This window comes from Amphiura filiformis, chromosome 9 (genome assembly GCF_039555335.1).
Source record: "Amphiura filiformis chromosome 9, Afil_fr2py, whole genome shotgun sequence".
NCBI classification, from domain to species: Eukaryota; Metazoa; Echinodermata; class Ophiuroidea; order Amphilepidida; family Amphiuridae; genus Amphiura; species Amphiura filiformis.
Genome location: NC_092636.1, coordinates 23,863,227 through 23,924,174, shown reverse-complemented (window position 1 = coordinate 23,924,174; position 60,948 = coordinate 23,863,227). Strand labels below are relative to the sequence as shown.

Sequence of the window (60,948 nt, the reverse complement as noted above, 5' to 3'; positions counted from 1 at the left end):
CGATTTCGTCTAGCATGGTCGATAGGCATCATCAGAATGATGTTGGTAGCTCCTTTCACGTACTTCTGGTAGGACGCATCCCAACTGTAGAGGGTGTATTTACAGTCAGAAGAGGATATGTAAGTCACATGTATGACCCTCTCTTGACTGTAAAATAGTGTAAATACACCCTCTACAGTCTGGACATGTCCTACTGGAAGTAAGGATCAACCAACATCATTGTTGACCATATGTGAAAGTGTCAATAGTGAGTAAACTATTTGGTTTTGTTCAAAAGAAGTTTATCTGTACCTACAAACCTGATGAATCTATTCAGTGAGTAGTATCCACTTTTGTCAGTCCTGCATGTGTTACTTTTTCTTTTTCTGCGATCTTCCACCAGCATCATGTTCATGTCCACGTTTACCCTTTCTTTGGCTGCTCAAATCTAATCCCTGTGAGTTGGCTTCCTGACTAAGAGTCTCCAGCTGATTCTGAAGACCTTCCAGTCTGTTCTTCATCGCTGTCAACTGCTTTTGCAATTCTGTGGCTTCCTCCAGTCTCTTCTTCTCTTCCGCCGCATCATCAAAATGTTTCTCCCATCTGTTTTCCCATTCTGGTGATCCAACAAGGCCCTGACGATTCTGTCCTTCAGTGCTACTACTTGGGTTAGCAGAAGATTCCTCGTCATCGGGTTTCTTGCCGACGTGTTTCGGTACAACATTGACAACATACTCCAAGAATGACTTGACAAAGTGCGCATGATCAACTGGGTCTGCTTCACCCCGTAATTGATCCCCAATAACGTTATTAACAAGCGCTATCCTTTCTTTCTCTCGACGGCGAACATCCGCCTCTCTCAAATAATCCAAATCATTACACATACACACTCTGCAAGCCATTTCATCTTTATAATGCTTAATTACCCATGATTTGTGTTGCTGTGTCACCAAATCCACCAATTCCTCGTTCTCATTCTCAAATGGATAACAGACACCCATGATATCTAACTTGCCCTCAAACTGATGAGCTTCCAAGCTGTTTTTCTGGTGCGCCGTTTTGAACTCCCGCACCGCTGCCTCGAACTCATCATCATCTATCTCATTGCATTTGTACCTCTCTGTGGTTGCATCCAACCTTTTAATCAAGTTATGCAGTTCCACCAAGTTGTTGTAACTATCCTCTGCCACTTTCTCTACATCTTCTTTGAGCTTATCCGACAATTTTATTTCTGGAAGCTGATTAACCCAAGCCTGTGTCCTACCGTGGCTATCGGTATCATCAGAGCTGTCGGTGGATTTAGGGAATTCAACCGCTGCATCTGCGATATCAGGTTGACTTCTACCTGCTTCATTCTTGCGTTTGACTTTCTCTACAAAGCTCTGCACCTGTTCTGGCTTTAAGGGTGACTTGAAGTTGAGCCTAGCCAGCTCGTCTTTGCATCTTGATCTACATAAGAGGTCACACACCTCGGCGAGCATCGAGATCATGACCAGTTTGTGATGTCGGATTATGATTATGACCAGACGCATCAACCTATAGTCGAGGATACTGATGCTTGACCAGTGATCTGTAGTGAAATGAAATGTAAGACACTGATTAATAAGCTGTACAAAAGGAAAGACACAAAACTTGCATTACATATAATCACAGCAATATAAAACTCTTACTTTTAATTTTAAGCATGGGTGAAGACTTAGTGCAGAAAGTGGTGGGATGAATTCAAGAAAAAGCTTAAGTCGAAGAGTGTAGCGCGAGTCTCAAGGTAAATAGGGTGTGCATGTGCTTCTTAGCTGCAAGTCCCTGGTTGTTGCTACTTGCTAAATGGTTTAAATATGGTGTGTCTTGGGCCACAGTAGTCAGTGAATTCCTATATACTTGTGTGCTGATATTTGTAGTTTTTATGCCAATATGTAGCGTAATATAATGGCTGCGCTTTTCTTTTCATTCGAACTACATTTCATCCAAAATTTATGATCCCTTACCAGGTACTTTGGAGTGTAGAACCAGTTCCTTCACCTGCCATTCATTCCACAAGCCTGCCATAGTCTTAACACCTGTATTTTGGTGGTGAATATTATCTGTTGATAACAGAAAATAATGTATTATTATTTTATTATTAATATCTGCATGAAGCATGTATGTTCACATTTCACCTAGTCCTTCCAATCATAACTATCATGGGTCCAACATCTTTAAACTACATGGTTCCAAATATTACAGGCCTGGTACAGTAAGTTGATTTAAAGTGTGAAACATAAACTGATTAAAAGTTACATATAATCACTCGGGTTAAAAATAAGAGCTTTTCTACCAAATTCCAAAAGACAGTTCCTGTTACAAAGCTCTATTTTGTATCATTCGCTACTTGCAGGTTCCGCCATTATGCACTATGTGGGGAGAGCCTCGAACTGGCAGCATACATGAAAGGAAGAATTATGTAACCTTACACAGAACGTTATGACTAGTTCAATTCCCATTCATGTATGCTGCCAGTTCGAGGCTCTCCCCGCACATAGTGCATAATGGCGGAACTGCAAGTAGCTTAATTGAGTGGAATAAATGCAGCCAATTTTGCCAAAAAATGACCACTTTTGGGTGACAAAATTTTCCACTGTCAGTGTTTGTACATACACTATCAAGATGGGGCTGTACAGTATTGATTTAAAATAAGGCCAATGGAAATGAATTCATAGTTTCCTCTTGGAGCGCTTGTCATTTTTCAAAACTGGCCAAAACTTTCATTATTTTCATTCAAATCTCAATTTTCTTTAAGAGCCAGTCTCCCTTATTATGTACCCAAATCAGGGGGGTTGTGATACAAAAAAAATAGAATTTTCTCTAAAAAATAATTTTGGTACATATTAGCACCAACAACTCACATGTAAAATATGAGCGTGCACAGCGCCCTCGTTCAGCTTGAAAAAATTCTTGAAATTTCAGCCTCTCTGAGCCTTACTTGTTTATGGTAAACTTTGGAGGTGCATAACATCGTGCGCCATCATCATCCCAATCTGCATTTTGCATTTTTTTAAAGTACCAAATGGTTACATTACAAAACCAAGAAAAAAAAATTGGGATCTTGATGGCGCACAAAATCAACAAATCCAATGATTTGATGAAAAGCGCCCTCGTGCAAACTTCAAAGCATCATAACGGGCTGCGCCATCAAGATCCCAAGTCCGAACAAGTTTGAAATTAAAGACCTCCATGGCAAGTTTCATTTTTCAGCAAAAATTTTTTGGGATTTCGTTGGCGCACAGAGTTAACAGAGGTCAAAGGTCAAAATTTCCTATTTTCGCACATTTTTGCGCGCCTGTATTATTGCGCGTCGACGTCACATGACACTCCGAATAGGATTTCATCAAAGAAGAGGTAATTCTCTGCAAGAACTGAAAAAATTAGCTTGGGATCTCTTGATCTTCATATATTTCTGATTTTTTGAAAATGGACTTAGCCTCATTTTGGAGGTCAATTTGACCTCTTTTTTTTTTTTTTTTCACAATGTGGGCTTTTTACTGCATCACAAAAAGATGCGCCAACAAGATCCCAATTTTATTTTTCATCGCTCTAGCTTCTTTGGTGACCAGTAGACAAAAAACAAGCAACAGCTAATTGGGATCATGTGGGCGCACTAATATAAAAGAGGTCAAAGGTCACGCTTTGTGCCAAAGTGATGCATATTTGCCTATGTGCAGCACAAAAGTGGAAAAATAAAAATGTGCGCCAACAAGATCCCATCTTACTTTTTGGATGATTGGATAAAGGGGCTTATGTATAACTTATAACAAGTAAAAAAAAGTGGGATCATGTGGTAGCACTAATTCAATAGAGGTCAAAGTTCATACTTTGTGCGAATTGGCATTACATTGCCTATGTGCAGCACAAAAGTAGAACTTTGACCATAATAAAATAATAGCCAACAAGATCCCATCTTACTTTTGGATGATTGGATAAAGGGGCTTATGTATAACTGATAACAAGTATAAAAAAAAAAGTGGGATCATGCGGCGCACTAATTCATTAGAGGTCAAAGTTCATACTTCATACAAAATTAAACGATTTTTAGCCTAAAGTTGCGAATTCAGCAACCTTTCACTCAAATTTTGCAAAATATGGCAAAGTATTTTGACAAAATTTTTTTTTACTCTCACCAACTACCATGATGGAATCAGCATCATCTGAAATGCACTCACACAAGTTTCTATGAGACATGTCTGGTGATCCCCATTGAAAAAAAATTCGCACAAAGTATGAACTTTGACCTCTATTGAATTAGTGCGCCCACATGATCCCACTTTTTTTTTTCTTGTTATTAGTTATACATAAGCCCCTTTATCCAATCATCCAAAAAGTAAGATGGGATCTTGTTGGCGCACATTTTTATTGCGGGTCAAAGTTCAACTTTTGTGCTGCACATAGGGAAAATAATGCCAATTCGGCACAAAGTATGAACTTTGACCTCTATTGAATTAGTGCGCCCACATGATCCCACTTCTTTTTTTACTTGTTATCAGTTATACATAAGCCCCTTTATCCAATCATCCAAAAAGTAAGATGGGATCTTGTTGGCGCACATTTTTATTGGGTCAAAGTTCCACTTTCGTGCTGCACATAGGCAAATATGCATCACTTTGGCACAAAGCTTGACCTTTGACCTCTTTTATATTAGTGCGCCCACATGATCCCAATTAGCTGTTGCTTGTGTTTTATCTACTGGTCGCCAAAGAAGCTAGACGATGACTAATAAAATTGGGATCTTGTTGGCGCATCTTTTTGTGATGCAGTAAAAAGCCCACATTGTGCAGCTTAGTGGAAAAAGAGGTCAAATTGACCTCCAAAATGAGGCTAAGTCCATTTTCAAAAAATCAGAAAAATATGAAGATCAGGAGATCCCAAGCTAATTTTTTCAGTTCTTGCAGAGAATTACTTCTTCTTTGATGAAATGCTATTCGGAGAGTCAGTTGACGTTGGCGCGCAATTATACAGGCGTTCAAATATGTGCGAAAATAGGAAATTTTGACCTTTGACCTCTGTTAACTCTGTGCGCCAAATCTAAATCCCAAAAATTTTTGCTGAAAAATGAAACTTGCCATGGAGGTCTTTAATTTCAAACTTGTTCGGACTTGGGATCTTGATGGCGCAGCCCGATATGATGCTTTGAAGTTTGCACGAGGGCGCTTTTCATCAAATCATTGGATTTGCTGATTTTGTGCGCCATCAAGATCCCAATTTTTTTTCTTGGTTTTTGTAATGTAACCATTTGGTACTTTAAAGAAATGCAAAATGCAGGTTGGGATGATGATGGCGCACGATGTTATGCACCTCCAAAGTTTACCATTTGCAAGTAAGGCTCAGAGAGGCTGAAATTTCAAGAATTTTTTAAGCTGAACGAGGGCGCTGTGCACGCTCATATTTTACATGTGAGTTGTTGGTGCTAATATGTACCAAAATTATTTTTTAGAGAAAATTCTATTTTTTTTTTTATCACAGATGGGTACATAATAAGGGAGATTGGCTCTTAAGATGTTAATTTGAAATTGTTTTCTTGTCAGTTATGTTTGTGTCATTCTTGTAAGCATTTTGGCAGTGTTTTGCAGCAGTAGGGGTAGAGCATGTGCTAAATAATGGGAATTTTAGAATCCCTTGTCCCTTTCCGGAGCATTTTAGATGCGCTTGCAATAATAGTAATTTATTTAAAACATAGTTGGCAGTGGTGATACAAACCCACCCTTTTTTTTCTTTTTTTCATACCCTTTATACCAAAACTCTGAAACCCACCCTTTCTAAGCATGGTTACTGATCAGTGGTTCAGGAGGTAGATTTGCATCCAAAGAGAATTACATACGTTTTAGACGACCAAACAGAATTGGATTTCAATATTTTTGTTGTGTTTCATTTTAATAGTGTCATTCAATTGGAAATTATTTACAGTAAGCTTTGAGATTCCAAAGCATTGTTGATTTCCAAACCCACCCTTTTTATCAGTGACCACACTTTATATTTGGACACACATTTTAACCAGAAATTTATCAAACCCACCCTTTTAAGCATTTTGTGGACCCTTCAAACCCACCCTTTCTAAAGCGTGGGTTACCAACAGTTTATAAAGATTTTGATTTCATAAATATGAGCAAAATGAACCTACATGATATATCGCTCATTCTACAAAATCCGGTGCCAATAGCCTTTTTTCCATTCTTTGGTCCACAAACACTTTGTCGAGCATTTAGGGTATCAAATATGTTGTTTTTCTGGTAGAACTCAACGAGATCTACACGGACATATATAGTTTTCCATACTTTAAATGCTTTCTTCAGCCTGATTAACTCTTGCAAAGGCTCAAAATCGCTAAAATGTGTTTCCACTGCTCAAGTGTCACATCTAACCCTGAATATTTTCTTTGAATAAATGCGATTTCTTTACATATTTGTTGTTTTTTAATTAGATAACGCACCATCATATTGTTTATCAACATTATTTTTTAGTGATCAAAACGTCTTTGTGTACTAAATAAATTGTACTTTCCACCAAAACGCTGTGAGCTACGTTACCTCTTTTTAAGGGGTCGGGCTGTATTGTCTCAAATATCTCCGAAATGGGAGAAAACTGCCATGTTTGCTGTGAAATTTTGCCTAGCAATATCTATCTCAGGTGCAAAATTTATGGTGCACATGAAAGAATGAAGTCTTTAGATTAATATTTTAGCAATCTTAATATTATTAGTTGATAGGAAATTCTTCAAATATGCCTGTACATTATAACGACGCATAACAGCCCACACACTTTTAAGAAGAATTTGAGAGCCCTGCCGATAGGAATGAAGGACTAATCTACCAAGTATACCAACATGCCAAGTAAGTATAGTATACCTGATCTCATGTACCAATACCTTGTGTATTGGTACATGATTCAGCAGGTATACTTCAGCAATAGCGAATAAGTGGTCGTTTTTACTCTTTTCAAAACGCCACATGTACACCAAATACAGCCCCGAAATGGTCTACTTTTAGCGTGCCTTAACTCCGAAACAGTTTAGTCAAAGTTAAAATGCGATCCCCAACCCTTTGCTTACCTTGGACGAATTTGCAGTATTTTCCGCTAGCTCCGTGTTGAAAAATGTCCGGTACTTGCCCGGTACAAACATAGAAATGGCCACATTTGCTTCAGTCCTGGTATGAATATTTCTTCCGTAATCCAATGGTTCCAACATGGGCATCACGATGATAGTCTCCTACACAACCAGATTGTGTCGGCCTGACGCTCATCGATCCTAAAAGTGAGGACAGCGTGAGCTCTTACCTGCGTAAAAGTCTGTTCGACAAAGGCAATAAGGATGATTGACAGCGCCGTTCATTGGGCGGAGCCATTATATTACGTCATGACAGCAGACAGGTTGCGCTGTTCTCTGACCTTGACTGTTCGTCACGTAGACATACCGTGACCTGGGTACACGATACAAAGCTGGGGGATGCGACTGCGGCCGCCATTTTGACACGCGGTATCTACTCTTCAGAAAAATTACTTTTGGTGACGTTTTATATCAAACAATTTTCGATAACGGATTTCTACTAGGATTTCAATTTGTTATTAATGAAGGTGCATGTAGTTTGAGGAATAACACGGGATGTTTCGAGTTTTATTTCAACTGGTGGTGTAGGAAGGTGAGTGAATTTGTGAATGAGGCCGGGGATTGAGGTTTCGTTGTTTCACCGATCCGATAGTAGGATACTGAAACGTAGGCTAAAATGTCTAATGACGCCATGTTTACATGAAAACATTAGCTGTTGCGAGGTCAGTGTCGTTGAATTAGTTAACTAAATTCCTTTCAGGATATTCTGATTTCACTTATTTATGATGTGTACGAAAATTCACCATATAAACTCAAAAGTGTGAATGCAAGCTGTTATTGCTGACAATAGAAACATTGTTGCAAAGTCATTAAAAACAGGTATGTATTACAGACGTTCTTTGGCCGAAACGAGATACAGGCCAGTTAGGCAGTCTATAAGCATGATAAGTATAGTCGGTAACGGGTAAGCTTACAATACATTCATGAACATGTGAAGAAAAAAAAGATTACAAGATGACACAAATGAATGAAAATTGTCAAAATTAATCGGTACATGCGTGTATAAAATTATACACATGTAGATTGTAAGTTTCTCTATTCAAACCTACCCTAAAACACGTACTTACTAACAGTATTTTTTGTAGGATGCGCCTCGAAGACAATACCAAAATTACCAGTCTCTTGTTTGTTTACATGCAAGCCCACATCATTTCCGCGCGAAGTTTATCAGTTAACCTATGACCCGGGGGTGAAAGTAACTTCCGCTTTAGTGCGCCCTCGTGCGTTTATAACGCGGAAAGGTTTACTGTTGCTAAGGGCAACGGACGATTCACTAAATGCGTCTTTAAAATATCAATAAGCATTTTCAGTTTTTTTAGCCCAAAAAGGAATTTATTGCTTTACATAATTAACAGGACCAAATTGTTATAAAAACTTGATGAATTTGCTGAGAAAATCTATTATATATGCGTATTTTTCCAGTTCAAAAGTTGCTCTACTTTGTTTGTTGCGTATGATTTTTCTGAACCAATTTTGTGTTGCTCGGCACTTGTGATTGACCGTGTTGACATGTTTTGCAATGCGAATTGAATTTTCTTGTAGGAAAAGCAAAAATAAATACTACGTTTTTAACAACTAGGTGGTCCATAATTTCCAGCAAATTACTATGGCAGAAAACAAGTACGATCTTCTCCTTGTCAACACATTGACTGAAAAGAAAATTAGGGAACAACCATGGTGAGTGCAAATATTAATGCATGAATGCAAATAAAAAAAAGTTTCATTGCCAGGCATTTGGCATTGCCAATCATTGCATTGACATTCACTGCATTACAGGGGGAAAAATAACCAGAGGCACTGAAAGCTGAAGGCAATTGTCTTCTTTAGCATGTATTTGCCTTCCCTTGGTGCCCTAGCAGGCCTAATAGCATAATTGTCTGGTTGCCCTTGCAAATGCCAATGAAATTTCCCCCCCTTCATGCCCTGGCCTTGCCTTGCCTTGCAAGTTGCATTGCCAATCATGCAATCCAATGCGATATATACAATACATGAATACAATACATTGGTTTGTTTCATTTCAAAGTTCGGTAGTGACTTGACTCGCTTGCCAGTCCTATAATACGCCGTTTTTGGATGTCAATGGGAAATACAGGTCAGAAATTTGAAAAAAATCTTAAAATTTAAAATTTCATCAACATGAATGATCAATGTATATTAAAAGTGGTACCAACCTTATTGTTGCTAAAATTTCATCAACATGAATGATCAATGTATATAAAAGTGGTACCAACCTTATTGTTGCCGAATTGGTCAAGCTGGGAGATTCAGCGCTTGTTGATAGAAAGACAACTTAAGCTAATAGAAATTGGCACTCCATTCGTGGTGGTTGTTGAATGGACCAAATAATAAGGCCAAGTAACAAAAATAACATATATGTATATCGTCCCCGCCCTCGCCGATTTTTTGAGATTTTCAAATATTTTTGTTATTTTTCCTATTTGCTCCCTTACATCTACATCTACATAATACTCAACAAAGTTGCATGAAAGCAATATCTAGTTGAGGTGATCAAAGGCGCCAGTTGAATACAACATGGCTATACAAAACTGAAGAAAAAATACATTAAATTACATATGTGTCCATCCATATCAAAACGATGCACTTGTCGAGTTATGTACGTCATCCACCAGTGGAGCTCCAGCGCCCCTCCGCAGAACTTCCGGTAGTGGATGTTCTGCGCTCGGGGGCGCAGAGAATCCACTGTCGGAGTTGCTGCGCTTGGAAGCAAAATAATATATTTTCTTATTATAATACTGGTGGATCATTTCTGCGCTCGGGCGCAGAGAATCCACTGTCGGAGTTGATGCGCCCGGGCGCAGTCCCTTATATGTTATGGTGGATCATTGCTGCGCTCGGGCGCAGAACATCCACTGTCGGAGTTGCTGCGCTCGGAAGCAAAATAATAGATTTTCTTATTATAATAACGGTGGATCATTTCTGCGCCGGGCGCAGAACATCCACTGTCGGAGTTGATGCGCCGGGCGCAGTCCCTTATATGTAACGGTGGATCATTGCTGCGCCGGGCGCAGAACATCCACTGTTGGAGAAACTGCGCCGAAGTAAAATAATAGATTTTCGTATTATAATACTGGTGGATCATTTCTGCGCTCGGGCGCAGAACATCCACTGTTGGAGTAACTGCGCTCTGAAGTAAAATAATACATTTTCTTATTATAATATTGGTGGATCATTTCTGCGCTCGGGGGCGCAGAACATCCACTGTCGGAGTTGATGCGCTCGGAAGCAAAATAATACATTTTCTTATTAGGCCTATATTAATATATATACGTGCGTATAATAACTAGTATTAGGCCTATATTACCGGTACTCCGACAGTGGATGTTCTGCGCCCGAGCGCAGCAATGATCCACCGTTATTATAATAAGAAAATCTATTATTTTGCTTCCGAGCGCAGCAACTCCGACAGTGGATGTTCTGCTCCCGAGCGCAGAAATGATCCACCGTTACATATATGGGACTGCGCCCGGGCGCATCAACTCCGACAGTGGATGTTCTGCGCCCGAGCGCAGAAATGATCCACCGTTATTATAATAAGAAAATCTATTATTTTGCTTCAGAGCGCATCAACTCCGACAGTGGATGTTCTGCGCCGAAGCGCAGATATGATCCACCGTTACATATAAGGGACTGCGCCCGGCGCAGCAACTCCGACAGTGGATGTTCTGCGCCCGAGCGCAGAACATCCACTACCGGAAGTTCTGCGGAGGGGCGCAGGAGCTCCACTGGTGGATGACGTACATACATGACTTGTCGGCTGCTACATGTGTCTCATTTCACATGATAGTTAGGAATAAATACCAGACTCATATCAAGTGTAGATCACTTCAAATCATCCCGAAGTCAAAATGTATAAGGAATGTTCTCTGTATTCCTAAACCATGTGGCTTGGATGATTTGAAGTGACCTCCACTTTGGAGATGAGTCTGGTATTTATCTCCTAGCTATCATGTGAAATGAGATACATGTAGCTGCCGACAAGTGCATCGTTTGAAGCAGTCAACTGATTTGGCAATATACACGGAAGGAGGTAGGGCGTTCCATTCTATGATTGTCCGGGGGAAGAAACTATATTTGTACATGCATGTGTTTATGTGAGGTGTCATAACTCTAAACCTTTGGGGATGGTATTGACGAGTTTTAACTGTATGTGCTTGAACATATTCAGGAATGGGTATTGCAATTTCACCATTTTGAATTTTATACATTGTTGTTAATCTATGTTGTCTTCTTCGCTGCTCAAGGGAAGGCCACTCCAGATTTTGAAGGATACTAGTGACCGTGCCCTCTGTTCTCCGGTAATTGTTGGATACAAACCGAGCTGCCCTGCGCTGTATTGCCTCAATTGCTGGATGTCGGACACATTATGGGGTCCCATACAGCGCAAGCAAACTCAAGGTGCGGTCTTACCAATGCGAAGTACATTTGCTGTTTTACGTACTTTGGGCACCTCCAGAGATTTCTGCGAATAAACCATAGAGCATTGTTGGCTTTAACAGTAATATTGATGATATGATTTGACCACTTTATTTCTAAAATTGTTGTGATGAAAAGACATGTTTAGAAGTTCTTGGTTAGGCTAATGAAAGTCGATTCCTAGTTTCCCGTTACCCTACTCTGCTCAAAACCAATTGCTGGCCAAATATTTCATTATTTTGAATAAAATGTTGATTTCAAACAAACTTTAACTTGCCAATAAATCTCTTTCTGTTGATTTTCAGGGGTTTTCTTTGCAGTAGGAGCATGGTATATGGTTAATAATGAATTAATACTGAATACCTACTCACTTCTGATCTGCTCTGATCTCATCCCGTAAAAAAAATTGTGAAACTTTTGATAATAGTTGTACAATCACTTTCATGTGGTTGTAAACTACATAGATCTGTAAACTACAAACTGTGATTTATCACATGTATATGGGTAGTTATTGGTTTACACCTGTAACAGATGCAATAATGAAATGGTATGAAATAATGAATAATGAAAAATGAAATGGTCACCTACACAGTCATGAAAAATTGTGTAACGGAAAACAAGGAATTGACTTTCTTTGGCCTTATCATTTATAAGCACATTGCAAACCCGGGGGGGTTCTTCGAAAAATTTTGTACGGGGGTGTGCCACGCAGACTTTCGGATGCTGACTTTCTCTATACCTACTTTTTGCTGTTTTTGATACCCATCAGTATACCAATTTTCAAGAAAAAGCACCCATAAAGCGCCCAAATTGGCCATAATTTGGCGCTTTAAAGGCACTTTTTTCCAAAATGCGCCCAATTGGGCGCATTGGTCTCCACTGAAAACCCACCCATCGTCAAAGCATCGATATACCAAAATCGCTGAAAAGGTACCCCAAAACCGTGGCACATCCTCAGTATACCTTCAACCAGGAAGACCCCGGATTGCAAACACTTTCTTCAAGCTAGGGATAGGGCTTTGGGGAAATAACAAAAATATCTGGGGGCCTCCCCGATTTGATGATGTGTTGACAAACACTTTGCAATTGCAATTTTGCACAGAAATGAATGGTAAAAAAATAACATATAATAAGGACCTTCCTCACCGATTTTTGAAAAAGTCCGGACGATATACATGTTATTTTTGTTACTTGGCCTAATCTTACTATAAATAGGGGAATGTTGTATGTATCTATCTATCTATGTATGTATAGTGTATAAAGGCTCCGGCAGTTTCGATCCAAATGTCGTCAAATTCATACGGGAGATCGAGGAACTTACCGAGACGGTTATGCGAAAATTTGGTTGAAAATGATCAAAAATTGGCTGCAAAAACAGTGAAAATATGAGTAAAAAATGAGCGCGTAAACGGCGCAGAGCCACACGACTTGCGAACCAGAGACCAGTGGACATGATAATACGGAAAGAAGGAAAAATAAAGTACAAAAAGTACATAGACGGGTCACGGGATAGCGGGTGAACACGTCCGCAGACACGCTATGAGAGGACGTAATAAATACGGGAAAAAGATGTGTGTTACTATAAAGAAAAATTTAATTAAAATGAGGACAAAAGGGTACGAGTTATTAGGCCAACGGGTTAAAGTAACTAAATGAAACGGGAACGAAACAAAGAAGGAAAGAAACTAATCAGGAAATGTAAGAAAAAAAGTAGCTAAGTAAAAAACATGGAAACGGGAAATCACAAGCAGCAAATAAAAAAAAAGATGCTAAAAGGAAATGTAAGAAAGAACAGATTTAGAAAATAATGGGAACGGGTTAAATAAATAAATAACATGGAAACGGAAAATCACAAGCTAAGCAGAAGAAACTAAAAAAGAAAATGTATAGAAGAGACAGATTTAGATAAATAAAAATGTACATTTCAATGATTCTATCTGTTCAGTAATTCTTCCTGTTATAGTGAACGCTCCCATTTACACATGTACTCATCTAGCGGGGACCCGCTAGTCTTACTATAAATAGGGGAATGTTGTATGTATCTATCTATCTATGTATCTATCTATCTATGTATCTATCTATGTATGTGTATAAAGGCTCCGTCAGTTTCGATCCAAATGTCACCAAATTCATACGGGAGATCGAGGAATATACCGAGACGGTAATGCAAAAATTTGGTTGAAAACGGTCAAGAATTGGCTGCAAAAATAGTAAAAAGTGAGTTTTTCGGGCAATTGTATAGCGGTTGTTTGTTTACGGCCTATGCCAACCAACGCGCCCACATGTCTAGCATTAACAAGGCTGTCAAGCGTACACGACGCACGCGCCACTTGCATCGGCGTACGGGTCCGCATAGCTAACTTATGCACGGGGTTATGGTTTAGGATACGGGATGGGACAACGGAATTATAGGCCTATGAAGACTTAAAATAAAAGGTAGGCTTACTTTGGATGGATTAAATAAATAAATAATTAAATGTGAAAAAAAGGAAGCTAATATAATAAGAACAGAATTATTAAGTAGGCCTATTTCATGCAAACGGAAAATCAGAAGGGAAATGTAAGAAAAGGCAGATTTAAATAAATAATGGCAACGGGGTTAAATAAATAAATAAATAACATGGAAACGGAAAATTACAAGCTAAGCAGGAAATATTAAAAGGGGGGAGAAGAAACTGAAAAGAAAGAAAAGAAAGAAGCTAAAAAGGAAATGCCAGAAGGGACAGGTCTATAAAAAAAAAGAAATTTAACTTTTCAATGAGTCTACATGTTCAGTAATTCCTCCTGTTTGAGTGAACGCCTCCGTTTACTCATCTAGCGGGACCAGCTGGCCCGGGTGTCCCGCTAGTAAAGTATAAAACATGTACAGGCCTATGTCCGGCACCAGTCTCCGATTACGATCAATACTGTAGCATTGGATGAAAATTTGCAAAATTCAAAAGGTCAATCCAGTATTTTATTAATAATTCACCTTTTTTTTCACATGGAGGAACAGGTAAGCAATTTTGTACAAAATTCCACTGAATTTTCCTTTCCTTTGACATTGGCCATTTTGATTGACTTTTTTTTTTTTTAGGTACAAGGAGAGGTTAAAAACAAGATACCTGAAAGGAAAGAAACCCGCTGATGTAAACAAGACATTACAGGGATCTTCTTGGACATTCCTTGTTGATGGTCTGGATGACTTCAGAGATGGACTACCACCTGAGGTTGATGGAGAAGTTGTCGTCAAGGTAAAACAACCTGCTTTATATTAAGGCCGTAAAAACAATTGTTTGATTGGCGTAACATCAGGCCTAATTTTAGGGTAGGTCGTGTTATGCCAATCAAACAATTTTTATTTTAGGCCTAATGTTACACAAATAAAATTTAGGTTCAAAAAAGTATGCTGACCACAGCCCTCGAATTAAGGATCTGAAGGGGCACAGCCACTTTTTTTAGGTCAAGTTAATAATTGCCTTGGATTTTCACTGAAAAGGCAAGGCAGCACGGCAGTTTGTAATATTTCAAGAGGGCATCATGGCAACTGTTGAAAATTTGAGAAGGGCACCAAGGCAATTTCTAAAAAGCGAAGAAAACACACACAAACAGTCTGATAGATGATTTTATAATGAAGGGGCAGGGCTGGGGCAACAACGGCAACTTCATTAGAGGGCACGGCAAGTGGACATATTTTGAGGGCACTACAGCAGTGGGGATGGGCACCCACGGCATTATGCCATGGGTTAATTCGAGGGCTGATGCTGACATTAAAAAATTACTTACAAAAAAGTTTTAGGCGACAAATGTATTTTTCCTGTACAAATGAATGCCAGCCCCTTTTACAAATTTTGGTGATTTTTGGCCCTCACACATATGTGGGGCTTATGTTATTGGACATTCCTTGTTGATGGTCTGGATGACTTCAGGGATGGACTACCACCTGAGGCTGATGGAGATGTTGTCGTCAAGGTACATGTAAAGCAAGCTGCTTAACACAAATTAAACTTTGAATGATTGGGGGCAAAATCTAAAAATGTGCTTAAATTGGGTGATTATGACCCAAAGTAGTGGATTTTTTAAAATGATTTTTGTCCTGACTTTGGGGGAAAAGAAATGCCACCCCATCCACCTTCCCCGGCTGTTGCTACAGCTAGGAATGCATTGCAAAAGTTGAAACAATGTGCTACATGCATGTGATAAAATGGGGAACCTATTGAATAAATTACAATTTCCTTGTTTTCCTCAATATCATTGTTTTATACTCCTATTAATAATTCCTCGACAGGGTTCCAAGAAAATTGAGCCTAACATCCAAGGTGATAGCACCAGCAAGTTTCCTAAGAAGGTTTCGGTAAATAGAGGGCGTTTCACCAAGGAGGAAGTAGCGTACTACAAGACCACTCCAATGGAGCAACAGAGACGTGATCACATTAATGAGATGGAGTTTGGACTACTACAGCATCCTCTGGCTCTCTATCCTCACTTAGAGGAAAGCATGCCTCCAGATGTAAGTAAAATTTGATTCCTTTCTGGAAGAAAAAGTTGTTTTGATTTCTTTTGTCACAAGTTTAAAAGATGGGTAATTTCCCTCTTGTGGTGCTGCTGAAAGTGAAAAGAAAAAAAACAATTTTTTTGCTTTGCAACTTATGCTGAAAATACATGTACTAAGCCTTAAGAAAGTATATTTTTGTTTGATAGTTGTGTTTTGAAACATTTTTTTAAAGCTAAAAACCATCAAAAATCATTGGGAGGAAAAAGAAATGCACTTGAGTACAAATGTTGAAGATGATAAAACTTTGAAGTACATAAGGTGACATGTGATCTCTAGGTTTTGTTCATGTGATAGTTCTGGGAACTTCTGGCAGCTGTATTTTCTACAAGCCATACAAAACTGAATTTCCGATGTTGAGGCATGAAGTAACAAAAAGGTGTATCAAAATTTCACAAGCATCTTGTGTTAGATATTTGCAAAGGAGTCCAATGTTGCACATTTTTAATAAGAAAATTTAAAATCGGAAGAAATCATGTCATGTTACTTTCAAATATATACCACTATGTTCAGGGTTTACTTTGACGCACAAAACACGCGTATTTACGCGTCCACGCACTTTGCAGACCCATTCAAATCCAGGAGTTCAAAGTCCAACGCGTACAAAATCTTGAAAACGTACGCATTCAAATATTACAAGATTTGAATCCGATGTTGAGGCATGAAGTAACAAAAAGGTGTATCAAAATTTCACAAGCATCTTGTGTTAGATATTTGCAAAGGAGTCCAATGTTGCACATTTTTAATAAGAAAATTTAAAATCGGAAGAATATAGAAACACCCAATATTGTTAAAACGGTTTTCCAAAATAAAAAAAATACCCCTTGGGCCCCTTCAGAGTAAAAATTCACCATTGAAAGGGTCCAACAAATTTGAAAATACCCCTTCAGCAAAATGCTTAAAGAAAACCCTGACTATCAGTGTTACAAGATATTATTTAAAACCAAAACATACTCTTGTACAAGGTGAAAATAAGTGGGCTACAGGCCTTGTTTCAGGTCCATGAGTTGCATACTGTAAAAAAAAGGTCAAAAATCACAACACCAGGCTACACTTTTTGTCCTGAACCAAACCCGTCACCATACAGTCTAAGATACCCAAGAAATAGGAAATGGTAAACCAAATCAAGTTTCTCTGCAATGTGAGGTCAGAATTTGATTACTTTTGTTGAAAGTAGGCTATTGAACTGTGCATTGGGATATATTAGACCATTTTGGCTTAAATTCTGACTGTTACTAAAACAAACATGTGTCCAGTTTCGACTAAAGTGAGTCCTACTCCCGACTAAATGCAGGTGAACCAGGACTTACTTTTTAGACCATTTTGACTGTTACTAAAATAATAGTGAGTTCTGTTTAGACTAAAGTGAGTCCTACTCCCGACTAAATGCAGGTGAACCAGGACTTACTTTTTAGACCATTTTGGTTTAAATTCTGACTCTTACTAAAACAAAAGTGAGTCCTGTTGAGACTAAAGTGAGTCCTACTCCCGACTAAATGCAGGTGAACCAGGACTTACTTTTTAGACCATTTTGGCCTAAATTCTGACTGTTACTAAAACAAACATGTGTCCAGTTTCGACTAAAGTAAGGCCTCCTCCTGACTAAATTCAGGTGAACCAGGACTTATCATTTTGGCCTAAATTCTGACTGTTACTAAAACAAACATGTGTCCAGTTTCGACTAAAGTAAGGCCTCCTCCCGACCAAATTCAGGTGAACCAGGACTTTTCCCCCCGAACTGAGTTCTGGTAGCAAAGCTCTCATTTTTACCCCTGCTCTCAGATAATTGATCTTTTGCAGGTGTTTGAAGATGTTGTCGATATCTTAGATCCTGAGATGAATCTTGACAGTGATGAGGAAGATGACGATGAGTTTCCTGAGGAGATGACGGAATCAATGGAGGAAGAGGAGGATAGGGATGAAGACAAATCAACACAGAGTAAAGACACAGATTCAGGGTCCAAGACGACACAGGAGTAAGTACTTTCACGGGCCAAGAATGCATTTGTGCAGATTGATAGCGTTTTTATCGTCTGGCATAAGTTATTGGGTGATAAGTGTGCAAACACTGTTTTTCGTCAAGCATTTTTTTATTGCTAAGAAATTCATTGATTTATGGAGAAAATACTGTAATTCAATTTTTTTTCCTGTAGAACCCTGCAGAATGGACAGATATTATTTTGTATGTGGTCATATTCAGTGTTTCAGTGCTGAATTCTTTGTACTTGCTTTGAAAAACACAAGACTTGGGTCTACAAATATTTGGTCTGTGAATACTCTTTGCAAGCATTATGTACTCACTAGCTGGATGCCCGGGGGGGTACTCAAGTTTGGTTTTGGTAGGGACGTGCCGCTGAGATTTTGGAAGTAGACCCATAAATATACCAATTTTTCAAGAAATTTGGACCTATTGATATACCAAAAGTCAAAATTTTCGGCCGAATTTACCCAAAATTGTCTTAGTTTTTACAAATTTTCCCAAAATTTTGGGAAAATTTTGAAAATTTTGGTTAGATTAAGGAAAAATTGGGCTGTTTTCCGAAAAAATTGAAAAATTTTGAAAAAAGGACCCATTCATATACCAAAATAGGCTTTCAAAAAGGGGTCATTGATATACCAGAAGGCTGAAAATGCTACCCATGTTTATGTGCACGTCCCGTATGGTCATTTGTACTGAGTACCCCCCACCCCACCCCGGGCTGGATGCTACAGGTTAACTTGTTAACAATCAACTTTTGGGTGAATCAGATTATTACAAGCAATAAAGGCAAAACAAAGCAGCATTTAGTAGCCAGTAGATTTGATATGAACATGCTAAAAGAGAAACCTACCAAAATATTGTTCCAGTGAAATTGAGCTCAAGTCACACAAGGCTTGAGCTCATATAACACAATGGGCACAGCACAAAGAGAACAGAGAATGTTGGATTTTACAGTGCCTGTTTAATTAATAATTTCTCCTTTATATCTTAACAGATCTGATGAACAGAAACTTAGAAACCCATACAGGTGGCTCCCCAGAAAAGAGGAGCAACAAAAAGAAGACAAAAAAGCATCTAAAAAGCGTAGTGAATCCCCCTCTCAGGACGAACACATCAAACATGTAACCAAAGACTTTTGTGACTGGGTTGCCAGTCTTGGGGGTGAAAGTAACAATGTAGAAGAATCTACTATAACTAGTTTATTTGCCAGTGGTTACGAGACAAAACCTGCATTGTCCGTACCGATACATGTTGTAGAGTTGACTAATGTGCCACCCGAGTTGAGGATGTCTGCAACGGTGTCACAGGAGGAAACACCGACAAAGACTTTGGAACAGGTGGAGAAGACACAAAAGCAATTGGTAAGTTTTAAAAATGATTTTTAAAAGTTATCAGCCCAATAAGCCAGGGATGCAAATTGTGCGGGAGCGGGGAGCACCGCTCCTAGGAAATGACAGTCAAAATTGAGAAAATAATGCCTTGAGAAGAAAAAAAAGAAAGTGAGGAAAAAAGAGGAAAGGAGAAGAAAAAGAAAAGAGGAGAGGAAGAGGGAAAGAGGAAAGAAGAAGAGGAGGAAGAGGAGCTAGAAGAGGGATATGGTACAGATCTCTGCAAAAGATAATAAGTTAATAGGTGAAGCAGTGAAGCTACTGAATGGAAGAGAGGAAGATACTTGTGCAAAATATTGAGGAATTCACATGATTAAGAAATAAGAGCCTTAAGTATTAAAAGATGAAGGTGTTGGTGTTACAGTATGGATGTGGGTAACAATGCATATTTGAGGAAATTTACAAATTTAGGGCACATATCTGAGGAAATTTATCAAGTGAAGGCAATGGGTATTGTATGAAAAAAAGATTAAGTCATAAAGGAATTCAATGTAACAATACTAAAAAATGATGACCTGGAAAATTGTGGGGGAATTTAAAAAGAGAACATAAAGCATTGAACAAGTTCTAAAGGATAGTGAAATGGACCCATCAACATTAAGAGGTAAACATAGAAAAGGCAGTAACCAACCATGGTAACAGAAATGGAGATACAAGGGTCAGCAAGTGGCTCCTACTGACCAGCACGATTTGAGGAAATTAAAGGAAACAAATAGAGAAGGCCAAATCAAACTACTTGAACATGATATGCAAATTTGATTCCCTATATTGATGCGAAAATTGAGGAAGTTAAAACTAAGGGCATGCTGCAAAAGATGCTAGTCTCATATAATTCAATCTTTGTACCTTTCAAATGATATTGTTAAGGAACACTCAAAAGAAGAAAGACCAAACGCAAAAAAGGAAAAGTTAGCAGAGTGACAAAAATGAAAGAAGAGAAAGACGGAGGGGAGGGTAAAGGAAAATTCACACCAATCATGGGCCAAACTAGTATAAGATACCAAATTTGTGCGCGCTTCCCAAAAGCCCTTTTTGAAAGCTCGAAGCCTTACATGTAGAGTCTCTTTAAATATTACCATTGTCATCTTTCGAAGTGAAGAACAAACCTGTTTTATGTCTGATATGATTGAGGAAATCTTGAGCCTAAAAAACCTTGCTCCTGAGGAAGAAATCACAATTTGCACCCCTGCAATAAGCTATAGAAGGATGATAATTACAGTGTGTCCAAAAAGTTAGTGTACCTACCTACACTCTTGCATTATAAAATAATTTTAGTGGAAATTTTGCTCTTTTTTTTAACATAATTAATTTGGATCAAGAAACTAAATTATTTCATGCGCCAGTGTACAAATGTGACGTGTTATGGCAAAACCAGGCGTGTTTGGGCATGGAATTTTATGGGTTCAAAGGTCAATAACACCTCAGGGGATAACTAATAGTTTTTCACTTGTACTCTTGAATGAAGGTCTCAAGTAGTTCAATGTAATGGCACAAATTGAAAGCCAATCTGATTTTCCCTTTTGATAATATTGACCTTTAACCTCTGAAAATTCTATGCCCAAACACGCCTGGTTTTGCCATAACACGTCACAAATAAGGAAAAAAAATAGCATAGATTCTGCATGCTTCTCCCTAAAATATTAATTACCGGTATTTAAAAAAATGTGTGATATATTGGGGCTTTTTTCAAAGAGGGAAAGCAGCCCTATTTTGTTAAACATAATTGAACAGATATTTATTCTTTTTGTGTATAAAATTTGTTCAATAAATATTGGAATATATGATTTGCCTATGTTTTTTAAGAACCATAAAGAATATTAACAATGCTAATTTTCTTTTCATTTTGAAGGGGAATCATTGCGAAGAGGAAGATGTCGGGGGTGGGGTAGGGATTAAGATGTGTATTCAAGCTTTAGTTAAATAAGTTCTTGAGTTTCGGATAACAATTGTGTAATGTGAAGTAATTGTGCACTATTCGGCAAGGTCCTTCGGCACTCTACTGAATTGGCACTGTTTACAGCATAAACAGGGTAGTAGGGTTCTGATTGGCTCATGAATCATGTCATATATCAATCAATCACTGACATTTATAGAGCGCCAATAACCAAAAAGAAATAATGCACTAAGGTGCTATATCCTCAAATCGGTACCTCAAAAATGCGAAACATGGATGACCATCACCCAGGGACTATCAAGCTGAGACCATTATACCTAAAGGTATTGTGGTCTCGGCCATCAAGCTTTGGGAACATATCGAGGGCTTAAAGCCAGAACCACTTATGTCCATTTGTTTTCTCAATTGACGCGATTCCAAATACGGCGCGCCACCTACGATCACGCCTGGCTGATCAACTTCGCGCAGAGCATCATGGGTAAAAGTCGACATCCATGACGCGTCGACGATGAACCATCGACCCTGGAAACGTAACGAGTGTTGCTATCGATTACTCAAATTTATTTATTTACGTTGATGATGATCAGCTGTTAATTCAAGCCTCCGACGATTTTTTTCCCAATTCTGCCTCCTTTTTAAAGTTAATTTCGACAGTCATGGTTTAGGCCTACCGGTATAGGCCTACCTCTGTGAATGTTCAGAGTGTTAGGCCTATTCCCACACAAGATAATGGGCATCAATTAAACCCTTATTTTCAAACTTTTCCGACCTTTCCGAGGTGTTGGGAAAATACTTTAGGCTCTCGCATAAGAAAAGAAAACACTTTCAGGTCTTTAAGCTTTGTTGTAAGCATGGTAAGTAGGCCAATAATAGACTTGATTAAAAATATGATTGGGGATAGGCCTACTTTAGACCCTCATGCATATCCTTAAAAAACCAATTTTTAAACCTTGTTTATTTTAAGTAAAGTAGGCCTAATTCTCAATATTTAGAATAACGAAATATTCAATACATATTTTAACAGCATGGACAGCGTAAAGCATATATTTTTTAATGTTTTTTTTTCTGCCTCCATTTTAAAATTAATTTCGACAGTCATGGTTTAGGCCTACATCTGTGAATGTTCAGAGTGTTAGGCCTATTCCCACACAAAATAATGGGCATCAATTAAACCCTTATTTTCAAACTTTTCCGAACCCAATCCGAGGCGCTTGGGAAAATACTTTAGGCTCTCGTTACAAGAAAAGAAAACACTGAAAAATCAGTGATTGGGGATAGGCCTACTTAGACCCTCATGAATATATCCTTAAAACCCCAATTTTTAAACCTTGTTTGTTTTTAAGTAAAGGAGGCCTAATTCTCAATATTTAGAATAACGAAATATTCAATACCGGTAGGCTACATATTTTAACAGCATGGACAGCGTAAAGCATTTTTTTAAATTACGATTAAAACGTTTTCGAATTTCAAATGTACTCTATTCCTATTCAACCATCTACGGTTAAAACTCGATGTCAAAAATGTTGATGTCTCTGATCGACCATCTAGGCCTATAAACCTGATGTCAAAATGTCAATTTTCGCGTTTGGGTAGGCCTATAATAGAAAATGCTTTTGATGCAAGACAATTTCAAACAGGAAATTTAATCTAAAACGCAAATTCGTGCCTTTTTTATTTCTTGTTTGGATAACTTTTCCCATAATTATACCATGCGGGATGCATGATTAAGACAAAAGCTTTTGGTTTTCATAAATGTTTTGAACGCTTGTCTTATTTTTATTTTTATTATTTTTTTCCTAACCTAGGCCTATAGATGTTTTACATTTATAACCTTTTTACAAACTTGAATAGATATGAATTAATTGTTTTAAAGCAATTTTTTCGTGTGACGTTTTGAAACACTCTTTGTAGCATAATGTAGGCCTACTGTATGATCACGAAAGGTGGTAAATTTAGAAGCCATTTCCTTCTATATATAGCCATAAACAAAACACTTTGGCCCCAATGTATAATGTCGGGAGAAAATAATCAGATATACTTGCACTAAACAAATAAACCTGTTAATTTTTAAAATAAACTCTCGTGGTGCAATTCTGTCAACAAAATTACATAGGCTTATGAACCGGGGGCTGGGGGGCTCAGCCCCCTCAATAAATTTGGTGCGCAGGCTCGAATAGGCCTACCCTTCTGTATGAATAGGCATGTTTTCATTTTCATTTAGGCCTATATTATGGCCTCCAAACTACATTGTTAAGCTACATTGTTGTTAAGTTATCTTGTTTTGTCCCTTATTGTACAGTATAATCTTCACCGTAAATCGGTGTGTGTGTGGGGGGGGGGGGTCCCGGTTCGCCCCTTCAGTCTCAAATGAAGCAGGCCTAAACAATGCGTTCACCCCTCCAATAAAGTCCATCCTCAGATTTGACCTCTTTACTTTGTAGGTTGAGTCCTTGATCCATGGGCCTGATCCATTATTTAATATGCAAGAAATGTCGACCCTCCGAATTTAAACCTTTGAATTTGGTCAAAGTCCACAATGCCGTAAAGGTTGGGCTACACTACAGTTCAGTTCTTTTCACAGTGTTGACTTATAATTTCATGAGAAAGAAAAAGAAAATGGGAAAGATTTTAACATTTTCTTTTTCTTTTAAAAAAAACATGTATAGGCCTAGGCGTTTAAAATTGCCCAATTGAATATTTAGTCGAAACAGTTTTTGATTTTTCAATGTTGTGCCGACAGATATTATATGACTAAAAAGAAACTCATTCCAACCAACGTGTGCTATTTAATTGGGAGTAGGCCTAGGCCTACATTAAGAGTAAATTTCCTTGGGTTATGAAAAGGGGAAATATGAAATAAAGATGGTATACCATGCAAGAAAGCGGAAGTAAAAATAAAATATGAAAAAGAAACATGAATTAATATTAAAATCGGGCATGACAATTGTCAAATTTAAACCTTAATTGTGACACGATCTGGTTCATGGGGGCAAAAGAGGCATTTTTGAAAATTGTGTTACTGTGAAAACACCAAAGGTCTAGCATACTTGGTTCTAAAGTTATGGAGTTTTTCATGCATATTTTCTTGATAGGCCTATGCCGTAAAATAATGATCTTTTAAATTCATGTACTCTTTTGCATGCAGTTTGAAACTTTCTTCATCTTTATTATAATGCTAGAACTCTATGAGGTATTGTTGAACTTATGCATTAAAGTCTAAAATTGAAATATTAACAAAAAATAAATGTTATTTTTAGGGCCTATGCGGTAAGCTATGCCTACAAAGTGTTTTTGTTGTGATCGTAATTTTTTAATGTTTGATAGTAATACAATTAAAAATACAAATTTAGGCTAAAAATATAATAAGGACAAATCAAACAATTACAATAATAACAAAAACGGCAAACCAATGTGATGCATGTTTATAAGTAATGAGACATTAAGAATCTTTTAAAATTTACTTGAATTTCTTTGCGGTAGGCCTATCCCGCGAGGCGGGCCGCTATAAGCGCCTTCATGAAAAAAAAAACATTTTTAGAAAATGTAGGCCGATTACAAAATGCAACACCTATAATAGTATGGATGTTGGTGTTATATTATTATCGTATTGAACAAACAATAATTCAGAAAGAATTAAAACAATTTATTCTAATAACCAAAATAAAACCTGTGCGTTTTCCATTAAAAAAAAAAAGGACAGGCCTAGGCCTACTGCATTGACTACGCCATGCGTGTCGGGCTGAAAAGTATCGCAAAGTTTAAAAACAAAAAAGGCGGTTTTAGAAAATGTATAACAAAAGGAAACACCTAGTATCAACGTCAAGTTTGCGGATTTAGAAAAGGACATCTGTGAATATCAAACTGCAATATTTCACTTCAACACAGAAAATCTCAAAAAATTTCAAAAAGTACTATAAAACATTGTGTTTTTAGAGTAATAATCACAATGGTCAGCTATGGTTGATGAAAAACTGTCGACCCCAAACCAATTTTCACTGCCGTCGTTGGTGGCGCGCTGTATTTGGAATCGCGAGAATTACATGTTACTAATTTCTGCAACAAATGGATGGTTAATTATGCCCTCCATAATAAATGTAAGTGACTTATATATGCATGGTCACTTAAACAAAACATAGTCAGGCGCAAGTGACCATGCATATTCTACCCCCTTTTATAATGTTGAAATTATCATAATGCATGAATATACTGTTTCCCCACAGTATGGCGGCTACACACCAAGCTGGGTGAAGACCAAATACGGGGCATGGTATCTGAATCCAGGGACCTGGACCAAGAGAGCAGCAGATGAGGTAAGTGCTGGAGACTTTAAAAGTTGCGTGTATAATGTAATGTTTTGCACATGTGATAAAGGAAGCATCAATATCACCACAGCATTTTTCTGCTGCAGCAAAAGAGCACACCTCTTGTGGCTTGAGGAGCTAAGGGCAAATGTGGCTTTACACCCAGGGGAGGGGGTGTGAGTGGAAAGGTGAGCATAGGGATGTGCGGCTGAGATGGGGGCATTTTGAGGTTTTTTGCTATCACTTTGGTGACATTTTTTAGAAAATCTGTTACGAGATTGGTTGTTTTTTCAAAACTGAAAAAAAAACCCCATAATTAGGCTAATTTACCATCATTTTGAACAAAAATAATGGAAAAGTATATTTTTGGTTCTGTTGTTCATTAAGTTTGGTGTGTTTGGGCGATGTTTTGGGAATCCCAGCCACAAACACCGCATGTCCAAGATCTGTTCCTCATGGGGGCTCAGAGGGCTTTCAGAGTTATGTGGTGGCCTTAATGGCTAAAATCGCCAAAAATGGCTGATTTTACATGATTTTTAACAAAGTACAGGGGCTTCAGCCCCCAAAGCCCCCCCCCACCCCCGGACACGCCACTGACATATCATCTGCCCTATTCAAAATCAAGAATCCACACCCCATGGCTAAAACCCAAAATCTGACATTAGGCTCTGTAATTTCTTTAGACATATGTTCACCCCTACTCTATCTGTAGTTACTTGAGTGCACCCTCGATACATTTTCATTCACATGCAAACAAATAAACATGTATGCAAAAAAATCAGGCTTGAGGACTGAAGACCTCATAAACAAACATAAAATGAAAAACACACACACACCCCCACCCCCACACACACAAAAACAATAACAGGTAAGTCTAGTAACCTGGGGGCTGGGGAGGTAGTTATAATAATGGAACGTTGACCTTGTTGGGACAGCTTTTTTGTAGTCATCTGGGTTTACGTTATTTTGGTCCACTCTTGATGACAGTAAAACTTTATTTGTAACACCCCCTACATACCCCGGGGCTACATACACACCCTATTACACCCAACAGCGCCCATACAAATGCATGCAAACATATTCAACACCCTAACATCTACCCCCCAATACATGCACGGCTGGATTTACCTTTTTGGGGGCCCTGGGCAAGGCCAAAAATTGGAGGCCCCCAAACTCGCCTGCATGGAGATATCAGGTATGTGTACTCATGGTATGTGTGCCCATGCTTTTGTTTACGTATAAGGTCGACAGTGGCGGGCAAGCATTCCAATTTAATTAAGCCAAGTGAGCGTGAAATTTCAATTTCAGACTATTTTAGCCCAATTTTAGCGTACGAAGCGTGCAAAATTATGACAATTTGGCGGCCCGGGCCCATCTGGCCCAATGGTTAATCCGGCCCTGAACACACACATTATTCTGATACATAGTGCACAAATATGTGACATGTCATGTCAAAAGGAGACACTTTTGGGCAGGTTATCAATTTTGAGGTTTTTACATATGAGATATTTTGCTCCACGACTCCGCTTTCCCCAATGAAATCGGACATTCTTAAGCGAAGATATTGAGTTCGTAAGTTATGGCATTATAAAAATAAAAATATTATTGACAATGTTGAGAGTAGGAATTACTTTGAAAAATGTCTCAAAAAATAAAAGATGCCAGTTATATTCCGGTCTGAAACTAGCAGACAATATTTTTAACATTAATAACATCATAAATTCGCAAAAAACCGAAATTGTGAAAAAATCACCCCAGGCAGATTTTTGGCTATTTCTCCATTTACGATCCTGCCCAAAAGTGTCTCCTTTTGACATGACATGTCACATATGTTCATGACTGTTGCTTGACTTTGCACTAACTATTATCTGTTCAATGTTCTCTCTCCATGCAGCCACTTGAAGATCCTAAATCCATGAAGGAGAAAGAAATGTCCGAGTCTAAGAAGAAGAGTCTGGATATGGATGAGACATTAGCACCATTACATGGTTCCAAATCATTCAAAGACTTTGTGGAAAAGAAGGGAACAAGAATGCCAGAGGTGAGTGCCTCAACTTATTTTCGATTCACCCATTGCATGGTTCCACCATGTGCGAGGAGAGCCTCAATCTGGCATGAATGGGAATTGAACCAGTCATATATGACTCGAATAACACCAGGGTCAGAAATTCGCAACCAAGTGCGACAATCCTTTTGGATTCTCCCAGTGGAGCTAACTCTTACCCTATATGCTTAGACTTGTGCGAAGTCTTACACTTTTGTGACTACATTGTTAGGAAACAGGCAAAATTGCATGTTTTTGGACCATTTTCCTTCAAATTGCAAAAATATTAAAATTTTACTTTTGGAATGGGGAGTAGAAAGAGGACCAAATTTGTTTATTTATTTTTAAAATTAGTTATCATGGTTATATCTCTAGGGAACTCTCTTGTAGTCTTCTTGCAAATAAGAAATATTAACTTTTACTCTAATATCCAGTGTTGTGTTTCTTTCTTTTCCAGTTTCTTGAGAGAGTTGCTGAATTCCAAGAGCAGGCAGAGACGGAAGCAGCCGCAGCAGCAGCAAAAACGTCGGACAAAGGCAGAGAGAGTGTCATAAGCAGAGGAAGAACTAGTGTAGCTAGATCGACTAGATCGGCTAAATCGGCTATAGAGGCTAAATGAATTGTATCATATCATAATAGAAATCAATTATATTTTGTGCAACTCAAAGAACGATATCTTTGGTTAAGTGTGTGATTATTTTTTTTTTTAAGAGAGGGAAGAAACCTGTTATTTTTTTGAAGGTTTCATATGCAGACTCTAATAAGCACATAATTATTTTCACTTATCCAGCCAAATGGCTATACCATTTAAAATCCACAATACCCCTGTGGAAGATTTTGGAAATATCTTCCACAGGGGGAGTATGTTTTTTTAATGGAATTGGTAGAGTTAATCATTAATCATTTTGAAACCCATACTCCCCCTGTATTATGGCTTTACCTATATCTTCCACACCTGGAGTGGGTATTACAAATGGAAGTTACCCAATTGTCTATTCTATTTAAAACTCTTACTCCCTGTGTGGAAGACTTCCACAGGGGTAGTGTGGATTTTAAATGGAATAGCTTGGTCCATAATGGCCGGATCTTCATGGTTTGTGCAGACATGGACTCTTGACTACATAATGCTTCCCGATGCCAATAGGGGAAATATGTCGGAAACTAGACTTGATAATTCTATAAATTTTGTATCAATATTTATTAACCGTGGCTACCGGTCATACACATATTCCGTCCATTTTTATCTTGTGTCTTGTTTTCAACCATAACCTGCCGTTTATATGCATCGAAATATGTGTTGTATTATATGTATCGAAATTCTATGTGTACATTCATTCTGTGCTTATCACTTTGATAATAAAATAATAAAATGTGAACGCTAAATGGCTAGCTATTAGCCCGGGTGGGGGGGCACATCAAAAAAAATTTGGTGGGTATGTTCCCCCGGAATTTTGATGGGGTGGGTCTTTGGGAGCTGACGGCGTACCGGTAAAAGGGGGTCTTTTGGAGCTGCGAACCAATAAAATGGGGACTTTTGGAGCTGCGAACAGTCAAAATCAAGGGTCTTTCATGGCTTTTTGGTTGAAAATCGCCTAAAAAAACCCAGAAATATGAGGAATGAGCAATTTTTGGGTCTTTTAGAGCTGAAATTATTTAAATCAAGAGTCTTTCGAGCTCTATTTTGTTCAAATATAGGGGTCTTTCGAGCTGCGAAATCAAAAAGGGGGTCTTTCCGGGAGCATACCCATGTGGTCATTTGTGTTAAGTGCCCCACGGCCTATTAGCCTTGATCCTCACAAAATTAGGAATGGTATAAAAGGGAAAGATAAATTCCCATTATGTACCTTTTCATAAATGAAAATTGGTAAGAAGAGAAAAACAGCAATGCAATACAATGTACTGTACAAAATGTGAAGCCCCATTCAATTGGGTGAAATGCTCAAAAATGTCATTAGCAACAACAAAAAACCACCCAGTTTTATGAGCCTGGCAGACCCAGAATTTGCGTATTGGAGGGTTATTTTGCTAAAATCATGTAAAATCAGCAATTTGGGGGCCAAAATTGATTAATTTTTGGCTGAAAATGTTTAGAAAATATGTTTGCAAAAAAATGCCCGACTGACTGACCCAACTTGAAAGGTCCACCTGCCCTTAAACAGGGTGGGTTTTTTTTTGTCTCCTTATGATGCTTTCAATCTTGGCACTACACCATTTTTCATCTGATGTGGCAGTGATGTCAGTGCGCATTTCATTGGGTTGCAGCCTCAAATCGCTAGCATTCGCTCAAAGCGCTGGTGCGCATACACGCTTAAAAACGCTGAATAGATGCGTGAGCAAAACGATAAAAATGGTATTAGTTGAGTATTGTTAGCACAGCTATTATCTTAATACTAATTATAGAGAGTTTGTCCGTCTGTCCATCCGCTATCGCGTGCTTCGCAGAGCGCGTCGCGGCGTATCAACGGGCGTGTCTTGTGAGTACCGTGACGGGCGCAGTGCGGGTATCGCAAAAGCATTACAGTGTGCATGTGACTAATTTACATAAAATAAAACAAACGAAGACGGGAAACAGTTGTACATTAGCAAATTTTCGGTACTGGGCGTACCTTCTTTAGGCTTTATTATAAATCGGACCAGAACCAGGTAAGGCCTATAGCCCATTATATTGATCACTATTAAAGACGCAGGCCTATATCAATGTAGTTTAAAAGGTCAGGGCGGGTATATGGGTAACGGGTGTTTGGTAATTAGAGATAGGCCTATAATGAGAACCACCCAACCCGAGAACCGCGAAATCTAGTGTTAAATAATTGTCTCAACAAAGTATGTTGATCTTTTGGCTTTCATCATGATGTGAATGGCCAGTTGGTTGAGCTACTCACAGATAGTAGAAGGATGGGATTAATTTCAGTTATCTCCACCCTAATTCTATAGAAATATCCTACTACTATCTGTGAGCTATTGTGCCTTTGGTGCAGGGGGCATTAAGGCCCGAAAGTCAGTTGTTTTCCTGTGTTTTTCACTCCAGAGCTTGCAGAAAATCCAAATACATGGGGTGAAAATTAAATCTCGGGGTGAAAAATATTTTGCAGTGTAGTCAGGGGTAAGGTACAAAAGTAGAGGGTCAGAGTTCACCCCCGAGCTTGCACATATTCCCAATATAGAGGGTGAAAAATTAATATTTTTTTAATTTAGGGGGTTAATGCTACCCCTGCTTTGGTGCTATGCTAGCCTGAGGTACTCGCACCTCCTTTGCTTGATTTCCATGCTCTGACTTCTCCACACAGAGTGAGGAAGGAACTAGGGCCATGATGTTTCAGGCTAGTGCTATGCGGTACCGATGGTTGCTGGCTTTAAAAAAAAAATTAAATGAAGCCCTTTTTCCATTACACTGGACATTTTACAGTTCATGTATTGTCTGATTTGTAAATATGTACAATAAAATTATTCAATTTTTCATATAATTTGTTTGATTCTTGTTATTTGGTTTGTTTAACAAATTCATTTACATGCCCCGGATGTTCCGTTACCTGGATGATGACTAGTATTTTGGCATACTTATACCATGGAGGTATATAAATAAATGGAGAATGATCGCCAGAATTCTAATCTCCTAAGTGGAGATTATCCCGTTACCTCTATTCAATGAGTCACCAAACTTGAATTGACCAGCCACTTCAGCCAAGCTATTGATATCCACGATGGTTATGAGCCTCTACCATGGTTCATTGATTATCACTCCCAAAATTTCCTCATAGGAATTGACCCTACAATGACCCGTACCGGAAGCCTTGTAAAAGAGACTGTATAATGACGTCAGCTAGTCAATCAGCTAGTTCAAAGTCACCAGTTTTGATAGCTTATAGTTTCAATGTATGATCGTGCGAAAACCCGAAGAAATTCGGATGTTCTGTTCTCAAGTTATGAAACTGTTTTCTACACTAGTTGTGCCGTAACTTGACAAATATACTTAGTTTTCATGTTCATATATCAAGCTTTTAAGGGGTCTGAGGGAGTTCAAATATAGTGCAAATGAAAGCAAAACGTTTTTACCTTCCGATTGTGAAACAATTATGTTGGGCCAATTTGGGCCATTTGAGTTACGAGCGAGAAAAATTTACCGGAAGTAGGCCTACTTCGGAATTCAAGCAAAAGTGATGATCAGACAATCTTTTCTAGAGAGAAATTGATATATGGAATGTATAGGCCCTATATACTTTGTTTAAACAGTTTCTCATAGTTTAGTGTATGATAATCGTGATTTTGGTTGAAGCTTCGGGTCAAATTGATTGAGTGCCATGACGGATATGTCATGTTATTGTTTTTAAACTTTTAATTCTGTATTGTCATGAAATCGTATAGGCCGCCTAAATCATCATCATTAAACTTCTCATTGTATAATAAATAATTAGCAGTATTTAGGCCTAAATGATTATTAATATTATTAGGAGGCTATCATTTTCTTTGGAGGAGGGGTTCCAAATATACGGGGGGTCATAACTTTTGGAAAAAAAAAAAGTCATAGGCCTAATTCAATTTTTCATGACCAAAATGTAGGGAGTCACAAGATGACAACAGATAAGGTGTTTCTTTTTTTTTAAAGACTGATTTCTTGATGCAATTTAAGCACTCAATTTTTGGCGAAAATGAGATTTTGATATCAAACTTTTATGAAACATGAGCACTTAATTTCCAATAAGTATAAACTTCATTTTACCCCATTGAAATCAATGGCCAGTGAAACAGACTTCACAATGTAATCAGCTTAGCATAATCAATATAAACCTGAAATTGCCTATTCAACAATAATTGGTCATAACCAACGTAGTACAAAAGAGGCTTGGCTGGATCATCCTCCATTTATTTATATACCTCCATGCTTATACATAGAACTACCCACCTTCAATGTTGATACAAATACAAATTGCATTAATCTACCGATTATGCGAAACACAAAAACCCTCTCACACAGAGATTTTTCTGACCTGTCCCTAAGACCGACCTATCGGCGCCCTTTGAGTTGAGCGCATGCGTGCAACGATCCCTGTTCAAAATTTTTTGTCACCGCCCAAGAAAGACGTGTTGCTTATGAGCTCCGACGGTCGTGCTTGTTGGTGAACGATTTTGTGTACTAAAAACAGCCGTGTATTGCAATCGGAAGGATAGCAGTTATAGCGGAGAGTGTTAAGTATCATGGGGAACTTTTAAACTCATTAAACTATCGGGATGTGTCCTTTAATCGAATTTGTGAATTCCCGTGATCGCCCAAAACATGGCGGTCGCTAATCTAAGGATACGCCCTTTGTTACCGTGTGATTGCCTAGCTTTTCGGAAGGCATTGCTAGAGCGTCCGCTGTATAGTTTAATCACACAATTTATTCTATATATGATATCCGTAACTTGTTATACTCATATAGCGTTTTCTCTGTTGTTCTTGGCAGTTGTTAGAATTAGACTAGTGACAACATACCAGAGACGTACAGTAGGTGAAAGTTAGATACAGACTTTAAGGTACATATTTCGAGGTGCATAAGGCTGCGTTCACATAGAAGTATACGGTATACGGTATTCGCTATACGAAATACGCTCATTCGATCAGGCTGAGTTCATATAGGCGTATACTATGTGAACTCAGCCTGATCGAATGAGCGTATTTCGTATAATGAATAGCGAGTAGGTCAGTTTACCAATTTCCTTCGTCTAATCAAATGCTTGTAACTTTACTTCTTGAGGTCACATTGCATTGAATGAGGTGTCATAATGTGCAGAATTAGATAGTGCATATATTACAAAAAAATGAATTTACCCACATATGGTTTAGTTTTAAAATTAGGACGGTATACGCTGCACTAAAATCGAGCATGCACGATTCCCACTATACTATACTATACGCAGGTATACGGCCTTTTCGAATAGTGCCTATGTGACCCGGTACTATGAAATTACCTTGCCCGATTTAGGCTATACGCATGCACCTGCAAAACGTGCACCGTATACCCGAATAGTATACTTCTATGTGATCGTAGCCTTATGTGACCCGGTACTATGGAATTGCCTTGCTCGATTTGAGCTATACGCGTGCACCTGCAAAACGTGCACCGTATACCCGAATAGTATACTTCTATGTGAACGCAGCCTAACAGACACAAAATTTGTGTCATAACAAACACCAAATTGGTGTCGATGACCTGACATGCATGCATTCTTTTGTGATGGTCTTTCAATTTGTGCCGAGTGTCCTTGGCAGACTTGACTATGCTTCAGTGGTCATGAAAGGATTCAATAGATAACCTCTGCACCACTAATCCCCAGCTATTGTCTGAAATTGCACCTCTGAAGATATATTATAACAACTCAGTCCCTCAAATGATAGTCGTATAACGACCAAAAGATAAATGACTGACTATCATTGAGGACTGAGTTCCGCAGTCTAGGTGAAAGTTGTGTGATGGTGGATTGCTACTATCAGTGAAGCTATATCGAAGTCGAGTGACGGGTTTTATAGTCATATTTTATAGAGATATATTCTATATAATCTCTATTTTGTGCCGTTTCTCTGTGTAGATTGAATAAAATTTAATCGAAATCTAATTACCATAATAAAGATTATACCATCTTGCTAGTACTTTGAAGTGACCTGTATCCCCTGATTTCCCGTGGAGGACACCATATTATGTCTTCCCGTCGATGTGCTAAGTGCCCATCACCGGTTCCTGGCTCACACCGTCGACGTCCTATACGATAAATATAAATTTAATACTCCGTTGGTGAGCGACGGGCGAGTGGTAGTGAGCGACAGGCGAGTGGTATTTCACTGAACGCAAGAAAAGGAGTTCTATCTGATTGGCTAGCAATCGATCGCTTAGGTCGCTCAGTAGTCAACTACAAACTCATGCATTCAATTCGATTGAAATCGATTATTCTATTATTGACGAAGATAAAGAGCGTGGATGTGTGTCAATAATGTACATTGTATTGCAGCTGGATTTTACATACAGTCCTTTATATTATTATTTCTCAAAGAGTTGAATATGATCACAATTTTTACCCAGGATTTCAAATTTTTACCCGCAAATTGCAGTTAAACATATCCACAGCAAAATACCGGTCCACACTAATTAGTACATTTAATTTCCAGTTAGTACATTTAAACGAAACCTGTGATTTACGTGACAACAAATAAAATTTTCTTACAATAGAAATATCATATGGGATACTGATATGGTAGGCCGCAACCGCCACAACGTGGAGCTGCTACGCGTAGCTGACTTTTTGTTCCGTGGAGCCAAATTGACCAATCATGTTAGAGTTTTTCATTACTCGGAGGTAAAACTGACCAATCAAGTACGACTTACTCATTACGTGAAGCGAATTTAGTCATTAAGAATTTGCCAGACGAGCTTCACGTAGTTGCAAGATATCCTCGGTCACGATAATAAAAAAAAAAAAAGTAATTTATGAAAAGTACGAACCGACTTATTATTAAGATGGACATGCACTCACAAGAAACTCATACCGTATTGTACACAACTATATAGCTAGGCAGAGTGGTGGTAAACCATGCACACAATTCTGCGATCTGCAGTGTACGCCGGGAGCTGATTTGTACATCTTGCGCGGCGTGGCCTGCGGAATTCGACCTTCAGCAAACCAGTTCGGATTTACTTTATATACTAGTAGTAGGCCATACATACTGTAGTTACGGTACTGCCCGTTTTCCTATACACAATACTCAGTGCGCTCACCATTGACGCGTGACCTAGTGTATGTTAGAAGTATTATGCCATTGCCTATATGACGTCACTGTGTAAAAAATAACCAGTCAATATTTAAAGTATTCTCTGAAATTCTAGAAAATATAGTTTTGTAACATTTCCTAAATTTTTAGCTAATTTAGGTGTTTGGAAATATTGGTACTTTTGTGTTTTAGGAAGGATATGTAAACGACAGATAACACCAAAAAATATGAACAAATTATTTCTAAACCGTGTTAAGTCTGCAAACCATTATGCTTCTCATTTTCAAGAACGCTGGTTAACAATAAGCAGACTATTGTCTCATTTCGTAAACAAAAGCCCAGACAGTATTGTTACCTTGCGTTCGCTTTATAATCATTCACCCAACTGAAACTATAATACCAGCTCATTGTTCATTGCACAGGTAAAACAGACACAAGTGCAGTGTGTATTTAACCAGAGAAGATCTGATGTAACATAGTTGAGCTGTTTTCATTGTTATCTTGGTTTAAGACCAAAAGTGAGTTTTTCTGGTTGACCAGATTTAATTATCTACTAAGCTTTTAATGGGGTTTAAGTCCTTCAAAGGTCGTGGTGAATTCTACTGTAGACATGACTGCATCATGATTATTTTAAAGTCAACAACATTCAACAATATGATCACCGTGATAGTATGACAGTATCAGTAGGCCTACCGTGGGTGTCAGTGATCCTGGCCTGACACAGTAGACAAACAAACAAACACGCCACACACATGGCACATGCATGCAAGGTAACATTGACTATACACTAATCAAACAATGGTATTGATCCTGTACAACTGTTTGTGGTTTATTTACATTCGATTCATTTAAAATCCACATAGTAAACATTAATTTTGGCAAGAGTTTTCTCTCTCTCTGGAACGATGATGCATCAACTGGCTCCGCGTAATGAAAAGATCTAACATGATTGGTCAATTTAGCTCCGCGAAGCGAAAAGTAAGCTACGCGTAGCAGCTCCACGTTGTGGCGGTTACGGCCAGCCATATACTGATCATGCGAAAATCGTAAAACATAGAATAGAAACAGTGTGGCCGGCTCTCAAAATCTCAAATTGTATGCATAGCCTGAGTCGCACGGCCTATCTCGAACAAAATAGCTTAAAATCACCATGCGTAGTTGTTGAAAAACGTGAGGATTTATCGTACTACCACGGCAATTATTAACACGAAGATATAGGGATGATGACGGTGTGTGGCTGGGACCCTCATTTACTTTGTTATGTTCATCGTGAGTGTTCGCGTTCCGCCAGATGTACCATATGTATAGGGATTTCAGAGGAGCAGTTTGACGCTTTGGAGCGAGGTCAGCAGTTGGGAATTAGACCATCCAAGCAGAGACCTTCAAAAGGTGGTAAGTCGGGTAAGTTAGTTGAGAAACGAGCGCGTGATAGCAAAGGAGGCCCGCTACCGCTTAAGTTAGGCGGCAGGGGGGCTACCGATGCTAGGGCTCCTGCCCTTTTCTCTGGTTCAGGTTCCCCCGGGAATCCTGAATTGGGGTCTAAAGGCTCAGACACGAGTAGGGGTGCGACTGTAGTGCCACAGAAAATGTCAGAGTTGGGACCAGCAGTTAGTACAGGTGCGCAAGTGCCGGGGAACACAGCTGGCCTCGATACAATGAACCCAGTTATTAGTACAGGGGGAAGCCCCAGGAAAGTGCAGGGTTCATCGAACTTACTCATGAGTACAGGGTCACCCCCGGAAAGTGGTTGGTTCCAAAGATCTACCCATTAGTACAGGGGTGAATAACCCCCGGAAAATAGGAGGATCTGATACTGGTTCTCTCGCTAGTAAACAGTCTGTTCTGTTGAACACGGGGGGGGCCAGGATCTAGTGTTGCCACGAGTAAGGGAGCGATCCCGAAAGTGACAAGGGACCCACTAGGCTTAGTTCGGAGTACAGGGGGAAACCTCTCGAAAGAAACGGAGCCAGTGGTAGACCCAATTTCTAGTAACGGGGGTCCCCCCGTGAACGAGACTAGATCAGTAATGAAAGGATCGGTAGATGCGGAAGGTGCTATCTCGAGCCTATCATTGGCACCCCCGTTACATGCAACCCGGGATATCCAGGGTAGCGTGGACATGGGCGGAGCCCCCCCTGATAAGTTATTATCATCAGGTATTGATCCGACTGCTCAAGTTACTCATGAGCGGTCTCAAGAGGATGTTCATCCTTTTGATAGTCGATCACCTAGGGTCATGCTTGATGGGTCGAATTATTCAATGATGAATAACTCCCCAAGTAGGCTACACTACATCAAGTGTTCAATCAAGCAGCGCTGACCTCGGATTCTCCCAATACGGTCGATAATCCTAGTGTTTATCAATCAACTAGTCAGCAGGGACCCAGCGGTCATTCAACTTTCCCGCAAGGTCGAGAGTTGCCAACCGCGGCTAACTTCGCGCCCAATCCCAACTTGTATACTACTGTACCACAGACCGGACAGTGGCAACAAGCATGGGGGTGCCAGGAGTTGGTATACCCGTTAATCAAGGGAATTTCCCCAATGCTGGGCCGTGGATGAATCCGGCAGCAATGTGGGGATGTGTTCCTCCTTGGTTTAACCCGCAGATGTTCGGACTTGGACAGACTCAAGTTCAGAATACTCGTGGTACTTCGGGTAGGGAACGTAGAGCACCTAGGTCGGTACCAGTGCGACAGCAGCCGAGTAGGCGGTCGACACCGGTAACGGTAACTAGCGAGCCTACGTTCCCAGTGACACCTAATGCATCGCAAGGTGCAGGCGTGTCCTCCCTTCAGTTGGCGTTATGTCGGGTCTCCTATCAGGTTACACTGAGGGATCGACCATGACAAACACTTCTGAAACACAGGAGTCTGAATCACAGATCGGTGTTGGGTCGGATTCAGATACCAGTGAGGGTGAGGAAGACTCTGGCGAGGAGGGAACGTCACATGAGATGACGTCATTTCCTCCGGCCCGTACTGAGGGCGCAAGTGAGTCAACGTCTAGTGGGGTAGATTCTATACCACCCGGTTTTCCGAAGGAGACCCCGGACACGTTACGTCGTCTAGCTCGTAACTTAGACTTGACGTATGGTCCTGAGGTAACCGAGGAGACACCAAGCGTCCTTCTAGGAGGCTTGGGGGTAGGTAGTGGACTACACATATTATCTGGTGTCACTCTTCCTGCCGAAATACTTGGCTATTGGCATGCTCTTGATAAGAACGGAGATCATCGTGGATCCTTGTCTTATAGAGGGCCGGCCTACGGGAAAACGTTCCGTGTGTCTGAGAAGGACTATAACGGAATGTTCCGGTGCCCAGGTATAGAAGGGGACGTTGCTAAGTTCTTACCTCACCAAGTGAATAAGAACAACCCACAATCGTTCTCCCCATATTGGGAGGAACAATTAAAGTCGGTGGATAATTCTCTCAGAGTATCTACCAGACTTTCAGCCTTTTCTTCTTTGTTGACCTCGAGTGTAGGTCATCAAGTGAAGGAGCTGTGTGGGGAGGATTCCGATCTTTATCGGGATTGTGAGCTAGCGGCAAAGCTTTCCTCTACTATCATGGAGGAATCTATGCTACTGACTCGCAGAGCAGTCCTACTTAGGCGGGAGAACGCTTGTGCCTCGTTGAATCTCGTTTTCAACAAAGACTTGTCAGAAAAGTTGAAAGAGACTCCGGTGGCACAAGCCTCACTTTTTGGTGATGGGTTTTGTTCAGTGGTTGATACACTCGCAACTAAACTCACCCAAGAGAGAGAGTCTTGCAGGAAAAGACTTCGTCTTTAACCAAGAAAGGCAAGTCTAGGAAGAGGAGGTCAAGAGGTCATGCCAAAGTCAAGGTGACCGGACAAGCCTCTTCCAATGTGACGCCACAAGCTCAAGCACCTGCCCGCGCCGCCTCTTCCGCCCCTCGGGGTAAGAAGAGAGCAGGCACAGGAGCGGGCGGCAATCCTCCAAGAGCAAAGTACGCTCGCGGGGGAAAGTCGTCTCGTACCTGAGGGCACGGCGGCCGCGTGTTCACCTTTACTGGTGAACCCTCCGCCCGGGGTTTCCCCACAGGTGGGCGGCCGCTTACAGACATACGCCTGGCATGGGAAACCATCAGCCCGGGCTCATGGGTGCTTGGGGTAGTGAGCAGGGGTTATCAGTTAGAGTTTACCACAACCCCTCCGTCGCAGAACCTGCAGAGGGAGACAAGATTACCAGCCTCTCTAGTTCAGAGGCAGGTACTGCTCTCCGAAGTTTCAAATCTACTTCAGAAAAATGCCATAGTCCCAGTCTTCCCCCCTTTCAAGGGGGTTTTGGTCGAGCTTCTTTCTGGCTCCCAAAAGACTGGAGACTGGCGTCCCATCCTGAATCTCAAACCATTGAACAAATATATCAAACCACGAAGATTCAGGATGGAGACTCTGGCAACTGTTCTGACATGTCCAATCAAAGATTGTTGGGCAACGTCAATAGATTTGAAAGATGCGTACCTTCATGTACCCATCCACCCGAACGACCAGAAATGGCTCAAGTTCATGGTGAGAGACCAGACATACATGTTTCGATGTCTTCCATTCGGTCTTTCCACAGCCCCACGGGTCTTTACTCGTATAGTAAAGACAGTGGCGGCTTATCTGTGCGTTTACCTCGACGACTGGCTGATATACAGTCGGTCGCGGGTAGAGGCTCTGCACCATATAAAAATGGTTCAAGAGACCGTGACGAGTTTGGGTTTTGTGATAAATGTGAAGAAATCAAACTTCGTCCCGACACAGATCCCCAGTTTCTGGGGCCCGTCTGCACTTATCGGAGGGCCTGGCCAGGCCCTCTCCGGAGAGAATTATGAACATAATACAATGCGTCAAGATTCTCAGTGCAGAAAGTCACGCTCCAGCCACTGCTTGGCTAAGAGTGTTAGGACTCATGGCCAGTCTAGTAGACCTGGTGCCGAATTGTCGTATGCATATGAGACCAATTCAGCTGCACCTACTGGCGTTTTACAGACCCAGTTGCCACTCAGTTTACAGGATGGTTCCAATGTCGGAACTGATCCGCGACAAACTCAAGTGGTGGTCCACGACGGCCAACCTGAACATAGGGGTCAGATTTCCTGCCCCCTCCTCAGCTTACCATCACGACGGACGCGTCGAAGATGGGCTGGGGGTCATATTCAGGATCAGACGGCTTCGGGCCTGTGGTCCCCAACGGAAGCCAAGTCTCACATCAACTTGTTAGAACTCTGGGCGGTAGAAAGAACGATCCAGGCGTTCGAAGATCAGTTGATGGGTTGCAAGTTCATAGTGCAGTCGGACAATTCGACGGTGGTAGCATACATCAACAAACAAGGAGGTACAAAATCTCCCCTGTTGTGCATGCACACTCTTCGCTTGTTGAAGAAGTGTCACCATCGAGGAATGTCACTCAAGGCTATCCACATAGCCGGGGTCACAAACATTCTAGCGGACGACCTCTCTCGAGGTCGAGGTGCGGGCCCGACAGAATGGGCACTGTCTCCTCAGGTGGTCCAAACCATCTCCGAGTAATGTTTTATCCGACAGTGGATCTGTTTGCATCAGCAAGCAACCACCAACTACCAGTATATTGCTCCAGGATGCGAGATCCAAGAGCACTGGCGGTAGACGCACTACACTTGAACTGGAGAGGAATGACGGCCTACGCATTTCCTCCAATTTCGCTGCTACAGAGAGTAATACAGAAAATAGCCAGCGAAGATTGCAACATAATACTCATAGCACCCTTTTGGCCAAGGCATCTATGGTTTCGGCCCATGGTGAACCTTCTCATAGGTACACCTCGGTTTCTTCCACAGTTACCAGACCTCCTGAGACAGCAGGATCTGGAGACAGTGGTGCCGACCATTCAGCTGGGTCATCTGAGGTTAACTGCATGGCCGTTATCAGGCAACGCTGCGAGGAGAGCGGCTTTTCACAAAAGCTGCTAACCTCATCGCCCACGGTAGAAAAGACTCAACACTCGGAATCTATTCTGGACGTCTGGGTCGATACTACAAGTGGTGCGAAAAGACAAATTGCTCTCCTGCCAGAGCAACTCAGTCTCAGATAGCCGACTTCCTCACGGAAGTGTTCGACTCTGGCTTACAGGTAGCCACAGTTAGCAACTATAAATCGGCTATCGCAGCGATCCATAGGGGATTTGAGGACGGATCAACTCTATATAAGAATGACTACATCCGTCTTCTCCTCAATGGCATGTACAATTCTCGTCCCCCTAAACGTAGAATCGTTCCTGCATGGAATCTAAGCAAAGTTTTGGAGCTTCTCAAAGGAGCACCATATGAACCGATGAAATCTGCCACGTTACGAGAGATCACTCTCAAAACGGTCTTTTTGGTAGCGCTAGCAACCGGCCGTCGTAGGTCGGAATTGCAAGCTTTATCGTTCAAAACTCTTGTTTTTTCACGCAATGGCGTCTCTATGACCTTTAAAGTAGGTTTCATAGCTAAAAAGTGAACGCCAGACGTTTCAACACGGGTCCATCTTGCTTCCGAGGATTGGCACTAAGTCATCCGTACGAGAAGATAGACTATGGTGCCCTGTGCGGGCTATCGAACACTATATTTATAGGACCAGTAATATTAGGGGATCGACTGACCAACTTTTTATAACCCATGCTAAACCTAACAAGGCAGCTTCGAAACAGACACTAGCACGATGGTTGGTTTCGCTCATAGTAGATGCTAAAGCGTTCGAAGGAACATGTGCCCCTGCGGCACATTCTACTAGAGCAGTTTCAGGCTCGTGGGCATTTCAGAAAGGGGTCACTCTGAACGAGATTTGCGAAACTATATCTTGGAGCACCGCCTCTACGTTTACTGATACATATCTGCGTAATGTCGGAGAGGACGACTCCAGGGTCAAGTTCGCTAAAGCAGTCTTGACGAGGACTTCGACTAACAGACAATAAGGGTAAGATAACAATTAGCATTAATGTCTTAATCATTGATTATCTAACCTTATTTGTTTTCAGGGATGACCAGGTCGTAAGTGTATTGAATAACTTTACTTGTAGACATTCTTGAAATCCTATTGTCTTTTTAGTCTATGTTTTGCTTTTTACGCAATTCTTGTTTTTGCTTTTCAAGCAATTTTCAGGGTTTTTGCTTTTTAAGCAATCTTCTTGGTATCTTGCTTTTTAAGCAAAATGGGATTTTCCTGACCTCGCGTCTAAATAACAGACCGCACCTCTACCACCTATTAGCGGTGCTAGTCAATGTTAATGCAATTTGTATTTGTATCAACATTGAAGGTGGGTAGTTCTATGTATAAGTATGAGTAAAACAAGAGTGTTTTTTCATACTAATAATAGAAGTCTACCCACCTGAATATGTTGATCCCGCCTCCTTTCCCCCCTTGCGGTATGTTATTTCTCTGGGCGGTGGGGAGTGAACAGGGATCGTTGCACGCATGCGCTCAACTCAAAGGGCGCCGATAGGTCGGTCTTAGGGACAGGTCAGAAAAATCTCTGTGTGAGAGGGTTTTTGTGTTTCGCATAATCGGTAGATTAATGCAATTTGTATTTGTATCAACATATTCAGGTGGGCAGACTTCTATTATTAGTATGAAAAAACACTCTTGTTTTACTCATTTTAGGGCACATACAGATTTAGCAGATGGCGTGTTAGGAAGGTTTTTCGGTATATTTGAATGTTTCATGTTTTTGTGTGCTGTTTATCTACTGAAGATAGCATTTAGGCTGAGCGTGCAAATACAGAAGATAGTTCATATATTTATAAATAGATAGCATTGTTATTACCCAATTATTATAACCCCACTGCGTCCTGAATCTTTGCCTCTTTCTGTTACAAAAGTCAACTTTTGCTTGATAATTTCTTTTTTCACTTGAACCATAATGGGCCGCAGTACCCCAACAAACACACAAATGTTTTTAAAACGTTATAAACTCGTTTTGGTTTTGGACATATTATATTAATAACATTTAAATATCGCACATATTATATAAAGATTATAAAAATATTTTGAAAATGTATATGAAAAAAATGATACATTTATACATTTGTATCGCTCCGCATTAGGCCTAATGATTATTTTCTGACCACGCCCCCCAACGCGTGTTGGAAAAGTCTTTTGGTATACTTTGATGTTTTATGACTATTTTTGGCGTTTTGCGCTATGTTAAGGAGAATACACGAAGAACTGTTGATTCTTGAATAATAATCCACGAGGCGTAAGCCGAGTGGATTATTTTCAAGAATCAACAGTTTTGAGTGTATTCTCTGACTTAAACCATTGCTTTATACTAACAACTTAATATTTTCTATAACTGTGGATTCGTAAGTTACTAGTAATAATAAATGGAAAAAGCAAACATTACATTGCTCCATTGTAATTTCTATATCTGTAGATTCGTACATAATTAGACAATCAATAGTTGTTTATACCATGCACTTCTGATGTATAGTACTGAAGTAGATGTGTTTATAGGTCTCTATTTTGCATAACAAGGAAAATTGCCATAATAGTCACGGGTTCATATCAAATGGCCAATAACAAAATCATTGCAGTGTTACACCTGAAGATAGCTAGACCTGTGCTGTGTTCTGTATATTACTACACACGATTTTATTGAAGATGAAGGATGTCCTATCTTCATGATGATTTGCAGTTATTTGCCATATGGAAATTATCGAAAATACTCAGAAGAAAGGATACAAAGCAATGAAACTATTCTCCCGTAAATCGAGTGTTCGGTTTAGGAACAACCATGCAATTATGGAAATTATTTGTTATCTTCGTTGAAATGCATCCCGTATTCATAGTAATTTGGATAATTGCAATTTTTCGATGGAATCATTCAAAGGATATATTGTTGATTCATGGGATTTGTTTTGAAGATGTCTTTCGAAAAGGGAAAAGGACCTAAAACATGATTCTACATTTAGCCGAACAAAGGTAGGCATATGTCCATTTTAAATGTGTAAACAGAGGAAGAATTCGTTTTATTTGGTTGCTCCTATTAATAATACCTACTGTCCCTGAATTTCAGCAGCAGCAAAAAACAAACAAAAAAGAAACCACAACAAAACTTCGCCGCCTTCGACACGGAAAAAAGCCTCGACCTCAACTTCCAGCCCCCTGGAATTCAAATGCAGTGTCCCTATAACCATGCCAACATTATAATATTTAATTATCGGATAGGCCTACTGATCGATATAAGTAAATATTCAAGCATGCCAAAATACCACCAGATGAAACAAAATGCAGTTTGTACACGAAAGAGAAATAAAAATTAAACAGAAAATAGATCTACGGTGGCTTTTATCATTACTAAACATGTGCAAAACAAACAAATAAATAAACAAATAAATAAACAAATAAATACATAGGCCTAAATGCATTGATACAGAATGTGTATTATGTAGCAAAGTTTCCTAAATAAAAAACATGTAAGCGACTGAAATGAAAAGGAAGAAAAAGAAAAAAGAACATCAAAGAAAAAAAAACCGACAAAAGATAAATTTTTAATTAAAATAAGTAGAAAAACAGAACATATAGGCAGCGACTGCCTTTTGAGGAGAGCAAGAGCAATTACTCTCCTAATGCTCTCCTTAAATCTGATATTGGAGAGTGTTTTTACTCTCCTTAGTGAACCATTCTGTCCCTACATTCTATTATAAATGCTCCGAACAGCTCTCCTTGATGGCCCAGAAAAGCTATTTAATGCTCTCCTGAAAATTTCAATTGCCAGTCCCTGCATAGCAAATCTTGGTGGAATAATAGATTTATAACACAAATGAAAGTGTAATGGCCAAGTTACACTAAAAATGCCAAATTTGCGTTGTTATTTTACAATACAATTTTGTCATGTTTGTAGGCCTATACAAAAGCTCGGTATAGGCTATTATAATTTTGGAAAACGTAAGATCAGCGCATGTACAAATAAAATACCCCGGTATTCATTGTATTTTTTAGTGTAAAATGGTTTCATAATTTTTGAATGTTGTTCATTTTATTTTATTTGTTCATGATAATGTTCCTTTTCCTATCACTTAATTTAGAAACAGCCGTAATTCTATTTAATAAACTGTAGATTACATGTTTAGTACGAATCCACACTTCTCTGTACGAATCCACACTTAACTGTAGATTCGTGCAGAAAAGTGTTGATTCGTAGAAAATATTCTACAGTTTATTGAATAGACTGACGTCACAGCAATGGTTTAACTACTGAAGATAGCATTTAGGGCCTATAATATTATTAAATACAATTTATACATTTAGCATTTTTATCTGCCAAATATTATATAGCCCGTCGCGTTCAAAATATTCATATCTTTCTAGTAGTCGCCTTCTGCATTTTATTCTCGATTGTGGTATCATCATTGCATCACATTTTTTTTAAATAGCTCAGCATAATTTGGCCCAATTTTTTTAAAAACATTTTAACGCACGCCCAACTAAAACGCGTATGAGGAAAGTAAATTATATTTTGCGTTAAAAGTATTCGCCCAAATGGACCATATTATGGGTTTCATGTTTAATATTGCAAGATGTTAAAGAAAATTTAAGGTTGGTCTGAACCCTGGAATTATGGAAACTTGCGGGCCTCATCTAAATTGTTGGTCTAAAGTATATAAAAGTATACACATTTAGAATGGCAAAGACTTGATAAGTTCATCTGTGAGGTCAAATTTGGGCCAAAATGCTCATTTTTGGCCAAAAAAATGGTCAAAAAATGCTGAATTTTTTTGTAGACAGCTGATTTTATTAAAAGTTTCTTAATACATAATACTGCCACTAATCAGTGACCTTAATGTACATTTACATGCATTTGATTAATGACATAGGCATTAACAGAGAGTTATAAGAGGATTGGAAAAAAGCAACACTTTAAATAAAAACTAATCAATGCAGAGCAAAATGGGAAACAGAGCACCAAAATGAAGCGAATAGAGCCCAATGCTGACAACTACTGGATTACGACTCAAATTTAGTAGGCCTATCAAACAAACAATCAACACTGAGCTCCACCCGACTCACCCGCTGTCCCGCTCCCCCTCACTCAACATTAAGCAATTTTTACTATTTTACAATGGTTAAAATACACAGGGATTAAATTTTATCATGCCATTAACAGTTGCCAGGATTGCCACCTTTTATTAAACTTTTGTAACTGTAAGCTACATTTTGCTTGGTATTTCAAAACATTGTAATAACATTTAACTTCCCTTTTTAAAACATCGAAATTTGGTCGTTTTTCTGTCATCTTTACTCTATACAAATGAAGTTTTGCCATAGTCAAAATCAGTGTTAAAATAAAATCATGTGTTGATCCAAAAAGAATTAATTGAGGGGTCATAGCTAGATCTATATTAAGCTTCTCTTTTATCCAATCTTTAACGTTATCCCAAAAGTTTCTAGAAATAGTGCAATCCACAAAGAGGTGCTTGATTGTTTCTGGATTTGTCTTACAAAATGTACATAAGTCATCATTTCTCGTGTTCATTTTCAACAACAAAGTGTTTGTGCCTATGATACTCTGATTAATTCTATATTGAAACCATCTCATTTTAATATCAGTAGAAAATTTAAAATTTAAGGTACATATTTTTTTTCCAATCATCATTGTCCATTCCAAATTCCGTTTGCCACTTACTCATTGTATTCTTCATCTTTGATTCAATAGAAATATCATAGAACACTTTGCACCCTTTTCGTTGCTTAAAAAGTAATTCCATATTATATGGCTGAAAAGGCGAGGCTAGTTTGGAGCCTATAGTACCATTGTAATTAAAATTTGATTGAATTGCCCTGACAATACCATTGTATTCCAAGAAATTGGTCTTCACTTTATAAAGTTTTGTAAATTCTGCACTAGACAAAAAAGATCCGTTTACTTTTAAAAAGATTATGCTACGTGTACCTCATTTAATGAGATACACGTAGCACCAAATTGAAATACCTATGAATATGACCTTCATGCCCATTTTACACTGTAACGCATAATACAATTGAGGACATTTACGGCTCATTCGTGGTGTACGGTCACATTTATAAACAGCACACCCCTTTTCTTCCAATGGGCATAACAAACTGATTTACCACCAATCTTTATTTTATCGTTCCACCACAAGTATTGTTTTGCAATACGATTGAAATCCAGATTATTATAATTTACAATGTTTATAAGCGAGGACCAAGAAAGCAGAGTATCATACCAGAACCTGTTATCGATCATGTTTTTCATGTCATTAACACGATTCATACCAAAGCAACAAATATCATCACTTATTACATTCAAACAAAAACGAAATAGCTTAACCCATTTTTGATCACCACAGGCAACTCTCCGAATCCAATTTACCTTTAGAGCATTTATATGCATTTCTACATTTGGCATCTTTACTCCACCATTTTCATAATTTTGTATAAATTGGCTTCTTTTTACTCTGTCTGGCTTGCCGTTCCAAATATATTTATATATCTCATCATTTACCGTTTTGATAAACTCCTTGCTTGGGTTTGGTAGCATTTGAGCAATGTAACTTATTTTTTTCAAAGCCAATGATTTCACAACTACAATCCGTCCCAACACAGTTAAATTTCTTTTTTTCCAACTTGATAACATTTTTCTTATCAAAAGAAGTGCATTATCATAATTATCATTTACCATTTGAGCAAGGTTTGTACTAAAAGAAATTCCTAGAAAATCAAAGCCACCATTGAAATTCCATTTAATTCTTAAATTGTTGCTAATTTTAGTATTTCTGAATTTCTGAGACCCAATCCAAAATGCAACCGTTTTATCTATGTTAATTTTCAAACCAGACATCTCATAAAATGATTGCAATGTTTTAAAGGCACTTTCCAGTGATTTTTCTGTACCATCTAGTATTAATGTAGTGTCATCTGCATACTGCGCAATTTTAAAATTTATGTCATTTATGCAAATTCCTGTTATATCCTTATTTTGTCTTATCATGGAAGCTAATACCTCCGCACATAAAACAAAGACATATGGTGAGAGAGGATCGCCTTGTCTACAACTGCGCTGAATTTGGAATGGTTTAGATATATTTCCATTTATGATTACAGAAGAGGATGCATTCTTATACAAAGCTCTAAACCATTTGCAAATGTCTGATCCGAAATTAAATGCCCTTAAAGTTTTAAGAATAAAATCATGTGAGACCGTGTCAAAAGCTTTTTCAAAATCTATCAGTAAAAGCATCCCAGGAATTTCTTTAACTTCTGTATAGCTCAACAAATCATAAATAAGGCGAATACTTTCACCAATGAATCTATTCGGGACAAAACCTGTTTGGTCCTCCGAAATTAAATATGGCAAAACCGATTTTATGCGGTTTGCAATACAGAGGCCAATTTATATGATACATTTAGAAGTGATATAGGCCTCCAGTTTTTTAAGAACTGGCGGGGCTTATCTCCTTTCGGCAGAAGAGTAACATGACCCCTTTTTTGAACTTGAGAAAGAGACCCATTTTTAAAACCTTCATTTAAAGATCGAAGAAGAAAACTGGATATTTCCAACCAGAAACATTTGTAAAATTCCACTGTAAACCCATCCGGCCCAGGTGTCTTATTGTTCTTCATGTTTTTCAAAGCATAGGTGAGCTCAGAATGAGTAATTTCGCCCTCTAAGGTATTTGATTGTATTTGCGTTAATTTGTTTATGCAAGCATAATCATCAATTTTAACATTATTATTTCCACCTTTTTCTTTATACAGATTTTCATAAAACGATACTACTTCCTTTTCAATCTCATTTTGAGCTGTTACCTCTGTGTTGTTACTTCTCACAATTTTTACCATTATTTTGTTTACAAAGTTTCTCTTTTCAAGATTAAGAAAATATTTGGTGGGTTTTTCTCCCTCCTCTATCCATCGGGCCTTTGTTCGAATAAAGCATCCTTTAATCCTTCTACTACGAATATCTTCAAGCTCATGTTTAGCATTATCTAACTCATTCTTTAAAATTTCAACATTAGGGCTATTTTTCAATGAAGCTTCCTCGTATGACGTATTTAAGTTTTCTATTAATTTGTCAAGTGCTTCTTCAGACTTGTCTATCTCTTTCTTTCGTTTTGATGAGTATGCTATTATAGTAGCGCCTCTGATTTCCAAAAGCAGTGTTTCAAAAAACAGTTGGTCATTAATAGTTAATTCTAACTCATTTGGATCAATATTGTTTATATTTTCTCAGTCATACGGCGAATATTTCAAATATTTTTGGTGAAGTTGGTCAAAATTTAAAAAAAAAAAATGAAAAAACGGCTCCTAGATATTTTTATCTAGTTTTTAAAAATTAAAAAAAAAAATTTTGGCCCAAGAATTTTTTTTATGTTGCACGAAAAAAAAGTGGGCCAAAAAAACCGTTTTTTGGGATTTTGGGCCAAAAATGAGCATTTTGGCCCAAATTTGACCTCACAGATGAACTTATTAAGTCTTTGCCATTCTAAATATGTATACTTTTATATACTTTAGACAAACAATTTAGCAGTTATGAGGCCCAAAAGTTTCCATAATTCAGACCAACCTTAAGGCGTGCAACCGGCGAATTTCGTGGGTAACATTCATCATGTTCCATTAGCAACTTTGCAGCTTATTTGGTCTAGCAAGAAGTTATTTTCAATCCGATGGCACTTCCATCTGATGATGACCTAGATAATGATCTTCTCTAAAAAGGAAAACATTTTTAAAAATGTTCCCCAGAGAGAACTTTGTCCCGCTTCGCTGGAATCGACCACTTACCACATGTTTTATAGTATATCATTTTCAATTCCCAATGGAAGCCTCCTGCAGGACAAATTTATATTTAAATGACGATGAGTCGTGAGTGATGTCGTATTTCTCTATAATAGGCCTACATTTGGCATTTTATGAGCCAAATGTTAAAGCCCGTCGCGTCCTGAATCTTCATCTCTTTCTACTGCATAAGGCCTCGTATCCATAGGCTGTTCCCTTGTGGCTTGTGCCCTTGTTCCGTGTTTACTTTTTCCCATGTGACCTGCCACACAGACAACGAACCGTAGCGGCCACTAAGCAAAACAAAGGTTCATTGTCTGTGTGGCAGGTCACATGGGAAAAAGTAAACACGGAACAAGGGCACACGCCACAAGGGAACAGCCTATGGATACGAGGCCTAAGCCTCTGCTGCATAAGTGTCGTTCAAATTTTTACTGCCGTCGGTTTAGACTTTTTTTTTCATAGCTCAACATTAAAGGAGTGTAATCCATTTTTTCATGTTCTGTTTTCTAACTTACATTGAGGACTATTATCAATGTGTCAGTGTGTCCAAATTTTGAGTTGCATTAGCCTTAATCGTGTTAATGAGAAGCAAAAACGTGTGTGCGGCCCCATAGGATATAGTACACACAATTCCATAGGCGTAGATCCGGGGGAGGGGTAAATCCCCTCAATATTTTGGCAGGGGGATGGTCCATACATTCGCCCCCCCCCCCCAATGTTGACACCTGACCTGTATGTGGATTTTGACTAAATATTTGGCCATTTTAGCTTCAAAGGTGCCCATTTTTGGGCGCTTCGCGCGAATATATTCCACTTTTGCACCATATTGCATCATTTTAGCTTCAATATATATGGCAAAAATTTTTGCGCGCATTTGTACCATAAACTTATTTGGTCGCCAAAAGGTGCTAGATTCACTATACTTCCAAGAATTTTTTTCAACCCCATCCCCCCAATCAATATCAAAAAGAAATCTTCACCACTGCACAATTCACCACATTTTTGAACACCATCTAAACAAAACATAGGCCTATCTCTGGCGTTTAATAGGGTAATGCTTTCTTCTAATACAACAATTTCCGTTTCTCTTGATGAAGAAAATTTGGGGATGGGGCTGTCGATCATGGTTAAGGACCTTTAAGGGGTTTTGAATGACAGGTGAATCAGGGGTCAAAAACAACATTGTTACCTTTTTGACCTCAGCACATGTGTATGTATGATGTGCCATACAAAAATTAACAAAACAATACCTTAAAGTATCATTTTTTAATGTTTTTTGCGATAAACAGTATATTTTACCATGTTTACAAGCTACAACTATTTGTACCGTGGGCGTGTCTGTTGCCAGGTCATTAACAGACGGTCAGTAGGGGGGGTCTAAATTTGGACTCAAAAGTTGCCCTTTAAATAAATTTCATCTTTGGGAGTATGTGCCTTCTTTACAAAGAGAGGGAGAGGTCTGAAACCTTGAATACACACTAACTGCATGCCCAATTTGTCAAAAAGTAAAAAAAAAAAAAAAATAAAAAAATTTGTATTGCGCTTTGTGTCACGGGGTCATTAAATATGCAAGAAAAAATGTAATGTTTTATAAACTGACAAGTTTAGCCCCCTAAATTCACATTTTTGTCAGATTAGTTATTGTTTGTTGTCACTGATGCTAAATATAGGATAAATACAATGCATATCCCAAAAATTGAGCTCACAATTCATTTACATTTCGAACAGCGCCCTCACAAAGATGAAATTTATTGCAAATTCAACATTTTCAAGGGGCCCAAAGTCGATGTGGTCCACCTTCAAAATTTATAAAACATCACTTTTATATGACTACTAGTCTTATATTACAACTTAGGTAAGTCCCAGTAATTGTCTAGGTTGACTTCATATAAAACGACTTTATTTTTTACTTTTTGACAAATTGGGCATGCAGTTAGTGTGTATACAAGGTTTCAGACCTCTCTCTCTTTTTGTAAAGAAGTCACAGACTCCCAAAGATGAAATTTATTTAAAGGGCAACTTTTGAGTCCAATTTTAGACCACCCTACTCCAACTTTAAATGGCTGCCACAGAAAATCCGTAAGAGCTACAGACCTCAGATTTGCAGGTTTTTAATATTTTAACAGGTACAACATTATGACTAAAATATAAAGCAAATCTGAGGGGGTCAGGTGGGGGGCCTCCTTGATTTCATATGGACTGACCCATTTCCAAACTGGTAGCCTGTAAAAACCGCTGTGTTTCATGATTTCTCCGGAAATACATCGACTTGGAGCATCACATTTCAGGATAGTAATGAGAAAAATAGTATCTATTATGTGATACCAAAACCTCATCAACAATGAAAAAAATCGGGGGGATGCAGTCGATCGGGTTACGGACCTTTAACTCTTTATACACCAATATACCCCATAAAGACGGTGTCCTAGCGTGCTCCGAGGACCTTGAGCGCCACCTCAACAAAACGCCTCTGAGAACTCTGTACCTTCTTGAAAGTGATGAAATGAAACATAAAAGATTACATTTCATCACTTTCATCTTTTAAGTCAATATCCCAGCAAACACAAAACGTTTTCGACATCATTCGCAAAAGGTTATAAAAGGTTGTCAGAAAACGTTTAAATGTCGGGTTATATAAAGGGTATATTAAGAGTATAAAACGTTTTCATAACCTTAAAAACATTTTTGATAATCTACTGCTCAGCAAACAAAAATGTTGTACAGAAAACGTTTAAATGTCGGGTTATATAAAGGGTATAAAAACGTTTTAATAACATTCCAAAAACATTCTTGAAAACTTGATACAAAACATTCTAAACAGAATGTTATTTTGGGGTTGAAAAAATATTTTGCGAAAAATGTTTGCCCAAAATATTTTCAATAACGTTTTAAAAACGTTTTCATGACCTTTATATAACCCGACATTTAATGTTATTAAAATGTTTTGAAAAACATTTTAAGAACATTTCTGTGTTTGCTGGTTTCAAATATTTTAACATAATGTTATTTAAGTATTGACACAATATTTGGAAAAAATGTTTGCAAAAATAGTTTACAATAACATTTTTGAAAACATTTAAAAATATTGTTGTAGTGTGTTTTCATACAAAACGTTTTAAAACGTTATCATGACCTTTATATAACCCGACATTTTAATGTTATTAAAACGTTTTAACTTAAACCAAAAGCCAAAATATAACTTATTTAAAACGTTTTTAAAACGTTTTTGTGTTTGCTGGGAAATTACCCAACAAAACCATAAAATTTATGTAATTACTCGATACTATTGGCATGATTGGGTAGAAGTGTATTACCCAACAAATAAGGTTAACCTAATTCAGGGCAACGTTTGCCCAACCGAGATTGGGTTGGGAAACACCTTTACCCAAATTTATTATAGCACCCAACGGTTTGGTAAAATGTTACCCAACTTAGGTTATAACAGTGGTTTAAACCGATTATTTTGCTATTATTCCAAGTAGCATAATCATTCCCATCCAATACGTCACAATTGACGTCACAATTGTTTAAAATATTATTATTTGCCCTCAGATATATAGGAGCTACGTAAACCTGTAATAAACACGTGGGAAAAGGGTCGGTTTTTCGCCATCAAACGGCATTTTGGGAATCAGGGGTCTCACCCCTGGACATCGCCTCATTATAATTTGTATAATGCTACGTGTTACTTTGTATATATCGTGGCTGGAAAGAGCGGAACCAAACGCTGCTGAAGAGACTGCAATTATTTGAGTTGAATATATTATTTCTAAAATTTCCGTATTTGAAGAGCTTATTTCCAAACCGTGTTAAGTCCACAAGATTCACTTTGAAGAAAATCAGGAATTTTCTTTATGGCAATGAAAAAAGTTCGATTTCTATAAAATTACAGTGAAGTGAAGGTGACATATATAGGACCATAAAAACATGTTTTAAAAGTTAAAATCTAGAGACTTTTAATTTTTTTAAATGAATTAATTTGTTTTAAAAATAGCATGGACTTAACACGTTTTGACACAAAACGCAATTTTTGGTATGGACTTTGCAAATTTTGACACAAAACATAGTATCTGTAACTATGTATCTCAAACTAGTCTTAAAAGATAACAAATTTATTACAAACATGCAAAATGTGATTCTCTCTACTATAAAACACAATTTTGACACAAAACACCTTGCATCTTGAACCCCCTCCTCCCGTCCATTTTTTACCAAAATTTGACGTTTAAAATAGTTCAAAATTCAAAACTTAGTTGTATTGCATTTCTCAGAATTGAATAAACATCATTTCACTGACAATAAGTGATGACCTGAAATATCCACTTGTTTTATCACATTTATCACAATTTCCCGGCCCCATGAGCTCCCATGCTACCACCCTAATCTCATATTGACAGTCGTAAGTTTTTAAGTCTTTAAGTCCGAAGTTTTTTACACCTTTAACTTTAAAAATAATACCTTAAATATCACATTTTGATAATCATACAAAATAATAATATCAAAAACTAACTCTACCACCATCCTCTTAACATTAATTCTACCAACCTCAACCTCTCCGTCTCCCCCTTCCCACCCTGTTCATGTCTTTCTGGAGATATCTATGAAATATTTTTAAAATCCCATACAAACTAGGCCTACTATTATTTTTTTTTAAATCCGTTTTTACTTCCACTAGGGCCAGAGGCACTTACATTGACAAATTTGTTGGGAATGCTTGTATATTGCTTGAACGATCCAGTACAAATAAAAAACCCTTAAAAAGGGAGTGCTCAGGCATGATTGGAAAACATGGTTGTAGGTCGGTGGTAATTCATGTAGGCCTACTAATAAACTTCTTGTTATACAAAAGTGTACTATAGCTTTAATGTTATTCTATATATATTTATACTATGATCAGCTCTTAATAGGCGGGAATTATTCGTTTTTTGTTACTGCGCAAGTCAATAAAGTTCCAAATTACGCCGCGCGTAAATTCACAAAAGCATGTGTCATTCACGCAATATGCAAAGCGCAGTTCACGTAGGTGCTGCGCCCAGCTGTGTGTGTATGCCATTCTACATGTATATCAATCCACAATGTTATGAGTCCCGCCTATTATGAGCTGATCAGAGTATAACACAACATACATGAAGTAAGAAACAGGTTTTGACCCGGGTTTTGATGGTTTACGTAGGTCTATTTTGTGTATATGTAGGCCCACCCCATATTGGATTTTTTTAAACACTTCAACATGTACATGTAATATTATACAAATGGTAATGAAAAGTAAACCCAAAGTTATACTAAAGTAATTTACAAACATGTATGTAATTTCAATGATGTGCACTAATTTGGACATCAATTCAACACAATTTGAAAGGGCATTCCGTGATCCACACTTTGTACAGAAATATTCAGATTTTTATCATTTTTATACCACTGGAAAACTCTGGCAGAACTGTTTCTGTATAAAATAATTCTTGCCGATTAATTCGTTTAGCAAGCATATCGTCAAACTTGTTCGCCGAATTACAACACAGCGGCTGTATCAAAATGATACCAGTACTCATCAATTTTGATGTTGATTGATAAGCGTACATGCTTATTTTATTCTTAACAAACAATCTGATCAACTGAAGTTGTGAGATTTAAGCTCCCAGCTAGCCAAAATACGTTTTTAAAACGTAAAAAAATCGTTTCACTTTGGTTTAAGAAACGTTTCAATATTGCGTTTTAAAAACGTAAATGTGTGGAGTTTTGAATACGTTTCAATAACGTTTGCATGAAACGTTTTGATTACGTTTTTTTCACGTTAATATTACGTTTCACTTTTGTTTAAAAACCGTTTCAATATTGCGTTTTTAAAACGTAGTTCTAAAAACGTTTCAATAACGTTTGCATGACACGTTTTGAAAACGTTATCAGACCGTTTTCCAAATGCTAATAAACCGCATCACTTTGGTAGTCCAAGTTATCATGGTTATGACGTTAACACTTCGATCTCTTGTGTAGTATATAAGACATGAAACCATGAAGAAATACATTAACCATGAAAGTAAAAGATGTACACCATGAGATAATGTATAACTCCATGTCCCCAATGTCTTCGACATCAAGACATGTTCAGCGTCCCAGTCCAGTCCTGTTGCATCGATTATTCTTGCCGGCAGCTGGCAGCATGATTCGGATAACCAAAATATGAAAGCCAACCTTAGCTAGGATATTAAATGTGATATTAAAATACATTAATGTAAATGTATTCTGCGCTAAAAAAGTATCCTTACACTTCAAAAAATCAATTCTACAACTCACTGAACTGAACTGAACATGTGAATTAAAACTAAACCATATTTGGGTAAATTTATTTATTTAATAGATGCGCTATCTATTTTTCTTCCCAGTGTAAGGATACTTTTTGGCGCAGTATATAAACCAACAAGAGACTTGCAATGGGCAACTAGCGTGAATATTATATATGATTATAATCAGAAACAAATGGCACATTTATACCATGTCATGCTATTAAAATTTACAGAATTAAGAAATAAAAGGGCCTCAATTAAAACTGAAAATGAAAACTTACCTAAATGAGTAGACCTAATGCTGTTATACTTTACTCTTGGAGCTGGAACACTTATCATTAAATACAACAAAAATACATGTAGAATTGTATCGCTTTCTCCACACCAGAATCAAATTTGAACAGCTAATATATAGTAGTTGAGCAGTAACCACGTATAGGCTAGTCAAGTATAAGGTCACTGAGATCAAGGATACTAGTACTATAGTACTGTGTAGTAGTCACCATTGCTCGCCATCAGTGCAGACTAAAATCATATGTCAGTAATTCCATTAAAACGCAAATGTTTCGCTCAAAACATAGCTGCAACTTGTCTACAAAATCAAAGGCCTATACACGTTTATCTTTTGATCTATAAACATGATTAAAGGTTAGCTAGGCCTATTAAATTCCACCGTAAACAGTCAGCAATTGAGATTCACAGATATATCCGTTGATGCATGGTCAAAACGGTTACAATTTGTTTCGAAATTTCGAAACACACAAACCACTAACCGGTGGGTAGTCTTAGTCCCAGCCGGCTTGTGCTCCTTGAGTAACGAGGAGCACAAGCCGTCTGGGATCGAGACTAACCGCCGGTTCATTATTTTACGAAATCGAGACCGTGCGTTACCATGGTTACATCTTTTGAAAGTTGATTTATAAAATAAAGCAATGTAAATTTACCGGTACTTTTTACTTTAATTTGCTTACGTTTTTTATTCATATCTGTCATCATTCATGCAAATAACGTACAGTAGGCCTAAATAAATTACAGAAAAATAAAATGCAAGTCTCTTGTTGATTCGATAGCCTACTTATTATAATAAATATTAAATAATTATTTAATATCCAGCTAATTGGTTATATAGTGGAACCCCAGTCGAATGGAACGATCTATGAACATTGTGATTTTATTTGCTTTTTTCGTGAGTATTTTGTCTACAATGGGTCTACGTTTGGTCGAACTATTCTGCCATCAGATAACTCGATGTTTATCAAAACGTTTTGGAAACGTGTATTTAACGTTTTAAAAACCAAAACCAAATAAAAACCAATTCAAAACGTTTTGGAAACGTTTTGTGTTTGCTGGGCTTTTGCTCCTGGATATCTACTGACAAATGTCATAAAAAGTGGATGCTATAGGATTGTGAAATTATGTCACATTTAGTGATGTAGGATGCACTTGAATGTTACCCATGAAAATAAAAAGTAAAGTTTAAGTTGTACATGTTAACGATCTAAATAATACAATTTAAATATTACACACTTTATCACCAATGCATAATTTTTTCAAAAAAAAAAATTAAGCCCTTAAAGCTCCAATGTGCTCTGTTCTATTTCAGATGCCATTTTACCCAAAATGGTTTAAACTTGATAAATTTGTGTTTGTGGGATATTTCAATCTGTTGGCGTTGAAGATGCTGCTGGATATAAATTTGTATCTGCGGAATATTCCAATTTCTGTTGGTTTTGATTCTTTAAGATGGTGCTGTGGCAGGCTGTTGTGTAGAGTGTGAATGAGATGACTACTGTGTATAGTGTGGATGAGATGACCACATGCACTGTGAACATCTGGCAAATCCAGAACAATCAGAACACCTTACTTATCTCTCATTGCAAATTTAAGAAGTTCATGGACATTTGGTAACTTGGTATAATTGACCATGCAGGCTGACCTAGCTAGCTGACTTTGTCCATAAAACAAAATCTGTTCATGGAGAGTTTGTAACTTGTTATTAAACTTCAACTTCACTTCCAGACCACTACACTATCAATCTGTCAACACTCATAATATTGAAACTGATTATCATTCCCAGGTAACAAAACCCTCCACTATGGGCTACAGAACACAGTCTTATAAATAATTTCATGTGGAATGAGGCTAATATCCTATCCCCACCTCAAACTAGAAATCTCACTGCTGCATATATTTATGAACTATGTCATGAGGAGTGAGGTTATTTTAGGAGCTGGCAGTAGTCTGCATTAAGTGCATTTCTATTACTGAGATACCATGCATTATTCTACAAAATATTTTTAGTGATTACAAAGCAAGAGCATTTGCAAAAGAAGCTCGACTTAGAGCTACTTAGGTTCAAGGGTCAAATTTTATTTCAAGGTCTAAACTGAATGTATATATTCACTCAGGTGTACCTGAGCGAAAAAATGAAACTATTTCGTTGCTTGATCGAACCAATACAAAAGTGTGTCAGGTCACTAATTAACATGATAAAACCCACTTGAGAACACACAATCGCCGGTCATTTCTAAAGATGCATTTATACTCAATCGCTTTTGCAGAAACCTGAATCGCACGCATGATCAGTGTACTAAATCGTCGTCGTATTTGCCTGCTGAGCATGCACATGATTCGCTGTTTTTCAAAAGCGAAACGTAGACCTATATTGACACCCTCTATATATTATATAGCTTTATAAATGTTTTGTATACGGAATAAACTGAATAACAACAGATGGCGATATCACTGCACTAATGTGCTCAATATCAACCTTAATTAAGACTGCTTAAGGGGGAATAATACCCTGATTTTCATCAGTACCCCTCTTCTTTTTTTTTCTCGCAAATTTATAAAGTACATAAATATGTTCATCACCTCATGTCATGAACTTATAAAATATATCTACATACAAAGTGTTTTTAAACCATTTTAGTAAGTCATTTTAGCCCTATATATTTTTTTTTTACTGTATCCTAGTAACTGAGATGTGTGTTTCATAACAAACCATAATTTATTCTATTGAACATGTCCAAGTAGAATACATGAATAGAATACATTAAATCCTTTGTTATACTATCTATAGAAATGTACTCACTGATTATAACACTGAATAAATTAAATACGCCTAATCTCTTCCACATAGACAATTTAATACTACACCATGTATGTATCTTCTTTAATGTGTTGTTAGGAAAAGAGATTAAAAAAGGCTCTAAGGTCATCAAAGGTCAGGTTATAGGTCAATTGGTTCAGGTCAAATTCAGGCATCAATTTTGAATACATGTGATAGTCTGTGATATCATACATGTCATAATGAGGCATCAATTTTGATATTTTGTCTGTTACTGGATATATAATGGAAATGTGTGACGTGGATATACTAAAATACCTTGGGATGTAAATGGTGAGTACAATTTAGATTGCCTAGTTGAGATGGATTGGGCAAATAAATATAAAATAGTTACCAAAATCACAAAAATGAAGCTTACGGAAAATGAACTACCTAATATCATGGTGGTATAGGTGACAAAAAATACAATCTTTTTCAACATTGCTGTAGTGTGCTTGTGGTAACCTGTTACCTATGGCTTAATTAAGTTTAAGTGAAATAGTGTCGCAAGTTCAAAATACAAAATATAGCTCAACATTGAAAATAGAAGCATTTTAACCGGTTCGTTTTTGCTTAACCATGAAATGGTATCAGCCTATAAGTATGTATGTCCCCAGGTCCCTAACTAACCATTTGGTCTGAAATGGACATATCTCTAAATGCCACGAAGGTATGACCCCATGAGTGGTGTCATATGAAAGAGGAAAACATAAAGAATATAATAAAAATATTTCTAAACGTCAGAGGTCATCCAGGGGTCACAGGGGTCAAAAAAGGTCATTTTAACCAAAAATGCTCCGATGGAGCTTAAATTTAAATGCAATGATCCTTATGACATTCTAAACATGTTGCAAATATTGTAAAATTCATTTAAGGTCATTAAGGGGTCATAAAGGGGTCAAAGGTCAAGTTGTTCAAAATGCTCCAATTGAGCTGAAATTTAAACGCAATGATCCTTATGACATTCTAAACATGTTGCAAATATTGTAAAATTCATTTAAGGTCATTAAGGGGTCAAAGGTCAAGTTTTTCAAAATGCTCCAATTCAGCTGAAATTTATATGCAATGATCCTTATGACATGCTAAACATTTTAAAAACATTTTAAGAATCATTTACGGTCATTGAGGGGTCATAAAGGGTCAAAGGTCAAGTTTTACAAAATGCTCCGATTGAGCTGAAATTTAAACGCAATGATTCTTATGACATTCTAAACATGTTGCAAATATTTTAAAATTCATTTAAGGTCATTAAGGGGCAATAAAGGGGTCAAAGGTCAAGTTTTCAAAATGCTTCAATTGTAGGTATACTGCCGAAGCCACATGGTTCAGCTATGGTGCGGTTATCGCTCTAGTTTGATAGTTGTGGAGCACCA

General features: G+C 38.2%; 2 protein-coding genes and 1 long non-coding RNA gene across 3 annotated transcripts; 2 read left to right on the top strand and 1 right to left on the bottom strand.

Annotated features, from left to right (window-relative positions):
* Positions 1-1,465: 1,465 nt before the first annotated feature.
* LOC140160770 (uncharacterized) lies at positions 1,466-8,281 on the bottom strand. Its single transcript, XR_011860012.1, has 3 exons — positions 8,179-8,281; positions 1,965-2,060; positions 1,466-1,549 (listed from the first exon to the last, which is right to left on the bottom strand). It is a non-coding gene; the product is annotated as an uncharacterized lncRNA (long non-coding RNA).
* Positions 8,282-8,588: 307 nt separating this feature from the next.
* LOC140160769 (protein FAM47E-like) lies at positions 8,589-29,376 on the top strand. Its single transcript, XM_072184067.1, has 8 exons — positions 8,589-8,788; positions 14,622-14,778; positions 15,813-16,034; positions 17,877-18,052; positions 19,052-19,418; positions 25,560-25,649; positions 27,535-27,681; positions 28,142-29,376. Exons 1-8 carry the CDS (start codon positions 8,718-8,720, stop codon positions 28,301-28,303), a joined length of 1,392 nt encoding a protein of 463 aa, XP_072040168.1. The 5' UTR covers positions 8,589-8,717; the 3' UTR covers positions 28,304-29,376.
* Positions 29,377-39,829: 10,453 nt separating this feature from the next.
* Positions 39,830-40,960, top strand: LOC140160019 (uncharacterized). The gene has a single exon (XM_072183287.1). The coding sequence runs from the start codon at positions 39,830-39,832 to the stop codon at positions 40,958-40,960; it is 1,131 nt and encodes a 376-aa protein (XP_072039388.1).
* The last annotated feature ends 19,988 nt before the right edge of the window (positions 40,961-60,948 follow it).

Bases quoted from the DNA above. Each gene is read 5' to 3' on its own strand.
- LOC140160769 (XM_072184067.1), top strand. From the start codon at position 8,718: ATGGCAGAAAACAAGTACGATCTTCTCCTTGTCAACACATTGACTGAA. The intron at 14,779-15,812 runs GTAAAACAACCT...ATTCCTCGACAG, and splicing joins ATGGAGAAGTTGTCGTCAAG to GGTTCCAAGAAAATTGAGCC. The intron at 25,650-27,534 runs GTAAGTGCTGGA...CTCTCCATGCAG, and splicing joins CCAAGAGAGCAGCAGATGAG to CCACTTGAAGATCCTAAATC.
- LOC140160019 (XM_072183287.1), top strand. From the start codon at position 39,830: ATGGAGACTCTGGCAACTGTTCTGACATGTCCAATCAAAGATTGTTGG.